The following is a 60,948-nucleotide window of genomic DNA, read 5'->3' as shown; positions in this document are numbered from 1 at the left end:
GAGGGGGAGGAGGAAAGGAGGAGGAGGAGAGGGGGGGCGGTGGAGGAGGGGGGGAGGAGGGGGAAGAGGGGGAGGAGAAGGGGGAGGAGGAGGAGAAGAGGAGGAGGGAGGAGAGGAAAGGAGGAGGAGGAGGAGGGGGAAGAGGGGGAGGAAGAGGGGAGAGGAGGAGGAAGAGGAAGAGGGGGAGGAGGGAGGAGGAAAAGGAGGAGGAGGAGAGGGGGGCGGTGGAGGAGGGGGGAGGGGGGAGGGGGAGGAGGAGGAAGAGGAGGAAAAGGAGGAGGAGGGGGAGGAAGAGGAGGAGGAAAAGGGAAAAGAGGAAGAGGAAGAGGGGGAGGAGGAAAGGAGGAGGAGGAGAGGGGGCGGTGGAGGAGGGGGGGAGGAGGGGGAGAGGGGGAGTAGTGGGAGGAAAAGAGTGGGAGGAGGAGGAAGAGGAGGAAAAGGAGGAGGAAGTAGAGGAGGGGGAGGAGGAAAAGGGGGAGGAGGGGGAGGAGGGGGAGGGAAGAGGAGGAGGAGGGGGAGGAAAAAGAGTGGGAGGAGGAGGAAGAGGTGGAAGAAGATGGGGAGGAGGACAAGGAGGAGGAGGAGGAAAAGGAGGAGGAGGAAGAGGAGGAGGAAGAGGAGGAGGAAGATGGGGAGAAGAAAAAGGAGGAGGAGGAAGAGGAGGAGGAAGAGGAGGAGGAAGAGGAGGAGGAAGATGGGGAGAAGAAAAAGGAGGAGGAGGACAAGCAGGAGGAGGAAGAGGAGGAAGAGCAAGAGGAGGAGGAGGAGGAGAAGAGGAGGAGGAGGAGGAGGAAAAGGAGGAGGAGGAAGAGGAGGAGGAAGAGGAGGAGGAAGATGGGGAGAAGAAAAAGGAGGAGGAGGAAGAGGAGGAGGAGAGGAGGAGGAAGAGGAGGAGGAAGATGGGGAGAAGAAAAAGGAGGAGGAGGACAAGCAGGAGGAGGAAGAGGAGGAAGAGCAAGAGGAGGAGGAGGAGGAGAAGAGGAGGAGGGGGAGGAGGAAAAGGAGGAGGAGGAAGAGGAGGAGGAAGAGGTGGAAGAAGATGGGGAGGAGGACAAGGAGGAGGAGGAGGAAAAGGAGGAGGAGGAAGAGGAGGAGGAAGAGGAGGAGGAAGATGGGGAGAAGAAAAAGGAGGAGGAGGAAGAGGAGGAGGAAGAGGAGGAGGAAGAGGAGGAGGAAGATGGGGAGAAGAAAAAGGAGGAGGAGGACAAGCAGGAGGAGGAAGAGGAGGAAGAGCAAGAGGAGGAGGAGGAGGAGAAGAGGAGGAGGGGGAGGAGGAAAAGGAGGAGGAGGAAGAGGAGGAGGAAGAGGAGGAGGAAGATGGGGAGAAGAAAAAGGAGGAGGAGGAAGAGGAGGAGGAAGAGGAGGAGGAAGAGGAGGAGGAAGATGGGGAGAAGAAAAAGGAGGAGGAGGACAAGCAGGAGGAGGAAGAGGAGGAAGAGCAAGAGGAGGAGGAGAAGGAAGAGGAGGAGGAGGGGGAGGAAAAGGAGGAGGAGAAGGAAGAGGAGGAGGAGGGGGAGGAAAAGGAGGAGGGGGGGCCTTGGCCTCTCCATGGGCCTTCTGGTCTCGCCCTACTTCTGTGAATTCTTCTGGGCTCTGGCTGGGGTCAGCTTGGATGGTGTCCAGCCCCCTTTAGTGGCCTGCTTGCCTTCAAGTTATTGCTGCTTTCCTGACAGTGAGAGCGGTCAACGGGTGGAACGCCCCAACACTGCAGACCTTCAAGCAAAGACTGGGCTGCTATTGGACTAGCTTGGTGAAGGGCCTCCTGCACCAGCAGGGGGGTGGACTAGATGACCTGCATGGTCCCTGCCAACTCTAAGAAATAAATAAATAAAGTTATAAAGGCGAGATAGAAGTCCAATACACAAGCGAATAAAATCTGGGCATGTGCAGAGTCCACGTTCCGGAGCGTCCCAAGAGTGAGGCCGGAGAGGGGTGGCATACAAATCTAATTAATAATAATAATAATAATAATAATAATAATAATAATAATAACAACAACAACAACAACAACAATAATAATAATAATAAACAAAGCCAGAACTGAAAAATCAACAGACTGACTACAAGCATAGACATGATGCTGTGGCACAGATGATCCACTGGAACTTGTGCCGGAACTACCATTTCCCAGTGGCAAAGAACTGGTGGGGTCATAAGCCTGAAAAAGTGGTCGAAAATGAGCAAGCAAAACTACTGTGGGACTTCCGACTTCAGACTGACCGAATTCTGAAGCATAACACACCAGACATTGTGATCGTGGAGAAAAAGAAAGTATGGGTCAGGACCAAAGGATCTCAGCGGAGATTTGAAAACCATCAGAATTGACAAAATCTCCATCTGTCAATTGCAAAAGGCCGCTTGACTGGGATCAGCAAACATAATTCACCACTACATCACGCAGCCCTAGGTGCTTGGGAAACGCCCGACTGGGGATGAAATACGAAATCCAGCATAGTGATCTCGTTTGCTGTGTTGTACTGACATAATAATAATAATAATAATAATAATAATAATAATAATAATAATAATAATAATAATAATAATAATAATAGCTGTTGGCCTCTTGCACAGCTTCCTGCCACTTAAACAGAGGCTGCCGCGGGGGAGGCGACTTCCCTTCCGGTTGATCCAGAGCTCTCGTGGATTCTTTGCATCTAATAAGGTGGCTAATAAGGGGCCACGAACCTGTTAGGCCGGGAGGGGACGGTCCTGGGACTCGCCCCACCTCCGTGGTTGTTGCTCTGTCTCTCGGCTGCCTCGGAGGCTCCCCGGGTGCTGCCTGGTCGGCTGGGGGGGGTGTGGCTTCCCCAGCCACATCGCAAAAGCTGCCACCCAACAGGCCGGAAAGAGGGTCCCGGTCACCTTGAGACCTTTGGGAACGGGAAGAAAAGGAGCCTCTTCCCCTGCAGGTGCACCAGGTGCCTTTGGAGAAAGGGGGGCGGTGGGGGGGGAGCCTCGTCTGGCCGGTGCTAATTAAGGGGTGCAGTGGGGAGGCTGTGAATGTGGTCTGGCCACCTGCCTGCCTGCCTGTCGATGTAAGCTCAGCTGTGCAGCATGGGCCGTCCAAGACTCCACAGGGAGGCCAGCGGAGACATGAGAGCCCGGCTGGTCAGTCGGAGGGCAGAGACTGCTGCTTAAGCGAGATGCAGGACGCTGTGTTGGGGGGGGGTGCAGCGGCTGCTCCTCGGTGGTGGGTGCCAGGGGCTGCCGACAGTGACCGGCTCCAGGAGGTTCTGGGTGGGCTCAGCCTGGAACTGCCCAGTTCCTCCTCCAGATGTTCCTGGGTGCCCTGCGCACTGTCCTGCCTCTTTTTGCCTGGGGGCTGGGCCAGGCCAGCGGAGGCCTTTGAGGCAGACGGGGGGGGGAGGGGGGGACTTTACCTCCCCTGTTCTATGAGGAAGGGGAGGAAGGGAGGAAATGAGGGCTTCCTGTTGCAGAGGCTCACCAGGCCGCCTGCAGCCCCCCTTGGCCTGTGCCTGGGGTCCCTGTCATGTCCTTTGGGGTCCCGTCCGGCACGCCTTGACCAGGGCAATGACCAGCAGCAGCTCAAGACTTTATACAGAGGGACACGAGGACTTTCCGATCAAGAAGAGCTGGGAAGCAGAGGGGCAGCCTGACCCCTTAGAATCACGGCTGGGCTGCCACGGTGGGATGATTGGGGGGTCTCTGTGCCTCTGAGCAGTGGCTTGGGCTGGAGGTCCACCGAGTCCCCATCGTGCAGATGGATGGGCAGGAATCCTGAAATGTTTTGTGCTCTGGACGCAATCGTGCGTATTTGCAGCAGATGCAGGATTGTGCCAGACCGGAAGAAAAGGGCCGGAGCAGTGGGGTGGGGTGGGGGGCATCCTTCAGCTGAGAAGGGAGGGTGGAGGTTTATCAGGGGCTGCAACAGGAAGGTGCTGAAGGAAAAATAAAGTGATAGCTGTGACCTGCTCGAGGAAGAGCATTTGGGCATTTGGGGGGTGGGGGCCTGGAGTGACAGGCAGCCTGCAGACCTGCTAGTTGCTAATTCACTGCTAATTGTGACTGTGCACTGACCACATCGATCCTCTCGCGAAGCCAGGACCCAGGATCAGGGGTGTGGCAGACTAACTTCTAAAGCTGGTCAAGTCCACGGCCATCATCTCCTAGGAGACCAGGGGCTTCCTTGGGCAGCTGGCTGGCATTGTGCAATCAGGCTGCTGACCGGATGTGCCGGGGGTCTGATCCAGTGGGATTCGGATGTCATTCTCACCTGTCTGCTGATTCTTGGCAGGCCAAGTGATGCTACGAAGAACAGTTGCAATTGTTCAGCATTGCATGGATTGTGGAGGCCCCTGAGGACCCTGCCCGGAGCCCTTAGCCACTCCTCCGTTAGGTGGAAAAGGACCAGAAAGACCGAATACATTTTGAATGGCCAGATGCCGATGTGCACTTTGGTCTCTGTACTAGTTAGCTGCATAATGAATGGCTGACCCAACTGGCTTGAACTTACGACAGTGATGGCGAACCTGTCTTGGTTTGTGTGCCAAAAGGGGGCTTGTGGGTGTGCTAGCATGCGTGCACATGCCCCCAAACCTTCCCTCCCCCTCCATGCATGCGCATCCACACACTGCCCCGTCATCCATTCCCGTCCATGCACGCACAGGCCTCACTCAAGCCAAACAGGCAAACCGGGACATTGGAAAAACGGACTTCCCGTTCGCTCGTTGTGCTGTTTTTCGCAGTCCGGAGGGTTTAGGGGGAAACTTTCCTGAAGTGTCCGGAGGGTGAAACGGCCTTCCCCGCGGCCGAACATCAGCCGGCCAGTGTGCGTCTGTGTGCTGGAGCTGAGATAGGGCAACCTCTTGCGTACCCACCGGTACGGCTCCGTGCGCCGTAGGTTCGCCATCCCAGATGACGCTCTCCAAGCTCAGCCACCCGTTGTTGTCTTCCCAGGAAGCTCAGCAGTGGCAGCTGCCCACCGCATTCTCCCCCTCCGCTTGTGGAACCCATGAATGCTTGTGGCTCAGGGCTGAAACGGGGGCTGCTGGGGGCTTTCTGGCTTTGGTTGCTCCCTCACGGAAGCTTCATGACCCAGGCGAGCTAACCTCCTCAAAGGCCCATCAACCCCACCACCCCTGACGCTGCTCCCTAGCATGGGTCGTGAAGGTTCTGCGGGAAAACAACCCAAGTCAGAGGGCACCCAGGAGCCCCCCCCCCAGCATTTGTGGAAGGCCCACTTGGGTGCTTTTAATTAATGATTTTCTCAAAAGCTCAGCCGGAGAAGGGGGCTGGGGGCAGTTCAGGGGAGGGGCTCTCGGGGGGGACGACTACTGTGTGCGGGGTGCTCCTCCACAGGCTCCCGGATCTTGAACCTCCCCTGAGCCCAGCAGGGCCTGGGCACGAATCCTCCAGGCTGGAGGCCTAGAAGGAGCAACAGCCTCTGCAGCAGCCTTGGGGGGAGAGTGCCTCGAGGGGGGGTGTCCTCGAGCCCACCAGGGACACACTGCTGGGGATGGGACAGCCTGTTTTCCTTCCTGCTTTGGATGACCGAGGATCTTCAGAAGGTGGGTGGATTTGAGGGGCTCCTGTGCAACTGGCGGGTGGGGGGCTCTGGTCTGTACAGAGAGGGGCTCCCCTCCAGGTGAGCCCCCCTTCCCCCTCCACCCCAGGCACAGCTGGTGAAGGGCAACGGCCGAAGGGGACCCAGAGGGGAAGAGGGGCAGGCGGGGACCCAGGAGGGCCACTCAGGGCTGCCCAACACACGTTTCCTGAGATTCCCTCCCCCACCCCACCCCCGCCTGGGCAGCCACACTGAAGGGCCACGTAGTGAAGCCACGGAGTGAAGCCACGCATCCTCCAGTTCAGCCCCTGAGCAAGTGGCCAGCTGGCCAAAGCGGGAAGGAAAAGTGCTGCTGGTGGTGGGCACAGAATGGACAGGGGGGAGCCCAGCTGGGGGTCTCGGCCCTAAAAGAGAGGGCACCAGTGCACCCCAAACACACACACACCACCCCACCTGGACCTCATGCCCCTTCAGGCCCTGGAATGAACGCACAGCAGCGTTGGCAGCAACAGCAGAAGCTCCTCTGCTTGGACAAAGCTTTAATGGCAGCCTAAGCGCAGAAGAGGGGCTCCCCCAACCCCCCGCCCACATTAAGCATTGCCAGAGGCAGCCACATCCATCAGCACGAAGCTCTTGACGTGGTGGAACTTGCTGCAGCTGAAGTCGACGTGCAGCTGCATGGCTCCCGTGCGGCGAGGGGTGAACTCGAAGTAGATCTTGGAGCGCTCCCCGGCTGCCAGATCCGCCACGCTGGAAGGGGAGTGAGGGATTTGGGGGGTGGGGGGAGTCTCTGGTGGGAGGGGTCGCTTTGGGACAGCGCCAGCTGCAGGTGGAGAGCCGGGTGGGGGTGGGGAGTAGGGAGGGTGGCTCTGGGCTCAGCCCCACAGGCACCAGCCTGGCTTTTGGGGGCGGGCGGGGAGTTGCAGCCTTTGCCGAGGGTCTCCCTCTGCTGCCCCCTCCCCTCCTCCCCCCCCCAAGACCCACGTACTTGATCTTGATTGCCTGGCCCATCAGGGTCACTAGCAGCACGCAGTCCTTCACGGGCTCAGGGAGCGGGTTGGCGTAGGAGATTTCCAGGGTGGCCGGAGTGTGGGCAAACACCTTCGGAGGAACCTTTTGGGGGGAAGCAGTGGGTCAGTCCTCTTCCAGGGCCACAGGGCGTGGATCCTGGATGGGCCCTCCTCCTCCTCCTGCCCTCTCAGACACCAGGCACGGGAGCTGAGGGGGGGAGGCGTCTGAGGTCCCTCCTCATTCTTCCGTTGGGGCGATGCTTTCTGTGTCTGGAGCCCTTTAATCATAGCCACAAATGTGGAACCAGAAAAGGAAGCCCTCCATACACACACACGATCCACAGTGGGAGGGACAGAGTGGGACCCAGAAACTCAGGGCAGGCACCCGGTCCTTAAAAGAGATCCAAAATGCCTTTTAATGATCCAAAATGCGAGACCCGATAAGAGAACGGCTTTTTTTTTGCCAGTTTGGGCCAGCTGAGGATGGTAATGGAAGCGGTCTGCCTTTGGGAGGCCAGAGGAATTGCCCAGCAGCTGAACCCCTGGCCAGCCGCAGAGGAGCCGAGTTTGCCGCACTCAAGGAGCAGCTCCGGCCTCCAACAGCCAGCAGGAACCGGACCGGAGCAGCAGGTCCAGCATCTCACTTGGAAATAGCTCAATGGAACACAACTCAAGGGTGGAAACGTGGCCCTGAAGGGCCTTTGGGAGGAGAGGGGGCCACTGGAGACTGACCGATGGGCAGGGCCGGGCTCAGCGGCTGACGGTCCGGCTGCAGACAGCCTCCCTCCCAGCATGGGTTGTGGGTGTCCAGGAGGCGCTTGCAGTAGCGGAGAGGTTATGGGGGTACAACAGTGGGTCCATCCGAGAGGTACTTACCACAATGGAGAGGTTGGGACTCTCCAGAGTGATGGCCTTTTCCACCAGCAGCTTCAGGCCCTCGGACACGTCGCACAGGGCTGTCACCAGCAGTTTTTTGTCATCGGTCAGGGAGTTGCCGTAATGGCCATAGCTGATCCTCAGGGGAAGGTACTTCTCTGGAAGCCAGCAGAACCCCATCACAGGCCTGGCCAGGAACAAGCTCCCTCCCTCCCTCCCCTTCCTCTCTGCACCAGGCCACTCAAAGCCCACCACCACCACCGCACCCAGTTCCCCCCAGGACCTTTCTGCAGTCCTGAAGCCGCTCCCTCCCCTGCCACCCTCTTCATCCCCAGGCCAGAAGGTTGTGCACGTTACCTTCCTTGCCGCCCAGATGGAGGGTGGTGGTCTCCTTCAGGATCTCCTTGACGGCCCTGCGGGTGTAGAGGACGCTGGAGACGCTCAGGTTGACGGTGACCGTCTTGGGGGAGGCGGACAGGTTGGAGAGCGAGAGGATCAGGTTGACGTCCTTGCCGAGCACCGGTGGCTGAGTCAGCTTGAATTTCCCGAAGAGCTCCGGGTGGGTGACCAGCTCCGAGGCCACCGCTTCCGCTGGGCTGGAGCCCGAGAGCTCCATGCTGGCTTTCCGATAGGTGCTCCTTTCCTCAGTGGAACCTGCCGGGTGGGAGGGAGGACCACTCAGCAGCTCCGGCCAAATGCTCTTCCCCAGTGAGGCCCGAGAAGGCTCTTCTCCAGCGAGACCCACTGGTCCCCACCTGGGAGCCTTTCGGAGCCATGGTGGGCTCTTCCCCACCAGCTTGGTCACCTCGGGGCAATCTGGCTGCCCCGAAGCTGGTTTGGTGGAGCCGCGGAGAGTCAGCCTCTCCTGGACCCCTATAACTGTCTCTGGGCCTCCTGGCGCTGCCCGTGGAGGGGCTGGTGGCTTGGGCCAGCTCTTCTCCCACCCGTCGCAGGGTGATATGCAGGGGCGACAGGTTCCAGTAGTGGACATTTGGAGTGGTTTGGAGAACATGCAAATCTCACCTCTGGCTGGCCCCACAGTGGGGAGGGAATGGGGATTTAGCAGTCTCCTCCCCCTGCCCCGCCCACCCAGCCTGGTAGTGATGAAAATTGGATTTCTCTGCGGGAGATGCGGAAGTAGACTGACCCCTTGCAGGGCCCACCCATAACGTTGTGGGGCCCCCCAATAAAACTGCAATGATTTCATAGAACTAAGGAAATCATATTAAGCCCCCCCCTTCTGCAGAATGGCAACCCCCAACTATATATATGTGTATATTTTATATGTTGTGAGCTGCCCCGAGTCCTCAGAGGGGGGCGGCATACAAATATAATAAATCAATAAAATAATAAACCCCCAACTAGTGATTTATCTTGTGGCCTGAGCAGGAGAGCGCCTGGGATCCCCACCCACCCACCCTAGAAGCAGGTGGGGTCCCCGGGAGACCCCCTGCAGGAGCGGGACAGAGCCTACTCTGGGGTTGGCCTGACGGGGGGCTGAGTGGACGCATAGCCTCCTCCTCTGCTTCTGGCTTCCCAAGGCGAGTCCTAGGGAGGGCGGAAAAGTGGTTGGACTGCCCATCCACAAAGCAGATGACCCTTCTCCGACGGCCACGGTTCCCTCAAGCGTCACGTCTCAGCTGCCCTTGGACACGAGCCAGAGGCACAAGTGACCTTGAGAAGGGAAAAGGGGATCCTTGTCCAACCGGACAAATCTGGGTAAAGGCAGTTGGGTCCATGAGGCCTGGTGAAGCAGAGGGCACCTGGGTCTGGGGGTCACTGCCTTCTGCCTGACCTGTCCCGGCCACCGTCAGCCACCGAGACCTCTGGCTGCTCTGGGGATGACTTGTACCCTGGCCGTGGCCAGCACATTGGTGGTCAACAGGGGCCTGGCCTCCCCTTCTAGCCCTCTTCAGTGGAGGGGCGAAGCACCCTGGACCGCAGGTGGCTCTGCATAGGTGGGGGCCTCCCCCTGCGTCCGCACCAAAGGCCGGGAGCCACCCTGACCCTCGTCCTCACAGGGGCCCCAGAAGGAGGCCAGAGTCACAGCTGGCGCTGAGAGGCCATGGACAGCCCTGCGCTACAAGTCGCTCTTGGTGGATCTCGTGGGGGCAACATCAGGGGCAGGGGGCAGAAGGCACTGTCCTCCTCCCAGGACAACTGTGTCCCCAAGACCACAAGATTCTGGTTCCCCTCGGGGGAGTGTCTTTCCCACCAACACTTCTGCCCACTCGCTGAGCGCCCAACCAGCCCAGCATCGAAGGCCCCTGCAGCTGCGCCAAAGGCTCGCCCCCCACCCTTTCCTCCCCTGGGGCACCTGCCTCCCACCTCCACCCTGGCTGGGGGTAAGGGGGTATCCTCCGGCTCAGGGCTGGGGAGGGGGCATGGCAACCATCCCCTTGAAGCAGAGGGAGGCTTAGGGGCAGCAGGAGGCTCCGTGCTTGTGCCGTGATCCAGACCCAGGTCCTCGGAGGACCTGCCAGTGGGTACCCTGCAATTGGGGAAGGTGCCAGGGGCTGGACGTTGGTCAGGGTGGGGCTGTGCAGTCCCGTCAGCATGCTGCGAGAGCCTTCTGAAGGATGGCCGAGGGGCCGGAACAGGAGACCCAGCCAGCGTCCAGATGGGGACGGGGCACCTCCCCTGCTCTGCCTTGCTGGGGCCCTTCCCCCACCTCCTACCCCCATTCCCTCACACACACAGACACACACAGACACACACACACACACACACACACACACACACGTGCCTGCTCTGTAGGCCTTTGCATTGAGAGTTGCCCAGCCAGACCCCCAGTTGCCTTCTGCTCCGAACTCCACAGTTTCCCCCGCCTGGCCTGCTTGTCAAGTGGGGGGGGCAACTCGCATCCTTGGCAGATCCCTTGGCTCTCCTGGCAATGCCCGTTGCAGGACCTCCCCCTCCCCAAACAGGGGGTGGGCCAGATGACCAGCGCGCTCCTTTTAACTCCTCTAAGACGGCCGGACGGCCCTTCCGCAGCCCACCTTCAGGAAACTTGTAGCAGTTAGTCACGTCCACCCGCTGGTTGCTGCCGACGGCTTTGGTGCTGAGGGCTCTGCCGATGGAGGAGGTGTCGCAGTAGGCCCTCACTCGCTTCCCGTTGCTCTGCACGACCCAGCGGTTGATGTCGGCATTCACCTCGGTGAAGACGAAGGCAGTGTCGTAGTTCAGCCTCACGTCTCCTTGCTTGACCGCCAGGACCGAAGCCGGACCGCACTGGTACATCCCTGGAGGAGGAGGAGATGATGATGGAGGAAGAGGAAGAGAAGGAGGAAATGATGAGGAAGGAGGGGAGGAGGAGGAGATGATGAAGGAGGAGGAGGAGGAGATGAAGGAGGAGGAGGAGATGAAGGAGGAGGAGGAGATGGAGGAGGAGGAGGAAGAGATGATGAAGGTGGAGAAGATGATGATGATGGAGGAAGAGGAAGAGAAGGAGGAAATGATGAGGAAGGAGGGGAGGGGGAGGAGATGATGAATGAGGAGGAGGAGGAGATGAAGGAGGAGGAGGAGGAAGAGATGATGAAGGTGGAGAAGATGATGATGATGGAGGAAGAGGAAGAGAAGGAGGAAATGATGAGGAAGGAGGGGAGGAGGAGATGATGAAGGAGGAGGAGGAGGATGTGGAGGAGGAGGAGGAGGAAGAGATGATGAAGGTGGAGAAGATGATGATGATGATGGAGGAAGAGGAAGAGGAAGAGGAGGAGGAAATGATGATGGAGGAGGAGGAGGAGATGATGAAGGAGGAGGAGATGAAGGAGGAGGAGGAAGAGATAATGGAGGAAGAGGAGGAGGAAATGATGGAGGAGGAGGACGAGGAGGAGGAAATGATGATGATGAAGGGGAGGAGGAGATGGAGGAGGAGGAAGAGATGATGGAGGAGGAGGAGATGATGGAGGAAGAGGAGGAGGAAATGATGATGATGATGATGAAGGAGGAGGAGATGGAGGAGGAGGAGATGATGGAGGTGGAGATAATGAAGGTGGAGAAGATGATGATGATTGGAGGAAGAGGAAAAGAAGGAGGAAATGATGATGGAGGGGAGGAGGAGATGAAGGATGAGGAGAAGGAAGTGATGATGGCGGAGGTGGAGGAGGAGATGATGGAGGAGGAAGAGGAGGAGGAAATGATGATGATGAAGGAGGAGAGGGAGATGGAGGAGGAGGAAGAGAGGATGGAGGAGGAGGAGATGATGGAGGAAGAGGAAGAGGAGGAGGAAATGATGATGGAGGGGAGATGGAGGAGGAGATGGAGGAGGAGGAGGAGATGAGGAAGGATGAGGAAGAGATGGAGGAGGAGGAGATAATGATGGAGTAAGAGGAGGAGGAAATTATGATGATGATGAAGGAGGAGGAGGAGGAGGAGGAGGAGATGATGGAGGTGGAGATAATGAAGGTGGAGAAGATGATGATGATGATGGAGGAAGAGGAAAAGAAGGAGGAAATGATGATGGAGGGGTGGAGGAGATGGAGGAGGAGGAGGAGGAAGAGATGTTGGAGGAGGAGGAAATGATGATGGAGGGAAGGAAGAGATGGAGGAGGAGGAGATAATGATGGAGGAAGAGGAGGAAATGATGATGGAGGGGAGGAGGAGATGGAGGAGGAGGAGGAGAAAAAGATGATGGAGGAGGAGATAATGATGGAGGAAGAGGAGGAGGAAATGATGATGATGAAGGAGGAGGAGGAGATGGAGGAGGAAGAGGAGATGATGGTGGAGGAAATAATGAAGGTGGAGAAGATGATGATGATGGAGGAAGAGGAAGAGAAGGAGGAAATGATGATGTAGGGGAGGAGGAGATGAAGGAGGAAGAGATGATGGAGGAGGAGGAGGAGGAGGAGATAATGATGGAGGAAGAGGAGGAGGAAATGATGTGGATGGGGATATCTATCTCTAGGATGACAGAGGGCCAGAATATTCTGGTCGTGATGTGGAGAGGTAGATATGGCGGGAGTCATGGGGCGAGCCGTTCTGGAGGAAAAAGAGATCGCTGCCTAAAAGCGATCCCTTGTTCCGGCCCCATGAGCTCAACCCGGGGTCCTGGTGGTGAGTGCAATCCAGGCCCTGGGCTCAAGCTGCTGCTGCTCAATGACAGATTGGTCGTAAACAAAGCTCTCCTCATACGGGATCTGATCCTGGATGAGGAGGCCGATCTGGCATGTGTGACTGAAACCTGGCTGGGCCCAGAGGGAGGAGTTCCTCTCTCGGAAATATGCCCAGCCGGGTTTCAGATATGGCATTAGTCAACCCCAGGGAAGGGGGGGAGTGGCTATTGTAGCCAAGGAGAACCTTCGCCTGCGTAGAGTCGTTGCCCCTGAGATTGCGGGTTGTGAGTCACTCCTTGTGAAGTTGGACTTAGGGGTTCAGGTGAGCTTGTTACTCATGTACCTGCCTCTGAGCTGCATGTCAACAGGCCTGCCTGTGCTGCTCGAGGAGGTGGCCGGGTTGGTGGTGGAGTCCCCCGGACTCATTGTCCTGGGGGGACTTCAATCTGCAATCACTCGGCGGTTCCTCTGGATTAGCACAGGAATTCATGGCCATCATGACAGCCATGGACCTGACTCAAGTAGTTCAGGGTCTGACTCACAAGGGTGGACACCACCACCCCCGACATGGTATTCCTCTCGGAGCTACAGCACAGAAAATGCTTTGGTCGCATTGATGGATGATCTCTGGTGGGCCCGGGACAGGGGCTTGTCCTCTGTCCTGGTGCTTCTTGACCTCTCAGTGGCTTTCGATACCATCGACCATGGTATCCTTCTGTGCCGGCTGGAGGGGCTGGGAGTGGAGGGCACTGTTCTCCAGTGGTTCTCCTCCTACCTCTCTGGCCAGTCGCAGTTGGTGTTAGTGGGGAGTCAGAGGTCGACCTCTAGGTCTCTCCCTTGTGGGGTGCCTCAGGGGTCAGTCCTCTCCCCCCTGCTATTCAATATCTACATGAAACCGTTGGGTGAGATCCTCCAAGGACATGGGGTGAGGTATCATCAATATGCGAATGATATCCAGTTGTACATCTCCACCCCATGTCCAGTCAACGAAGCAGTGGAAATGATGTGCCGGTGCCTGGAGGCTGTTGGGGCCTGGATGGGTATCAACAAACTCAAACTCAACCCAAACAAGATGGAGTGGCTGTGGGTCTTGCCTCCCAAGGACAATTCCATCTGTCCGTCCATCACCCTTGGTGGGGAAACTACTGACCCCCTCAGAGAGGGTTCACAATTTGGGCATCCTCCTCGATCCACAGCTGACATTGGAACATCATCTTTCGGCTGTGGCGAGGGGGGCGTTTGCCCAGGTTCGCCTGGTGCACCAGTTGCGGCCCTATTTGGACAGGGAGTCATTGCTCACAGTCACTCATGCCCTCATCACCTCGAGGTTCGATTACTGCAACGCTCTCTACATGGGGCTACCCTTGAAAAGTGTTCGGAAACTTCAGATCATGCAGAACGTGGCCGCGAGAGCTATCATGGGGCTTCCCAGATTCGCCCACATTTCTACAACACTCCATGGCCTGCATTGGTTGCCGATCAGTTTCCGGTCACAATGTTGCTTATGACCTTTAAAGCCCTACATGGCATTGGACCAGAATACCTCCAGAACTGCCTGCTACAGCATGAATCCCAGCGACCGATAAGGTCCCACAGAGAAGGTCCCTTCTCCGGGTCCCATCAACTAAACAATCTCGTTTGGCGGGCCCCAGGGGAAGAGCCTTCTCTGTGGCGGCCCCGGCCCTCTGGAATCTACTCCCCCCCGAGAGATTAGAACTGCCCCCACTCTCCTTGTCTTTCGTAAACTACTCAAGACCCACCTATACTGCCAGGCATGGGGGAGTTGAAACACCTTTTCCCCAGGCTCTCTATATTTTATGTTTCGTATCTATGTGTTGTTCTTTTATAATATTAGATTTGTTTCGCTATAATATTGTTTTTTTATTGTTGTTGTGAGCCTCCCCGAGTCTTCGGAGAGGGGCGGCATAAAAATCTAATAAATGATGATGATGATGATGATGATGATGATGATGATGATGATGATGGAGGAAGAGGAGGAGGAAATGATGATGGAGGGGAGGAGGAGATGGAGGAGGAGGAGGAGATGATGAAGGAGGAGGAAGAGATGATGAAGGTGGAGGAGATGATGATGAAGGAGGAGGAGATGATGATGGAGGAAGAGGAAGAGGAGGAGGAAATGATGATGAAGGGGAGGAGGAGATGATGAAGGTGGAGGAGATGGTGATGATGATGGAGGAACAGGAAGAGGAAATTATGGAGGGGAGGAGGAGATGATGAAGGAGGAGGAGGAGATGGAGGAGGAGGAGGAAATGAATGAGGAGGAGATGATGATGGAGGAAGAGGAAGAGGAGGAGGAAATGAAGATGAAGGAGGGGAGGAGGAGGAGGAGATGATGAAGGAGGAGGAAGAGATGATGAAGGTGGAGGAGATGGTGATGATGATGGAGGAAGAGGAAATGAAGATGGAGGGAAGGAGGAGATGATGAAGGAGGAGGAGGAGAAGGAGATGGAGGAAGATGAAGAGGAGGAGGAGATGGTGATGATGATGGAGGAACAGGAAGAGGAGGAGGAGATGATGAAGGATTAGGAGGAGGAGATGGAGGAGGAGGAAATGATGATGAAGGAGGGGGAGGAGGAGGAGATGAAGGAGGAGGAGGAAGAGATGATGAAGGAGGGGGAGATGATGAAGGAGGAGAAGGAGATGAAGAGGAACAGTAGGAGGAGATGATGGAGGAGGAAGAAGAGATGAAGGAGGTGGAGGAAGAGATGATGAAGGAGGAGGAGATGGTGATGATGATGGAGGAAGAGGAAGAGGAAATGAAGATGGAGGGAAGGAGGAGATGATGAAGGAGGAGGAGGAGAAGGAGATGGAGGAAGATGAAGAGGAGGAGGAGATGGTGATGATGATGGAGGAACAGGAAGAGGAGGAGGAGATGATGAAGGATTAGGAGGAGGAGATGGAGGAGGAGGAAATGATGATGAAGGGGGGGGAGGAGGAGGAGATGATGAAGGAGGAGAAGGAGATGAAGAGGAAGAGTAGGAGGAGATGATGAAGGAGGAGGAAGAAGAGATGAAGGAGGTGGAGGAAGAGATGAAGGAGGAGGAGATGGTGATGATGATGGAGGAACAGGAAGAGGAGGAGGAAATGATGATGGAGGGGAGGAGGAGATGACGAAGGATTAGGAGGAGGAGATGGAGGAGGAAGAGATGATGATGATGGAAGAAGAGGAGTAGGAGATGGAGGAAGAGGAGGAGGAAATTATGATAAAGGAGGGGAGGAGGAAGAGATGATGTAGGAGGAGGAAGAGATGATGAAGGTGAAGGAGATGATGATGATGTTGGAGGAAGATGAAGAGGAAATGATGGAGGAGGAGATGATGAAGGAGGAGGAGGAAGAGATGATGAAGGTGGATGAGATGGTGATGATGATGGAAGAGAAAGAGGAAATGAAGATGGAGGGGAGGAAGAGATGATGAAGGAGATGGAGGAAGATGGAGGAGGAGGAGATGGTGATGATGATGGAGGAACAGGAAGAGGAGGAGGAAATGATGATGGAGGGGAGGAGGAGATGATGAAGGATTAGGAGGAGAAGGAGATGGAGGAGGAGGAGATGATGATGGAAGAAGAGGAGGAGGAGATGGAGGAAGAGGAGGAGGAAATTATGATGAAGGAGGGGAGGAGGAGGAGATGATGAAGGAGGAAGGAGAGATGATGAAGGTGAAGGAGATGATGATAATGTTGGAGGAAGATGAAGAGGAAATGATGGAGAGGAGGAGGAGATGATGAAGGAGGAGGAGGAGATGGAGGAGGAGGAGATGGAGGAGGAGATGATGATGAAGGAGGGGGGAGGAGGAGGAGATGATGAAGGAGGAGGAGGAAGAGATGATGAAGGAGGAAGAGATGATGAAGGAGGAGGAGATGATGAAGGAGGAGGAAGAGTAGGAGGAGATGATGAAGGAGGAGGAAGAAGAGAAGAAGGAGGTGGAGGAAGAGATTATGAAGGAGGAGGAGATGATGATAGAGGAGGAGGAGAAGGAGATGGAGGAAGAGGTAGAGTAGGAGGAGATGATTAAGTGGGAGGAAATGATGATGAAGGAGGGGAGGAGGTGATGATGAAGGAGGAGGAGGAGGAGATGGTGATGATTATGGAGGAAGAGGAGGAGGAAATGATGATGGAGGGGAGGAGTAGATGATGAAGGAGGAGGAGGGAGAGGAGGAGGAGGGGTGGCGGTGCTGGGTGGGCAGGAGCTGCACTGAGGCTCCAGCCAGGGGTGGGGAGGGCAGACCCCCTGGACCTACCTTGGCTCCTCTCTTGTGGGGTGGCGTCGATCACTTGCCAGCCGCAGTAGGGGTTGCCCAGGTCCCTCCGGACAAACCAGCTTTCGTTCCAGACGTGATAATCCCTGAGGGCAGAAGGGCAGAAGAATGGCCAACAGCCCCAAGGACGGATCTCGTTTTGGGGGGGCAGCCCCCCTATATACCTCCGAGGGAGCTGCTGCTGAGTCAGGGGGCAATCAGGGCAGCTGTGAGAAAGCAGCCCCCCCCCCCCGCTGCCCCCCCAAAGACACGGGACGGGGGAGAACAGCAATGGAATTGGGCACACAGATGGGGTCATGTTTGGATGGGCTGAGTTCAGGGAGGGGGTCAGCGTTGACCCCACTCTACTCCCCTCTCTGCTGGCCAGGTGCCGCCTTCCCCCCCCCATGGTTTTAGGACTGGAAACGTATCTCGGCCCCAACCTGCCCCCCCCCCCCCGTCTGCAAATCTTTCGGCCCTGGGCTAAAAGAAGCACTGTATGAGAAGAACAGAGGCCATTTCCTGATTCATTTCAGTTTCATTTCCTCCCCCCTCCCCCTCGCCTGCTGCCCAGAAGAAGGTGGGGCTGCCTATTCCCCAAAGCCCCTGAAGGCAGGACAGGCAGCAACAGGTGGAAACTAATGGAGGACGTAAGCAACCTGGAAGTTCCCGACAGAACCATCTACCAGTGGAACGTCTTCCCTGGGGGATCTGGGGGCGCTCCAACACTTGGGGTGTTCAAAGGGCCCCAGTCTGGCCTTCCATCTGCCATGGAGGGGCCTGGCGTGGTCTGGGGGGCTCTTAGGAAAGAGAGACGAGCCCCCTACCTCAGCTGTGCCTGAATTCTCCCACCGTTAGGCGAAGACTCGGAGTGGCTCACAACAATATACAATACAAATCCAATGATTAAAAACAAAACAGTTAAAACCCTTAATTTAAAAACAACCAAACATCCCAAACAAACCATAAATAAAACGGGAGGGCCGAGGGGAATCAATTTCCCCATGCCTGGCGGCAGAGGTGGGTTTTTAGGGGTTTGTGAAAGGTAAGGAGGTTGGGGGCAAGCCTGATCTCTGGGGGGAGTTGATTCCAGAGGGTTGGGGCCGCCACAGAGAAGGCTCTTCCCCTGGGTCCTGCCAGATGGCATTGTTTTGTCAACAGGACCCGGAGAAGACCAACTCTGTGGAACCTAATCGGTCGCTGGGATTCGTGTGGCAGATGGCGGTCCCGAAGGTATTCTGGTCCGATGCCATGAAGGGCTTTATAGGTCACAACCAACACTTTGAATTGTGACCGGAAACTGACTGGCAACCAATGCAGACTGCGGAGTGTTGGTGTAACATGGGCATACCTTGGGAAGCCCATGATTGTTCTCGCAGCTGCATTCTGCATGATCTGAAGTTTCCGAACACTCTTCAAAGGTAGCCCCATGTACAGAGCGTTACAGTAGTCAAACCTCGAGGTGATGAGGGCATGAGTGACTGTGAGCAGTGAGTCCCGGTCCAGGTAGGGCCGCAACTGGTGCACCAGGAGAACCTGGGCAAACGCCCCCCTCGCCACAGCCGAAAGATGGTTCTCTAATCTTAGCTGTGGATCAAGGAGGACGCCCAAGTTGCGAACCCTCTCCGAGGGGGTCAGTAATTCCCCCCAAGGGTAATGGACGGACAGATGGAATTGTCCTTGGGAGGCAAAACCCACAGCCACTCCATCTTGTCAGGGTTGAATCTGAGCCTGTTGACATACATCCAGACCCTAACAGCCTCCAGGGACCGGCACATCACTTACACTGCTTCATTGACTGGACATGGGGTGGAGATGTACAACTGGGTATCATCCGCGTACTGATGATACCTCACCCCATGCCCCGGATGATCTCGCCCAGCGGTTTCATGTAGATATTAAATATCAGGGGGGAGAGGACCGACCCCTGAGGCACCCCACAAGGGAGAGATCTAGAGGTCGACCTCTGACCCCCACTAACACCGACTGTGACCGACCAGAGAGGTAGGAGGAGAACCACTGAAAGACAGTGCCATCCACTCCCAACCCCTCCAGCTGGCGCAGAAGGATACCATGATCGATGGTATCAAAAGCCGCTGAGAGATCAAGAAGCACCAGGACAGAGGATAAACCCCTGTCCTGGGCCCGCCAGAGATCATCCATCAAAGCGACCAAAGTAATTTCCATGCTGTAGCTGGGCCTGAATCCCGACTGTTGAGGGCCTAGATAATCGGCTTCTTCCAAGGACCATTGGAGTTGGAACAACACCACCTTCTCAACAACCTTCCCCATAAAGGGGAGGTTGGAGACTGGGCGATAGTTGTTGGGGATGGCTGGGTCCAGGGAAGGCTTGTTGAGGGGGTGGCGCACAAGTGCCTCCTTGTAGGGAGCCAGGAAGAACCCCCTCCCCAAAGAAGCATTGCCAATCTCCTGGACCCAGCTCTGTGTCACCTCCCTGCTGGCCGAAACCAGCCAGGTGGGACACAAAATCCAGCAAACAGGTGGCGGAACTCACAGCTCCAATGGCCTTGTCCACTTCATCAGGTGTCACCAGGTCAAACGCCTCCCAGACAGATGGACCAGGACGGGCCCCAGTCACATCAACTGACTCATTGTCTATCAACTCTGTTATCCAATCGGAGTCGAGGTCTGCCCGCATCTGAGCGATTTTATCAGCGAAAAATGTGTTAAAATCCTCAGCACTACTCTGCAAGGGCTCCCCAACTCCCCCCTGGTTAAGAAGGGAGTGGGTCACCCTAAACAGAGCGGCCGGGTGAGATTCCGCTGATGCAATCAAGGCGACATGATATGCGCATCTTGCCACCTTTAGCGCCACTTTGTTAGTCTTAATGTCAGCTCTTACAAGTGTTCGATCAGCCTGGGACTTACTCTTCCTCCATTGCTTCTCTATGGAGAAACCAAGGAGCTTTCTGGGGTCTAATGTCACAGGGAGGTCGCAACGGCGCAATCCGGTCAAGACCCTCCGTCGCAGCCTTGTTCCAGGCCACAGCAAGAGACTCCGCCGAAATGTGGTTGGGGGTTGGGGTTAGGGTTAGAGGTTAGCGTTTGGGTTTAGGGGTAGGGGTTAGGGGTAGGGGTTAGGGTTAGGGTTAGAGTTAGGGGTTAGGGGGAGGGGTTAGGGTTAGAGTTAGGGGTTAGGGGTTAGGGGTTAGGGGTAGGGGTTAGAGGTTAGGGGTTAGGGGTTAAGGTATCTGCCAAAGGAAAGCCTCTTCACGTCTGGAGACGCCCATCCCTGACCGGTTGTCTGGAACCTTCCCATCCCCACAAGCTCTCCCCTCGCCCCACTCAGGCTGCCCCTACCACACTGAGTCTTGTCCCATCTTCAGGCTCTTTCCGGCAGGATCATAGTATTTATCGATACTCAGGTTTGAGTTCGAATCGTGGGCAGAATTGAAGTTTGTGACCAGGCGCGTCGGGATTCCCAAGCATCTCAAGACTGCAAACGAGAGGGGCGCAGGGTGAGCCAGGGAAGCCCAGCTGCCCTGGCCTGGCTGATGCCACCCTCCAGGTGGGCCCATGACCGCTCCTTCTGCCAGGCTTGCCTACCAGTGCCTGCCACGCCAGCAAAGACCCAGCACTGCCCGTACTGGACAGGCCTGTAGCCGCCCTGTGCCCACTTCCTCAGGATGGCCACGCTGCCGTCCCACCGGGAAGGGTTCTCGTGGTGGGCAAAATCCTCACTCCACTTGCCCTCCAGCACCCCGTTGTCGCCATCGTTGCCGTTGACCTAAAGGGGAGCAGAAGCTATCCAGGAGAGACGCAGGCGGGCAGGCCGAGCCCCCAGCACCCCCCGCTGGCCCCTTTGCTTGTACCATGGAGCTGATGACGCGTCCTACATAGCGGGGGTCGCTCCGCCGCGAGGCGTCACCCGCCGGGTCCTGGCGATGGTAGAGGCTCAGATTCAGCAAGTGGAGGCAGATGTTGAGGATGTTCTCCTGAAACTGGAACCGAGAGGAAATTTCCCACTCAGCCCCAAAAGAACCACAACCGGATCTGGGACCCCCCTCCGTGCTGCCCCCTGCTCCAGAGCGGCCTCCTGGGCTTCCCCTCCAGTCCCGGATGCAGAGCAGCCCCTCCAGGGACCACAGGAGGGCCGGAGCTCCTGGAAAGGGGCCTTCGCTGGGTAAGGTAGCCCACCACGGCCTCCGTGGCATTGCCACACCATGAGCCCCCAGCCGAGGGAAGGCAAAGCACTGGCCAGGACGGCATGCAAACCTTCCTTCCGGAAAGCCTGAGTCCGGCACATGAATCGGGGGAGTGGGAGGGCGGGGAGGAGGACCTGAGCAGGACTCTCTCTGGGGCAGCCAAAGCAGGCTGGGGGGGCACAGAGGGGCGTCTTATGTGCTGGGTGGGACCAGTTTGCCCTGCGTGGTCCAGAGATAGCACAGAGAAACTGGTGGGGGGTAGGGGGAGCAGCAGTCCCCCCCCCCAACAGCCTTCACCCGGGTCAGAGGGTGCACATCATCACAGGCAGTGACTGGTCCTGCCCCCCCCCCGAGATCTGCCTCAGCCACTGACCTGGCCGTAGTACCACCCGCGAGCTTCAATGTAGTTGGCATTGCCCACAAAGATAATGCCGTTTTCATTCAGCACATATTCTTGCCTCTCTGCCTCGTTGGCCATATAAACCAGATCCCCTGCAAGGAAAGAAGCGGGTGAAAAGCCCCCACCCCAGCCAGCCTCTGCTCTGCCCCTGCCGCCCCCCTTCGAGTGCCCCCCCACTCTTCCTAACCCAGGCTGAGGCTGGGGGCTCTACTGGCCCTCCCTGGCCTGGTGATGCCATTGAAAGGCTGCTGCCGCTCAGGGCAGGAAAGGGGCCGCGGATGGCTGGGCAGCCGGCTGGGAGAAGGGCTGCGCAGGTGGGCGGGCCCCTCCCCCCTCCTCACCTGTGCACCAGGGGTTGAAGAGCAGGACAAACTTCCCCAGAAGTTTGGTTGACACCTGGTTGCCACACGTCACTTGCAGGCTCAGCTTGTAGTGACCGATGGCCGCCCTGCAGGAGCTGCACATGGAGAAGTTGATGCAGCTGCCGTTGCCCGACGTCTGCACGGCACACCAGGTCCCTTCGGCCAGGCTGTTGGAGAGGGCGAAGCCACACCGGGTGTGTTGGGCCTCGCAGGGGCCTGGGCCTGCCGGGGACGAGAGAGGCAATGTGGTGGGGGGGGAAGGGCTGCCCAACAGCCGGACACCATCAGGATCCAGTGGGTGCCAGCCAGCGAAGACCCCAGGAGCGAGGCCTCCTCCCCATCCCTTCCGCACAGGGCCGCAGGGTGGTGTGGGCCTCCTCCACTGCGTTCAAAGGGGCTACGGGCAGGGCCTGGGGTACCTGGGGGGCTCCTTGGGTGGGAGACATCCGTGGCGAGCAAGAGGTTGGATCTGATGCCCCCCTGAGGGACCTGCCCATGGGCCTGGGATTCTTCCCCCCCCCCGAGGCAGAGACGCTCAAGGGCCGGTAAGCTTCCTGGCCCAGGACTGCGCCCCCTCCCTGTGGGGCTCCCGGTGGGCCCTGAGGTCTCTTTGGAGGGGCTGAAGGTGGGGCGGGGGCTGTTACCCGTTTCTGCCACGAAGCCCAGGCTCTCCCCTGCCTGCGGAGCCCTGTTGAAGTACAGCGTGAAGTCGAGCTTCTGCCCGCGGCGGACGCAGAGCTCCGTGGTAGTGAAGCAGCTGGAGCGATGGGCCTGAGAATTGCTGGGCACCTGCCAGTTGATTTGCGTGGGGACCAACTCTGCGCAGCAAGAAGAAGAGACCACCAGGAAATCAACAGAGCCTCCTCCTGGCTGCATCCGTGCCTCCCCTGGTGGTTCCGTGGGGCACAGGGGAAGCTGAGCCACCCCTCCAAGACCCCCCTCCCTCCTTCCCTCCCTCCCTCCCCCTGTGGGTCGGGGGAAAAGACCCGCAGTGGGAGTGGGGCAGCCGCGCCCAGGGGGAAGTCCGCGACTCACAACACAACCGAGCCAAAAGTTAGGCTGGCAGGCGAGATGGTTGTGAGCGAGTTTTGTCCCATCTCGGAAACTTCTTTGTTGTTCATTGAATCGCTGCCGTGGTGGTGAAGTGATTAACATGGTTGTTAAGGGCCCCCCCATTGACTTGTCAGGAGGTCACAAAGGGGGGTCGCAGCAGGACTGAACGGGCTACGAGACAGTTGCCGAGCGCTCTGCGTTGTGATCACGGGGCCTGCAGAGTCGGCCTTCTCCACGTCTCGACAACCAAGTGAGGCCTTCTCTGCGGTGGCCTCCGCCCTCTGGAATCAGCTCCCCCCGGGAGATCCGCATGGCCCCTACTCTCCTGTCCGGCCTTACGGAAGAACTTGAAAAGACTTTTGTGCTGACCGGCCAGGGGCTGCTGGACTGGTCACCTGACTCCAGCCCCAGATAGCTGGTGTGGCATATTGATGTAGGAGAGGTAAATGGTTTTAAGCTTTTTATAAGGCTCAGGTTGTTTTAGAGTAATTCTGATTTCTGTGTTAAACATGTAATTTATGCTGTAAGTCGCTCTGAGTCTCGGGAGGAGGGCGGCCTAGAAATTGAGTCAATCAATCAATCATAAACAGTTGTAAGTGTGAAACACGGTCGTGCCATTTTTCCCCAGTCCCACTGTAACTCCAAATGGTCACTAAGTGAACTGTTATAAATAATAATAATGGTGATGGTGATGATGATAATAATTGTTGTGGTTCACTATATTTCCAAATCTTACCTTTTCCTTTAAGATTTGGGTGTACTATGGCTTCGAGGGGTGAAACCCATTCTGGCATTACTAAAAAATGATTTTTCTTTATTTCATTCCACACTTCTATCAATGCCTTTCTAATAACATTATTTTTAAAATATGAGTGGGTTCTTAACTTATCATACCATACAAATGCATGCCACCTGACCATCAAGTCGTGGCCTTCTAGGTTAAGCAATCTTTGATTTTCTAGTGTAAGCCATTCTTTTATCCATGTCAGAGCCGTGGCATGATAATATAGTTTCCAATTTGGGAGCCCCAGGCCCCCTCTCTCCTTACGGTCTTCTAATGAATTTTGTTTTATTCTTGAATTTTTACCTTGCCAAATAAATTTTCTTATTATCTTATTCAATTCGGCAAAGAATTTCGCTCCTGGATTTATTGGAATCACTTGAAAAAGGAATAGTATTTTTGGAAGGATATTCATTTTAACTGTGGAGATTCTTCCTACGAATGATAATTGTAGATTACTCCATATTTCTAAGTCTTTTTTAATCTGACTTAATAATTTTAAATAATTGTCGTTTTTTAAAGATAGGGCTTTGGAGGTCATCCATATCCCTAAGTATTTCACTTTTTTCGTGATCTTCATGTTTGATAAGTCTCCTAAGTGTTTTCTCTGTATTTCAGTCATATTTTTTGTTAGTATCTGTGTCTTTTCCTTATTTATTTTCAATCCTGCGACTTTCCCATATTCTTCAATCACATTTATTAAATTTAGGATAGATTCTGTTGGGTCATCTAAAATAAAGACTACGTCATCTGCAAATGCTTGTTTTATAAACTTCTTTTCTGATTTTCAATCCTTTTATTTTCTGATCTACTCTTATTTTTATCAGCAATACTTCTAAAGTTAAAATAAATAACAATGGTGATATTGGACAACCTTGTCTTACTCCTCTTTGTATAACTACTTTTTCTGTTTGTTCACTGTTTATTATAATTTTAGCAGTTTGTTCAGAATATATAGCGTCTATTATATTAAAAAACTTTGTTCCTACTTCCATCTTATTTAATTGTATTTTCATAAAATTCCAGTCCACGTTGTCAAATGCTTTTTGAGCATCTAGAAATACAAGTGCCATTTTCTTTTCAGGGTGCTGTTCATAGTATTCCAAAGTATTAACAATTATTCTTAAATTATTTTTAATTTGTCTTCCTGGTAAAAATCCATTTTGGTCACTATGTATCATGTTGTTTATAATACTTTTAAGTCTATTGGCAAATATTGATATAAAAATTTTATAGTCTACGTTCAACAATGAGATAGGTCTATAATTTTCAATTTTTTCTTTCTTGGTATCAGCCTTATGTATTAAGGTTATTAAAGTTTCTGACCAGGTTTTTGGTAATTTACCTGTTGTCAATATTTGATTATATATCTCAAGCATGTTGGAAAAGAATATTTCTAAATCTAGTTTGTAAAATTCAGCTGGTATTGCGTCTGGACCAGTCGCTTTATTATTATTTTGATTCTTTATAGATTGTTTTAATTCTATATCTGTAACGGGTCTATTTAGTCTTTGCTGTTGAGCTTCCGTTAGAACTGGAAGTTTTATTTGTTCCAAATATTTAAAAATTAAATCCTCGCTTATCTCTTCTTTCTTGTATAATTGTTTATAGAATTCCAAAGCTATTTCCTTTTTGTCTTCTATTCTATGTTTTATTGTACCTTTTGAATCCATCAGATTTTTTATAAATTTATTTTCTCTCTCTTTTCTAAGTTTGTATGCCAGCCATCTTCCAGGTTTATTTGCATATTCAAAATAATCTTGTTTTGCTCTTTTTATCTTTTCTGCAATTGCTTCTTGTTCTATTAATCTCAATTTATGTCTTATTAATTCTCTCTGATTTTTTAATTTGTCGTCCTTATCCTCTTTTTGCATTAAAATTTCTATGATCTGTTAAATAACCAATTAAAATTAAGAACAAAACAAGAGTTATACGAGTTAGGTATAGATTTAGATTGGTGGCATTATATGCAGATTAGTTCTAGATATCAAATAGACGTAAAGACTTACATTTTTAAAAAAGAAAATAATGTACTGGGCAAATTATTATTCCAAAATCAAACAAAGACAATTGGAAATGTTTATAAATATTTACTAAATCATAGAACGATAGGTTGGATGTTGAAAGATAATATGATCAGTTGGTGCAAAAATTTTGGCAAAGAGATTGATTTAGATACTTGGGAAAAGATATGGATGTATAATTGGAAAATAACAAAATCAATCTCTTTCAAAGAAAATCAAATTAAGATGTTTTATAGATGGCACCTTCCACCATATAGAATCTCTAAAATGTTTCCTTCGGTATCGCCCATTTGTTGGAAATGCAAAAAAGAAGTTGGCACATATTATCATGCATGGTGGACCTGCCCGGAGACAAAAATATTTTGGAATAAAGTAGAGAATTGGATAAATGAAATAACAAAGGAGAAGATTAAAAAATCTCCTGAATTTTTTCTATTGGGTATTTCAAATATAAAGTATAAAAAAGAAATTTACTATTTAATAATACATATATTGACGGCGGCACGAATAACATTCGCGCAGAAATGGAAAGAAAAGACGATACCGAAAGACACTGAGGTGTTTAAAAAAATTATAGAGTGTGCAGAACTAGACATGATGACTAAAAGGTTGAACAATCAAACTGAAACAGAATTTTATAAAATTTGGGATAAAGTATATGATTGGTGGAATGTTAAAAATAGTATTAAAAATTAAACATATAAGAATAAATGACTACTTAAAAATCATAAGATAGAATTATATAGTTTATATAGTTTATATTATAACTAACTCAGAAGTGTTTATATTATCTTCTTTTTGTATTACTAATAATTTGTTTATTGCTCTTTGATATATATATACATATAAGTATATTATTATTATTTTTTGTTCAAATATATATATATATAAAGAAACTCAATCAACAATCTTAGTTTTAAAAATCTATAATTAAATTTAATGATAATGTAATCTTCAAGCGTGGCTTTTCTGCTTAGATCTTGTAACAGTTAGAGCTTTTTATATTTTGTATTAGTTAGGCTTCTATGATAAGCGGAGCAATAGTAGCTCCTTAAATGTTCAATGTTGTATGTCTTTGTTCGTTTTACTTTGAAAATAATAAAAATATTTTTTTAAAAAATAATTGTTGTGGTTAGCTCTGGCCCAGCTCCTGCCCCAAGGACTGTGGATGTGGGGGAGACATCCACATGCTGCAGGCCTGTTTTGCCCCCGGTGGAATCTGCTGATGAAGGCTCCTCTGACCAAGAAGACAGGAGTGACAGGGAGGAGGAGAGTGTGGCAGACAGCTCAGAAGGAGATCAATTATCTCGCTCCTCCTTGGATTCAGAACAAGAGTTAATGATACAGCCATGCATGCGGAGAGCGATGCATAGGCAGCAACAACTGAGAGATTATTATCAAAGAAAATGAGGCCACCTGTGGTTGGGTGGGGCTGTGGTCATTAGTGAGGCTGCTATCAATAGCAGCCTGTGGGTTTGGCCATTGTGGAGGATTATCTGATCGTTGTGTTTCCTGACTGCTTTACTGACTTTGACGTTTTGTGTGCTGATTTTTCCCTGCTTTGAAACTAAACCAGAGCAAAGTGTGTTTCACTTTGTGAAAGAAGAAGGACTGTGAATGGCCTCACAGCTGCAAGCTAAGTATCACAGAACTGATAAGGGACTTGTATAAATTACCGGTTTGTTTGGAGACGAGGGCTCTTTGCTATACCAAAAGAGGGCTTGGTTTAAGTGAATTTTCATTATAAAGAACATTGTTTTGAATTTTCAAACGTGTGTGTGTCTGAAATTTGTACCTGTGAATTTTTGGGAGGATTCTACCAGAGAGCCCAACAGAACAATAATAATAATAATAACAATAATACTAATAATAATAATGATGATGATGATAATAATAATAATAATAATTTATTAGATTTGTACCGCCTGTATTTTTCTCATTAATCAGCTGCTCATCCATCACTCAGACTAGAAGACCTCCGGGGTCCCCCTGTTGCCACCCTGTGATCCTGTGTGCTAAACACGCGGCCTTTCAGAAAGGCCCCTGGGGAGGAGGGAGTCTCCCTTCCTTCCTTCCTTCCTTCCTTCCTTCCTTCCTTCCTTCCCTCCATCCTTCCTTCCTTCCTTCCATTCATCCTTCATTCCTTCCCTCCCTCCCTCCCTCCCTCCTTCCTTCCCTCCCTCCTCCCTCCATTCCTCTCTCCTTCTTTCCTTCTTTCCTTCCTTCCCTCCTTCCCTCCCTCCTCCCTCCATTCCTCTCTCCTTCTTTCCTTCCTTCCTTCCCTCCTTCCCTCCCTCCCTTCCTTCCCTCCCTCCTTCCTTCCCTCCCTCCATCCCACTCTCCTTCTTTCCTTCCTTCCTTCCTTCCTTCCTTCCATCCTTCCTTCCTTCCATCCTTCCTTCCTTCCTTCCATCCATCCATCCTATTGTCCTTCTTTCCTTCCTTCCTTCCTTTTGTCCTTCCCTCCCCCCTCCCTCCTTCCATCCTTCCTTCCTTCCCTCCCTCCATCACTCTCTCCTTTTTTCCTTCCTTCCTTCCTTCCATCCTTCCTTCCTTCCATCCTTCCTTCCTTCCTTCCATCCTTCCTTCCATTTTTCCTTCCTTCCTTCCTTCCTTCCTTCCGTCCTTCCGTCCGTCCCTCCTTCCTTCCTTCCGTCCTTCCTTCCCTCCCTCCCTCCTTCCTTCCCTCCCTCCCTCCATCCCTCTCTCCTTCTTTCCCTTTCTTCCTTCCATCCTTCCTTCCGTCCTTCCCTCCTTCCTTCCTTCCTTCCGTCCCTCCTTCCTTCCTTCCCTCCCTCCTTCCTTCCTTCCCTCCCTCCCTCTCTCCTTCTTTCCTTCCTTCCTTCCTTCCTCCCATCCTTCCATCCTTCCTTCCTTCTTTCCTTCCTTCCCTCCCTCCCTCCTTCCTTCTTTCCTTCCCTCCCTCCATCCCTCTCTCCTTCTTTCCTTCCTTCCATCCTTCCTTCCATCCTTCCTTCCATCCTTCCTTCCATCCTTCCCTCCTTCCTTCCTTCCCTCCCTCCTTCCTTCCTTCCTTCCCTCCTTACCTACCTCCGTCCCTCCATCCATCCCTCTCTCCTTCTTTCCTTCCTTCCTTCCCTCCCTCCCTCCTACCTTCCTTCTTTCCTTCCCTCCCTCCATCCCTCTCCTTTTTTCCTTCCTTCCTTCTTTCCTTCCATCCTTCCTTCCTTCTTTCCTTCCTTCCTCCCTCCCTTCCTTCCCTCCCTTCCTTCCCTCCCTCCCTTCCTTCCTTCCCTCCCTCCCTCCTTCCTTCCCTCCCTCCCTCCATCCCTCTCTCCTTCTTTCCTTCCTTCCTTCTGTCCTTCCTTCCTTCCATCCTTCCTTCCCTCCCTCCTTTTTTCCTTCCTTCCTTCCTTCCTTCCATCCATCCATCCTTCCTTCCTTCCTTCCTTCCATCCTTCCTTCCTTCCATCCATCCTTCCATTTTTCCTTCCTTCCTTCCGTCCTTCTGTCCGTCCGTCCCTCCTTCCTTCCTTCCTTCCGTCCTTCCTTCCTTCCCTCCCTCCCTCCCTCCCTCCTTCCTTCCTTCCCTCCCTCCCTCCCTCCATCCCTCTCTCCTTCTTTCCTTCCTTCCTTCCCTCCCTCCCTCCTTCCTTCCTTCCATCCTTCCTTCCGTCCTTCCCTCCCTCCTTCCTTCCGTCCTTCCTTCCTTCCCTCCCTCCCTCCTTCCTTCCTTCCCTCCCTCCCTCCCTCCCTCCATCCCTCTCTCCTTCTTTCCTTCCTTCCTTCCCTCCCTCCCTCCTTCATCCTTCCCTCCCTCCCTCCCTCCATCCCTCTCTCCTTCTTTCCTTCCTTCCTTCCTCCCATCCTTCCTTCCATCCTTCCTTCCCTCCCTCCTTTTTTCCTTCCTTCCTTCCATCCATCCATCCATTCTTCCTTCCTTCCTTCCTTCCATCCTTCCTTCCTTCCATCCATCTTTCCATTTTTCCTTCCTTCCTTCCCTCCTTCCTTCCTTCCGTCCTTCCTTCCCTCCCTCTCTCCCTCCTTCCTTCCTTCCCTCCCTCCCTCCATCCTTCTCTCCTTCTTTCCTTCCTTCCTTCCATCCTTCCTTCCTTCCATCCTTCCTTCCATCCTTCCCTCCTTCCTTCCTTCCGTCCTTCCTTCCTTCCCTCCCTCCCTCCCTCCTTCCTTCCTTCCTTCCCTCCCTCCTTCCCTCCCTCCCTCTCTCCTTCTTTCCTTCCTTCCTTCCTCCCATCCTTCCATCCTTCCTTCCTACCTTCCTTCTTTCCTTCCTTCCTTCCCTCCCTCCCTCCTTCCTTCTTTCCTTCCCTCCCTCCATCCCTCTCTCCTTCTTTCCTTCCTTCCTTCTTTCCTTCCATCCTTCCTTCCTTCTTTCCTTCCTTCCTTCTTTCCTTCCCTCCCTCCCTCCTTTCCTTCCTTCCCTCCCTCCCTCCTTCCTTCCATCCTTCCTTCCTTCCCTCCCTCCCTCCCTCTCTCCTTCTTTCTTTCCTTCCTTTCCTCCTTTCCTCCCTCCCCTCCCTCCTTCCTTCCTTCCCTCCCTCCATCCCTCTCTCCTTCTTTCTTTCCTTCCTTTCCTCCTTTCCTCCCTCCCCTCCCTCCCTCCTTCCATCCTTCCTTCCTTCCCTCCCTCCCTCCCTCCCTCTCTCCTTCTTTCCTTCCTTTCCTCCCTCCCCTCCCTCCCTCCTTCCCTCCCTCCATCCCTCTCTCCTTCTTTCTTTCCTTCCTTTCCTCCTTTCCTCCCTCCCCTCCCTCCCTCCTTCCTTCCATCCTTCCTTCCTTCCCTCCCTCCCTCCCTCCCTCTCTCCTTCTTTCCTTCCTTTCCTCCCTCCCTCCCTCCTTCCTTCCTTCCCTCCCTCCATCCCTCTCTCCTTCTTTCTTTCCTTCCTCCCTCCTTCCTGTTTTTTCTCTTCTGGATTTCTTTACTTTGCCCGCTTTTCTTTTTTGCCTTATGCTGGTTTGGTTTCGTATTTTTTGCTTCTTAAAATGTTTTGACAATTGTTAAAAATTGCTACCGGGAGTCCAGGGCCGTAGACACATTTAATGTGTTATAATTGTGGTCCATGACACAGGGCCTAGGAGAGGCTGTAAGGGAAAAGCCAATTAGCAGACAAGGAAACGTGGCCTCCCTTCCAGCCATCGCGTGGCCTCTTTGTGGCTCCCCCCCCCCCCCCGCAGCCTGGGATGAACTGCATATTTTTCCCCGGGGGGGCAGCCCTCCTTTTCCGGGCCCTGCCATGCCCCAGGCGTGGCGGGTCTCGTGGCCTTTGTGGTGAGGGGCAGGAGGTGGAGATGCTGCATAGCGCTTGCCCACCCCCTCCCCTTGCAAGGAAAATCGGGGGGGGGGCGCAAATCCCCCCAGAGGCAGGGGAGGGGGAGGGGGGCTCAGCCTGTGTGTGAGCACAAGACCCCTGCTCTGACTCCGCTGCTCCCCCTCCCCACCGCAACCCCCTCACTTCCAGGCCAGGAAGAGCGGCCCCCTCCTCTCTGGCAGGTGCCCCCCTGAGTCCCCCTGGGATGCCCCTCTTCCCCACAGGGGCCACTGGGGAGGCTGGGGGAGGGAGGCCTCCAGGGTGGCCGGGCGGCCAAACCACCCATGGCAGAAAAGTGCCCTGCAGAGCCAGGGTCCATTTCCAGGGAGAAGGCAGCGGCACGAGCCAGCCCGTGTCCCGTAGGGACTGGGAGGGTCCGTTCTGGGACGGTCCCTTGTCCGAAACGGTCTCGGTCCTTCTACTTGAGCAGCGGGTGGGACTAGAAGACCTTCAAGGCCCCTTGCTCCTATTCCTATTCCACGCTCTCTTCTGTTCTACTGTATATTCCTTATTCTATTCTATTCTTCCATTCCATCCCCTGTGCTATATTCTATTCTATTCTATTCTATTCTATTCTATTCGCCCCGAGTCTGCGGAGAGGGGCGGCATACAAATCTAATAAATTATTACTATTAAATTATTATTATTATTATTATTATTATTATTATTATTATTATTATTATTATTCCATTCCATCCCCTATCCTGTTCTCTACCCTCTGGCCCATTCCGTTGTCTCCAGGAGGGCTGGGAACCCCCGTTGGGACCTGAGGCAGGAGCTGTGCCCCTTCACCCCCAGCCCTGGCAGCCAGAGGGGGCCCAGAGGACTCCCCACCCCACCCCACCCCACCCCACCCCCGGCCTCTCACCTGCCATGGCTGCCTCTTCTCTTCAGTGCTTCAGCCGGAGAGCCGGGCGCCTTCCTTGGGCGATCCAGTGGCCGGAATGAGGTGCCAGGCGGCTCCTGCTGGTGCCTATAAAACGACCCACGGGGGGTGGGGGGTGTAATTAACCGGTTCCTCTAATAGGCGCAACACCAGTTTTCCGTCCCAGTGGGAGGTGCAGCCGGGCGGGGGGGGCGAGGCAGAGGAAGCACCTTCTGGGCTGCAGGAATAATGGCCGGCCCCACTTCCTCTGTGGAATTCCAAGGCCAAGAGTCACCCCCCCACACACACACACACGCAGGACAAGGAAGCGGGGGGGAGGCTGCAGGAGGAAGTGCAGAGCAGCACCTGCTCAGGTGGACCCACTCCCGAGAGGCGGCCTCTGCACCCCATCAGCCCACTGCCCCCTCCCCTCCCCTGGGGGTCCTGCACACCAGCTGCCCCTCCTCCACTCCCCAGCAGGGCTTGGGGGGGTGCGAGGACACAGCAGGGGGCCCAAAGTCACCTGAGTGGCCTCAGGATCCCGACTGCCCTTCCGCAGCTCCCACCCGCTGCCCCTCATTGTGTCCCCACCCCCCACCCCCGATTTCTCTTCAGTCTGGTCTTCCACTCATGGAAGTGGCTGCTGCCCCCCCCCCCCCGCCCCCCCACTGGCCTTGGCAGGAATGAGAGAAGCAGCTTGAGCTGAGAGCCCTGAGCTTGGAGAGGGGAGGGCTGGGCTCCAGGGAGGGTCCTCTTGGCAGCTTCTCCCCACCAGCAAAGTCCTCCAGGTCATCCCTTTGATTGGTCCCTTTCCTGGTTGACCTTCACCCAAACAGAGACGGGTTTTTCTCTTCTCTTTTCCTTCCTTCCTTCCCTTCTCCCCCCTCCCTCTCTCCCCCTCCCTCTCTCTCCTCCCCCCCCCACTGGATCCTCCTGTGTCCATTCAACCTGCAGCTGCTTCTGGCCCCACCTGCTTCCTCCCTCCTGGCCTCTCACATCTCCCAGCCCCCTAGACAGCCCACCTGAGGGGAGGTGGGACACCCACCAGCAAGCCCTCTGCCCCCACCCCCCAGCTGCCTCTTGGACACTCACCCCTTCTGGCCGTGGATCCAGCTGTGCTCTTGTCCTCCTCCTCCTCCTCTTCCTCCTGGTGCTTGGGCAGTTTAGGGTGCTGTTGTTTCGATGCCAGCTCGCTCCACGCCCCACATTCCCTGCCCTGCTGTGGGGTGCTCAGCCCCAGTGGTTCCTTCCCACTTTAGGGCTCCTTCAAGCCATGCGCTGCAAAGTCCTGGGACTCGTCGTCCCCCTGCCCCCACCCACACCACAACACACACACACACACCCACCCCTCTGCTTGCCGGTAGCGCCGGCCGTGCCCTCCCCTCCCCTCCCCTCCCGAAGGTGTTTCTCCTGCTGCTGGGTATCTGCCTGTCTTGACTTTCCAGTTTGGGAATCCTGGCGCTCGGCTGCGGCTTCCTCCTTGTTTGTTTCCTGCCCACTTCTCAGGAAACACTTTGGCTTCAGTCAAACCCCCGGCTGGATCCTGGAAGTCTGCCCCAGTTGGGCAACCCAAGCCTCCTCCCACGCCCCACTTAATGGCCCCATGCAGCTCCTTCTGGGGAGGAAGTGGCTGGCTGCCCTGCCTGGCTTTCTGGGTCACTGTGGCGTGGTTGCCCTCTGGAAATGGCATCCCCAACACTCACACTCCCCCCACACACCTCCCCCCGTGCCCCCTCCTCCCCCCCTGCCCCCCCCCCATGCCCGGCCGTCTCCCCTCCCTCGGCTTCCAGGCAGGCAGGAGAGCCGCAACGGCCTTCCTCCCTCCCGACACTGGGATGCTGACCGACTGGGATGTTGATCGCCAGCCGCTCTTGTGCGCTCCTCCTTCCATTCCAACCTTGGCCGGGACCTTCAGAGGCGCCCAGGGCTCTGCCTGCCTCTCGGGGCCACCACGGGATTCGGAGCTCCCCTTGGGTAGCTCACCCAGCCCCAAAGATGCCCAAAATCCAGGCCCTCTTCCCAAATACTCTCTCTCCTCCCCCACCACGTCTCCACCCATTGCCTCCCTTACGGGGGTGAGGCCTCCAAACTCTCTCCCAGGAGGAGTAGGGCCAGTGGGAGCCACACACCCCTCTTCTCACCCCTGACTCTCTATGACCGAAGCCCAGATGCAAGGGTGGAGGGGACATGACTGACCTCAGCCATATTCTTGGGGGGAAAAACCCCAGCCCTGTTTTGTTGAAATAGTGCAGTGAGTGGTGGTCCTGTACCCTTTGTTGAGTGGTAGCCATTATTTCCCTCAATTCTTCGCCAGTCCGACTACATCCGGAGAGGTTTTGGGCCCTGGGCAGCGACACTCTCTCGACACCACGGCATCCCTCTCCGAGCAGTTGAGCAACCACCTGAAATTAAGGGGCACGGCTATCTTGCCTTTCCTGCTACGGCTTGATTTTAAGGCTCCAATCCTCCTCCCCCCACCGCAGGGAGGTGGAAGCAATTAGTCGGTTCTGCCCCAGGCGCCTGACGGACCCAGAGGGCTTTCAGAGGGCGCGTGGGGTTTTGTGGGATTCACTTGTACCCAGTTCGGCAGAGTCCCTTGCCGGGGCCTGGAATACGGCTGCGACGGAGGCTCTAGACCAAATTGCGCCTTTGCGACCTCTCTGTGGCAACAGACCCTGGAGAAGCCCTTGGTCCACTGAGGACGTCCAGGGGAGGAAACGCCAGAAGAGACTTCTAGGGAAGCGTTGGAGGAGAAGTGAAGCCGAATCCCACCGAACACTCCTTAGTGCTTTCATTAAGATTTATGAAATGGCGCTCTGGGCAACAAGATGCACGTAGTGTCATGCCACCCTGATTGCGTCCACGGACTCTTGCGCAGCCGCCCTGTGGTGGGTGATTCTTGGGAGAAGCTGATTCTCTAGGCCCTCGGCAGTCAGGATTCAGGCCCGGAAACGGCTTTGGTTGCGCTGATGGATGATCTCTGGCGGGCCCGGGACAGGGGTTTATCCTCTATCCTGGTGCACCTTGACCTCTCAGCGGCTTTCGATACCATCGGCCATGGTATCCTTCTGCACCGGCTGGAGGGGCAGGGAGTGGGGGGCACCATTTTATTTGTTTGTCTGTTTGTTTGTTAGATTTCTATGCCGCCCTTCTTGAGATGACTCAGGGCGGTGTACAACAATATACAAGAAATCTAAATAACTAGAAAAATTATTAAAAATTACTAAAAAACCACATTTTAAAAGATCCCATATACACTCACACCCATTCAATCCAATCCAATCCAATCGTGTCTAGTAACGGCCAGAGACCAACTCATCAATCATGGCCCCCATGCCTGCCAGAAGAAGTAGGTTTTTAAGGCTTTACGAAAGACCAGGAGGGAGGAGCGGTTCCAGAGGGCTGGGGACCACCACAGAGGAGACTCTTCAACATTGTCTGGCCGACAGGGCCTGGAGAAGGCCAACTCTGCTGGGATACATGAGATAGAAGAGGGTCCCATGTTGGGCTTTGTAGGTCATAACCAGCACTTTGAATTGTTGGGACAGGGCTGGCTTCTCCCCCATTGCTCTTTGTCCTGCCTTCTTGGGGGCTCTAGCAAATAGGTCGACCCCCATCTCCTCAGTGATGGACCCTCAAATATCGGAAGACCACTATAAATGGCTGGGAGTCAAAGGGGGGCCATGGATGTCTGGGGGTCAGTAGGCGGTGGCTAAATGGGGGAAGGCTGGTGCACCAGTTGCGGCCCTATTTGGACCGGGAGTCACTGCTCACAGTCACTCATGCCCTCATCACCTCGAGATTCAACTACTGCAATGCTCTCTACATGGGGCAACCTTTGAAAAGTGTTCGGAAACTTCAGATCGTGCAGAATGCAGCTGCGAGAGCAGTCATGGGCTTTCCCAAATATGCCCATGTTACACCAACACTCCGCAGTCTGCATTGGTTGCCAATCAATTTCCAGGCACAATTCAAAGTGTTGGTTATGACCTATAAAGCCCTTCATGGCATCGGACCAGAATATCTCTGAGACCGCCTTCTGCCGCACGAATCCCAGTGACCAGTTAGGTCCCACAGAGTGGGCCTTCTCTGGGTCCCGTCAACTAAACAATGTCGGTTGGCGGGGCCCAGGGGAAGAGCCTTCTCTGTGGTGGCCCCGGCCCTTTGGAACCAACTCCCTCCAGAGATCAGAATAGCCCATACCCTCCTTGCCTTTTGTAAGCTCCTGAAAACCCACCTCTGCCATCAAGCATGGGGGAACTAAGATAATCTTTCCCCCTAGGCTTCTACAATTTATGCGTGGTATGTTTGTATGTATGATTGGTTTTATAACAAGGGTTTCTAGCTGTCTTAGTATTGGATTTTTACATTCTGTTTTTATCACTGTTGTTAGCCGCCCCGAGTCCACGGAGAGGTGGCAGCATACAAACAAACAAACAAACAAATAAATAAATAAATAAATAAACAAACAAACAAACAAACAAACAAACAAATAAATGCTGATTGAGGTCAATTAAGTCTTGGGGTTTGTGTCGAGCTTAATGGAAGTTCCAATTCTGGACCACAGCATGTCGTCGTCCCCATCCTCCACTTTCTCCCAATTTTCTCCTCCCCTGCCCTCCCCCTCCCCTTCTGCCTTCCCCAACATCGGGGTCTCCTCCTCCAAGGAGGCCTCTCTTCTCATTAGGTGGCCAAAGCATTTGTTTGTTTGTTTGTTTGTTTGTTTGTTTTTTGTTTGTTTGTTTGTTCGTTCGTTCATTTATTTATTTATTTATTCATTTATTAGTTGAAAGGGACCTTGCAGGTCATCAAGTACAACCCGCTGCCCAAGCAGGAAATCCTACCCCTCCCCAGCCAGTTGGCAGCCCAATTGCCTTTTGAATGTGTTGAGCGTTGGGGCATTCACAACCTCCACTGAATCTCTCCTTGGTCATTTTAATAATAATAATAGTAATAATAATAATAATAATAATAATAATAATAATAATAATAATAATAATAATGTAACTCAATGTCATATGGACAGTTGGCGGAACAAAGCATTGCATGGCCAGTTCTTGGAGAAGATTGAAGGCAAAGTAGATAAAGAAAAGACCTGGTCATGGCTTACAAGTGGAACACTCAGAAAGGAGACAGAAGGACTAATACTGGCGGCACAAGAACAGGCCATTAGAACAAATGCTGTCAAAGCCAGAATTGAAAAATCAACAGACGATCCAAAGTGCAGACTCTGTAAAGAAACAGATGAAACAATCGATCACATACTCAGCTGCTGCAAAAAGATCGCACAGACTGACTACAAGCATAGACATGATGCTGTGGCACAGATGATCCACTGGAACTTGTGCCGGAACTACCATTTCCCAGTGGCAATGAACTGGTGGGGTCATAAGCCCAAAAAAGTGGTCGAAAATGAGCAAGCAAAACTACTATGGGACTTCCGACTTCAGACTGACCGAATTCTGAAGCATAACACACCAGACATTGTGATTGTGGAGAAAAAGAAAGTATGGATCATCAACATCGCAATCCCAGGAAACAGCAGAATTGAGAAGCAGCTAGAGAAATTAGTGAAATACGAAGATCTAAAAATCGAGTTGGAACGACTATGGCATAAGCCTGTGAAAGTGGTCCCAGTGGTCCTTGGCACGCTGGGCGCAGGGCCAAAGGATCTCAGCGGACATTTGAAAACCATCGGAATTGACAAAATCTCCACCTGTCAATTGCAAAAGGCCGCTTTACTGGGATCGGTAAACATAATTCGCCGCTACATCACACAGTCCTAGATGCTTGGGAAGCGCCCGACTGGGGATGAAATACGAAATCCAGCATAGTGATCTCGTTTGCTGTGTTGCATTGACATAATAATAATAATAATAATAATAATAATAATAATAATAATAATAATAATAATAATAATAATAATAATAATAATAATGTAACTCAATGTCATATGGACAGTTGGCGGAACAAAGCATTGCATGGCCAGTTCTTGGAGAAGATTGAAGGTAAAGTGGATAAAGAAAAGACCTGGTCATGGCTTACAAGTGGAACACTCAAAAAGGAGACAGAAGGACTAATACTGGCGGCACAAGAACAGGCCATTAGAACAAATGCTGTCAAAGCCAGAATTGAAAAATCAACAGACGATCCAAAGTGCAGACTCTGTAAAGAAACAGATGAAACAATCGATCACATACTCAGCTGCTGCAAAAAGATCGCACAGACTGACTACAAGCATAGACATGATGCTGTGGCACAGATGATCCACTGGAACTTGTGCCAGAACTACCATTTACCAGTGGCAAAGAACTGGTGGGATCATAAGCCCGAAAAAGTGGTCGAAAATGAGGGAGCAAAACTACTATGGGACTTCCGACTTCAGACTGACCGAATTCTGAAGCATAACACACCAGACATTGTGATCGTGGAGAAAAAGAAAGTATGGGTCAGGACCAAAGGATCTCAGCGGAGATTTGAAAAGCATCGGAATTGACAAAATCTCCACCTGTCAATTGCAAAAGGCGGCTTTACTGGGATCGGCAAACATAATTCACCGCTACATCACGCAGCCCTAGGTGCTTGGGAAGCGCCCGACTGGGGATGAAATACGAAATCCAGCATAGTGATCTCGTTTGCTGTGTTGTACTGACATAATAATAATAACAACAACAACAACAACAGTTGGAAAGGACCTTGGAGGTCTTCTAGTCCAAGTTACTTCAGAGAGATGGTTATCCAACATCTGTTTAAAAATGTCCAGTGTTGGGACATTCACAACCTCTGGAGGGAAGTTTCCTTGACTTTTTTCTTGTTCTTAATATGTTGGAAGAAGCTTTTTTTGTTACTTTTTCCTCTTGTTGCAAGCCTTTGTTCATTGTGAGCCTTAGCTTTCCTCACTTCATCTTTACAGGCTCGGGCTATTTGCTGGTATTCTCCTTAGTTCTAAGTTACTTCTCTCCTTGTTTAGTTTCCACCCATTGCTTCTTTTTCTACCCTCATGTGTTTTGGTTGACTCCCTCTTCTTTGTGGCAACCTCTGAGATATTGGAAGGCTGCTATCCTGTCTCCCCTGGTCCTTCTTTTCATTAAACTAGCTTCCTGCAAACGTTCTTCATATGTTTCAGCCTCCAGTCCCCATATCCTCTTTGTCATTTTTCTCTGCACTTTTTCTAGAGTCTCAAGATCCTTTTTGCATCGTGGCGACCAAAACTGATTGCAGTATTCCAAGTATGGCCCTAACAAGGCCTTATAAAGTGATATTAACACTTCGCGTGATCTTGATTCTCTCCCTCTGTTGATGCAGCCTAGAACTGTGTTGGCTTTTTTGGCAGCTGCTGCACACGGCCGGCTCCTATTTCAATGGTTGTCCACTAGGACTCCAAGATCCCTCTCACAGTTACTACTGTTGAGCAATGTACCACATATACTGTATCTGGGCATTTTGTTTGTCCTGCCTAAATGTAGAACCTTACTTTTTTCACCATTGAATTTCATTCCATAGCACCCATTGTTCGGGTTTTTCAAGATCCTTCTGTATTTTGCACCCATCTTCTGGAGTGTTTAGTGTAATCAGAAAATTTGATAGGTTCCCCATCTATCCCCTCGTCCAAGTCATTGATGAAGGTGTTGAAGAGTCCTGGGCCTAAAACAGAGCCTTGGGGGACTCCACTGAAAACATCCCTCCATGCAGATGTAGTTCCATTGAACACTACACGTTGAGTGCGATTAGTTTGCCAATTTTGAATCCATCTGGAGGTGTTGCTGTCCATCTCACATTTTTCTAGTTTATTTAGTAGTAGGTTATGGTCTACTTTGTCAAAAGCCTTACTGAAGTCCAAGTAAAGCACATTGACAGCATTCGCCTGGTCCAGTATTTTATTTTATTTATTTTTATTTATTGTATTTGTCAAACAAGTATAGAGTTATAGTTTGTATCAACATAACAAAGTACAGTGGTACCTCTACTTAAGAACTTAATTTGTTCCGTGACAGGTTCTTAAGCAGAAAAGTTCTTAAGTAGAAGCCATTTTTCCCATAGGAATCAATGTAAAAGCAAACAATGCCTGCAAACCCATTAGGAAAGAAATAAAAGCTCAGAATTTGGGTGGGAGGTGGAGGAGGAAGAGGAGGAGGAGGACAGTCGCTGCCAAAGGAAGAAGGTGAGGTTAGGGAAATGAAAAAAATCCAAAACTTTAAGGCGTTAAAAAAAAGGGGGACTTTGAGGCGGCGCCTAGAGAAAGGAAAACGCTCCGTTCACTCTGGGCTGCCAAAGCCTCCTTAAGCACCACCGAAAGGCTCCTCTGGCAGCCCAGAAAAGCCCGAGATGTCCGGGATTAAAGGGGGAATGGCAGGAAACTGCCCAGGCCTTCGTACCACTCTCAAATTTCCTGGGAAGTTTTTCAGGCTTGGGTTCTTAAGTAGAAAATGGTTCTTAAGTAGAGGCAAAAAAATCTGGAGCACCTGGTTCTTATCTGGAAAAGTTCTTACGTAGAGGCATTCTTAAGTAGAGGCACCACTGTATAAAGAAAGGATAATAGGGCAGAAGGACAGGGACGGTAGGCACAATAGTGCTCTTATGCTCGCCCCTTACAGCCCTCTTAGAAAAGGGGAGAGGTCAACGGTAGATAATTTAAGGTTGAAGATTTTGGGGTTAGGCGAAGAAACCACAGGATCAGGTAGTGAGCTCCAGGCATTGATCATTCAGTTGCCGAAGTCATATTTTCTGCTGTCAGGTTTGGAGCGATTTACATTTAGTTTGTATCTGTTATGTGCTCTTGTGTTGTTGTTGCTGAAGGTGAAGTAGTCACTAACAGGAAGGACAGTTAAATCCATTTGAAGGCGATGTAGTTGTAGATTGTCTAGCCGTAGTATTTGAAGTCTGGAGGAGTAAGGTAGTTTGTTCCGAGAGGAGGAGTGAAGGACTCTTCTTGTGAAGTATTTCTGGACTCTCTCAATTGTGTCAATGTCAGTTATGCAATGTGGGTTCCATACAGGTGATTGTACAGGTGACAGCAGGGCCGCTGATAGACCAGTATTACTGCTACTGGCGTCAGGGGCCCGGCCAAATTGAAAAAATGGGGGGGGCGGTTTTGGCCCACCACCGTGTGCCGGCCCCCTGGTGCCCGCAGCAGTCATTGTGCCCAGCACCGTTCCCTGTAGGCTGCGCACAGCCTGTGCCAGCGCAACCCAAAATGCCCCCCGCGCACCCTTTTCCAAGGGCGCGCACAGAGCCGCAGCCGCCCCTGCCCCTGCCCCCTTGTGCCTCTAGCCCCCTCGCGCCCCTGTCTATTCACCGCTGCCCCCCCCACCCGCCCAATACGCCTCTCTTTCTCCTCCGCCTCCCACCTTCGAGCGCGGCTCCTCCCGCAGCGGGAATGCCCACCCCGGGCTCTCAGCGAGGGGGCTGCAGGAGAGGCGGGGCAGGCGTTCTCACAGTGGGGACTGGCGAAGGTGTTTCTTATTTTAAATGTTCGGGCGGGCTGGCAGGGGGATGGGGAGAGTGCGCGCCTGACATTGAAAATCACTTTCACCAGCCTCCGGAGAACGAGAGAGAGTGAGAGAGAGAAAGAGGGGAGAGAGAAACAGATAGCAAGAGAGAGAGAAGGAGAGAGAGAAAGAGTGAGAGAAAGAAAACAAGAGAGAAAGAGTGAGAGAGAGAAAGCAAGAGAGAGAGAGAAAACAAGAGAGGGAAAGTGAGAAAGAGAGAGAGAGAGAAAGGGGGAGAGATAGAGAAAGAGGGGGAGAGATAGAGAAAGAGAGAGAGAAAAAAAGGAAGAGAGAGAGATGAGAGAGGAAGGAAGAGAGTGAGAGAGGAAGAAAGAAAGAGAGAAAAAGAGAGAGAGAGAGAAAGAAGAGAGAGAGATGAGAGAGGAAGGAAGAGAGTGAGAGAGAGGAAGAAAGAGAGAGAGAAGAGTGGAAGGAAGAGAGAGAGATAAATGATAGAAAAAAGGGGAGAAAAAAAGAGAAATGAGAAAATGATTGAGGCAGAGAATGACAGGAAAGAGAGAGAAACAGAGAGAGAAGTGACTCTTGATTTAAAGCATATGGTAAAAGCACTTAAATAATAACAGGGGGGAAAACAGCCCTCACCTGTTTTTATTAATAGTTTTGCTGGTTGTTTTAGTTTTAATAGTAATGGATTTTGGTTTTTTAAAATTATTAATTTCTTTGAATAAAAAAGAAGGGATTTATTATTTATTTATTTATTTGTTTGTTTGTTTATTTATTATTTGTTTGTTTGTTTGTTTGTTTCTATGCTGCCCAGTCCCAAGTTTTTCCTTATTTCCAGATTGCATTTCCTCTTGGTGAGGTTGCTTCTTGTACTACCTTCCGGTGGCATGGACAATAAATGGATGCCATCTGCTCTGTGGCAGCCCTTTAAGGATTGGGAAACTACTATTATATTCCCCCTCGGTTTTCTATTTGTTGAGCTAAACATACTCGTTCTCTTAGCCCTTGGTCATAGGATTTAGCCTCTAGGCCAGGGGTGTCAAACTCAATTTCATTGAGGGCCACATCAGGGCTGTGTTTGACCTCAGAGGGCCGGGGGAGGGCTTGCCCAGGGTGTGTGGCCATGGTGGGCATGGCACGGGATTTGGGGGGCAGTAGTTTTAAAATGGCCAGGGGGGGCAGACACTTAGGCTGTATGGGGCCCCAAAATTCCTGATGACTGCCCTGGGTGACAGTAATTTTGTAACTTTGTCAAAGAATGTAATAAGATTAGACTGGCATGATCTGTTTTTGACAAACCCATGTTGGCTTTATTATTTTGTTTGCTTCTAGGTGTTCATTGACTTGTTGTTTGATTATCTTTTCCAAAATCTTTCCTGGCATTGAAGTCAGGGTGACAGGTCTGCAGTTTCCTGGATCTGTTTTCCCCCCCTTTCTTGAACATGGGAACTACACCAGCTCTTTTCCAGCCCTCTGGCAGCTCCCCGGTGCTCCAGGCTCTTTGAGAGTTCAGGGGTTCTGAGATCTCGTCTGCCAGTTCCTTCAGAACCTTGGGATGTCATCCATCCGGTCCTGGGGATTTAAATTCGTCTAGGGTGGAGAGGGGTTCCTTTACTATCTTCTTCCCTATTTTAACTTGTGTCCCTAATATGTTTTTTGTGATGCTGTTTTTGATAGGTTGTGCTGTTTTTACCCTTTGTGTAAAGACAAATGCAAAAAAAAAAAATGTGTTGAGTCGCTCTGCTTTCTCCCTGCAAATGGACCAATTGTTTCCTTGACTTTTTTCTTGTTCTTAATATGTTGGAAGAAGCTTTTTTTGTTACTTTTTACTCTTGTTACAAGCCTTTGTTCATTGTGGGCCTTAGCTTTCCTCACTTCATCTTTACAGGCTCGGGCTATTTGCTGGTATTCAGCCTTAGTTATTTCCCCTTCTTTCCACTGTTTATCCTTGTCCTTTTTATCTTTCAATTTGTCAGATTATGTAGCCATGCTGGTTTCTTTTGTGACTATTATTTTTCTTCTTCATTGGTATTGAGCTAGTCTGGGCTTTTGTAATCTCACTTTTCAAAATTTCCCAAGCTTCTTGAGTTGTTTCCCCTTGAGGATTCTCAGCCACGGGATCATCCCCAAGCTCCCTCTGAGTTTATTGAAATTAGACTCTAGTTTGATTTTGTTCTACTGCTTGTGTTTGCATAATGTTGAATCACTTGCCCCCAAGATTCCTGCAGCTTCAACACCTCCTATCATTTTATCTCTGTTAGTGAGAATTAAGTCCAATGGGGCTGATCCCCTTGCTCCCTTCTCTACTTTTGGGGTAACAAAGTTGTCTGCTGGGTTTGTTAGGAACCTGTTGGATCTTCCACTTGATGCAGAGTTTGCCTTCCAGTTGATGATGATGATGATGATGATGATGATGATGATGATGATGATGATGATTATTATTATTATTATTATTATTATTATTATTATTATTATTATTATTATATATTATGATGTTGGGATGGTTAAAATCCTCCCCCCCTACTACTATTGTGATGTGCTTCCTACATACCTTGGTTAATTGACAAGCAAAAGGTTCATCTACTTCCTCTGTTTGTTTGGTTGGGTGGGTGGGCTATAGTATAGACCTATGGCAATGTCATTTCCCCCACCCCCTCTAATGTTGACCCAAATGCATTCAGGTTTCCATCTGTTGCTCCTGGTCTGGCCCTCTGGTGCCCTGGAAAATAGTGTGACCCCCTCCTCTCTGTGGCAACCCCCCAAATATCTGTATACTACTATCATGTCCCCTCTGGCCCTCCTTTTCACTAGGCTCCCCATGCCCAGTTCCAGCAATGTCTCTTCGTATGTCTGGGTTTCCAGTCCCCTTCTCGTTCTGGTTGCTCTTTTCTGTACTTTCTCCAGAGTTTCAGTGTCCATTTTGTAGTGGGGTGGCCAAAACTGAATGCAAGACTCCAGGTGTGGTCTGACGAGGGCATTACAGAGTGGTATTAATGCCTCTATTGAGCCTCAGACCCAGGATCTGCCCTTCCAAAGGGGCCGGTTTCTCCAGCACCCCAACTCAGAAGCATCGGTTCTTCGCGCTTGGCCTTCCTGGTGGTCCGACACCCACAGCCGCACATGGCTCCTGGGAAAACCGGGGCTTCAACTATGGGGAACTCTGTTGGCAAGGGGAGGGCCGTGCTTTGTCATGTGCTGTCTTACGTTTGCCATGGCCTTCCATCCAAGCAGTAACATCCTTTCATGACTGCTGTCGGTGTCTGCAGTGATCTTGGGGGCCAGGAAAATAAAACTGGTCACTGCTTCCATTCCTTCCATTGTCCAGGGAGTGACGGGACCGGATGCTTTCTTGATGCTGAGCTTCAGTGCTCCTCATCCAGAGTTCCTCTTCAGCTGACTGGTGTCCTGAAGAAAAGGGGGCTTGGGGGCAGGGGCCGCTTCCCTAACAATGGTCCTGGAACGCTGACCCCCGTCTCCTTTGGCGGAGCTCATCCGGTCTGGCAGCCCAGTTCCAGCCCAGCTGGAGAAAGGCAACCGGAGGGGGGGCTCTCCAGTAAAGGGCTGTTTTCGGGGCGCCCGTCTTGCTCTTCCCAGAGAGGGGCCAGACTGGGGAGAGGCCTCCGCGTCCTTGTTGACCTTGCACACCGATTAGGGGAGGAAGGAGCCAGCGGGATTAGGGACGTGGGAGGCCGGCAGCCGTGAGCCAAGGGAAGCAGGGAATATCCACCTCCCTCCGTCCTCTGATCCACCCGCTTTCTGCAGGAACCAGCCCGGAAACCTGTTTGCAGGGCTGAGGTCATCGCTTTCCTTCAAGGAAGCTCGGAATTGCAGGCAGCCTCCCACATCGCCACTTCCCAGGAAAGGCTACTTGCAATTGGCTGCATTATTATTAAATTTCCCAAGATCAAGATAATTTCCTTTGGAGTAGCCTCGTAAGCGGCATCTAGGTGGAGAGGTTGTCCCAGGCAGCCACCTCCAAATGCCATCAGGACAAAGAGGAGCCTTGAGAAACGCAGCTGCGTGGCTCCTCAGCCGCCCCACGCCTGGAGTCAAGAGCCAGGGAAGCTCCCAGCCGGCCCCATTGGGCTGTCCAGGCCCTGGGGCGGGGGGAGTCTTGCCCGCCTTGAACCCCGAGGGCAGTGGGAGACCTAGAAGGGGAGGGTCTCTGAGCCCCTCCTGGACCCGCTGCTTTCCCCCAGTGGAGCTGGTTTCAGCCTCCTCTGCCCCTCCCCCTTCTCCTCACTTTAAAGCTTTGCCTCCTGTTGCCCCCCTCCAGACTTCCCCCCCCACTCCCTGGCTTCTAGTTCTCTTCTCTTCCAAGCCTCCCACCTTCCCCTCACTCAGGGGCCTTCTCCGAGCCTCTCCCCTCCCCTGCCCCGCTTCCTGTTCCCAGTAGCCGAGGGGGCTTCTAGGGCCCCTCCCTGGAGAGGCTCCCAGAGGGAGAGGCTGGCTGGCCCTGGGAAAGCCTGGTTCTCCAGGGCAACAATGAAGCTGGCATCCAAGTCTCACTTCCACAGTGGTTCTTTATTCATGCCCCCCTCCCTCCCGCACCACCACAAAGGAGGCCCAGACACACAACCCCCCCTGTGGAGATGCCAATGCTGCCACGGGCACTGAGGAGAGCGACTGCTTCTTGGCTGCTCTGGTGCCACCAAACGGCCCCTCCGCTCCTTGGCTGCTCTGGCCCTGCCGCCCACTGATTGATTGATTGATTGATTGATTGATTCATTCATTCATTCATTCATTCATTTATTTATTTATTTGTATGCCGCCCCTCTCCATAGACTCGGGGCGGCTAACAACAGTAATAAAAAACAGCATGTAAATCCAATACTAAAACAACTAAAAATCCTTATTGTAAAACCAAACAACCATATACACAAACATACCATGCATGAATTGTAAAGGCCTAGGGTGAAAGAATATCTCAATTCCCCCATGCCTGACGGCAGAGGTGGGTTTTAAAGAGCTTACGAAAGGCGAGGAGGGTGTGGGCAATTCTGATCTCTGGGGGGGAGTTGGTTCCAGAGGGCCGCCACAGAGAAGGCTCTTCGCCTGGGCCCCACCAAACGACATTGTTTTGTTGACGGGACCCGGAGAAGGCCCACTCTGTGGGACCTAACCGGTCGCTGGGATTTGTGCGGCAGAAGGCGGTCTCGTAGATACCCTGGTCCGATGATCTTCCTTGGAGGGCTGGTGGTTCAGGTAGGTGACCCTCCCTGCCTGTCCTGGGCTGCTGATGGAGCCCCAGGGGTCTCTCAGCCACTCCGCTTGGTTCAGACCCTCGTATATTCAGGGGGGGGCTCTCCCTTTCTACGATTCCCTTCATCCAGCTGATTGGCTGGCCTCCTTCCTTTTTTTTTTTTTTTTTTTAGTTTTTGAAAAAATTTTATTATTAAAATGGAAACATGTACATCTTATAATACATATAATTCAGTTTGAAACATAAAAACACACGATACAGAAAAAGAAAAACGAACAAACAAAAAAAATAACGGGTAACAGTAAGGGCGAATAAACAGGGGAGTCGTATTGAAAACGAAAATTTGATCCGATTGTATAAACTCATTACCATGTTTCTAATAGTTTAACAAGAAAGTTAAATACCAGAGTTGAAATAAACACATTGCAGAGAAGTTATTTGATATTAATAAAATTACATATCTAATTATATATAAAGTCTCGTGATATTTTATAAGATAATAGAATACTTTACAGTGATCCCTCGATTAGCACGGTCTCGATTAGTGCGAAACGCTACAACACGGTTTTTCAAAAAATATTAATTAAAAAATACTCCACGGTTTTTTTGCTATACCACGGTTTTTCCCACCCGATGACGTCATACGTCATCACCAAGAGTCACTTCTCTGTCTCTTTCTTTCCTGTCATTCTCTGCTTCAATCATTTTCTTATTTCTCTTTTTTTCTCCACTTTTTTCTATCATTTCTCTCTCTCTTTCTCTCCCTGTTGCCGGCGTGGTATATGAGAGAGAAAGAGAGAGGCAGAGGTCGGGCGCATTACCGGGAGGTGGAGGCGGCGTGGGGACGCTGGGTGCCGGGGACACCGAGGAGGGGGTGGACGTGGCCTCTCAGCTGCAGAGCCGAACAAGGGCGGAGGCAAAGGCGGAGTCCGGCGCTGGGGCCATGCGGGGCCGATCATCCAGGGGGGCCTGGACTGGCAAGTCGCCCTCCTTTCTCTCTCTTTCTCTCTCTTATACCACACCGGTAACAGGGAGAGAAAGAGAGAGCGCGGAGGGCACCTTGCCGGTCCACGCCCCCCTAGATGAGCGGCTCCGCATGGCCCCAGTGCCGCCCAGGCAAAGGGGAAACCCCAAGATCGCTTGCCGCTTGCCGTATTGCAGCGAAGGAGGCGAAGCAAGGCTCCAAGCTGCAATACGGCAAGCGGCAAGCGGCAAGCGATCTTGGGGTTTCCCCTTTGCCTGGGCGGCGGGGAAACCCCATCTTCGGCTCCTCACTGCTTCCGCGCTGCGGAGCAGATCAGCTGTTGGGCGGCCGAAGGAACCTTCCCTTGGTCTTCCCCGCCGCCCACACGCAAACTCCACCATCTGCGCATGTGTGGCCATGAAAAAAATGGCGCGCATGCGCAGATGGTGTTTTTTACTTCCGCACTACTATAACGCGGAAATCGATTAGCGCGGGAGGTCTTGGAACGTAACCCCCGCGCTAATCGAGGGATCACTGTATACCATATTTGTAACAGTTTGAGTTAGTATTTGAGATTGTATTCTTATAGCCTGTTATTCACGTTTTTGCTTCCTAACCAATTATAAAAGGGGTCCCAACATTCGTTGAACGTAGCTAACGATTCATTTCTAACTAGTGAAGTCAATTTTGACATTTCTGCGCAGTATATTATTTTTTAAATTATTACTTCATTTGGGGGAACTTCTTCGTTTTTCCACCACTGCGCATATGTGAGTCTAGCTGCGGTTGTTAAGTGAATGATTAGGTGTACTTGGGATTTCGATAGATTTTGTCTGGTTATGCCCAATAAAAAACATTCAGGGGTTTTGTCAAGTGATAAATTTAACATTTCATCGATCCAATTTCCGATCTTATTCCAATATAAATTGGCTTTGGTGCATTGCCACCATAAGTGAAAATAGGTGCCCACTTCTCATTGGCATTTCCAACAATTTGGAGAGAGTTTGTTATTTCATTTGGTTAGCTTAATTGGAGTGATATGCCATCGGTAATACATTTTGATCAAGCTTTCTTTATAGGAAGTGGCAATAGTCAATTTATAATTCCTAGTCCAGAGTGTTTGCCACTCCTCCTCTTTAATCTCATTTTTGAGATCCAGATTCCATTTCTTAACATTAATTTTCGAGTTAAAATTGTCCAATTCATTATAAGATAAGTAACAGTAGAAATTTTTAATTAGCTTGTCTTGAGGGCCTATACATAGCTTATCTAGAAGGGCATTTTTCCTTATCCCAGATTTTTTTTGGTCTTTGTTATATTTAGTTTGAATCTGGAGGTATTCCTACCATTCCACTTTTTGACCCAAATTTTCAAGTTCTAGCCTAGTTTTAATTTCCCCGTTTGAGTTTAGAATGTCTTTATATCTTATTATATTGTTTCCTTTGTGTAAATTTGGATGAACATAGGCTTCTAACGGGGCGTACTACATGGGAATTCCTTTATATAATTTGGTTTTGATCTTTTTCCAAGTGTAGATTAGTGATTTTCTAATCAAGTGGTTAGAGAAATATTTGTGGGTTGTCAGCTTTTCGTCCCAGAGATAATAGTGCCACCCTAAGTGGAGGTCGTGGCCTTCTAGGCTAAGAAGTCTAGTATTAGTTAGACTCATCCACTCTCTCGTCCATGCTAGAGAAGCAGCAATATACTAGTCCTTCCAGATTGGGAGGGCCAGTCCTCCTTCTTCTTTCTTACCTTGTAGGTATTTTAGTCGAATTCGGGGACGTTTGTTTTGCCAGATGAAATTGCTGGCCTCCTTCCTCTGTGCCTTTCTTGGCTGTAGCAGCCCCTTGGTGAAAGCCAGAAAGCCTTGGGGAGGGGCTCTCTCTCCTGGGCCCCACCTGGTCCAATGGGAGGAGGGGGTGGAGCCGAGGCCATGAAAGGTGACAGATGGTGTTGTGGTTAGCTCTGGCCCAGCTCCTGCCCCAAGGACTGTGGATGTGGGGGAGACATCCACATGCTGCAGGCCTGTTTTGCCCCAGTGGCATCTGATGATGAAGGCTCCTCTGACCAAGAAGACATGAGTGACAGGGAGGAGGAGAGTGTGGCAGACAGCTCAGAAGGAGATTAATTATCTAGCTCCTCCTTGGATTCAGAACAAGAGTTAATGATACAGCCACGCATGCGGAGAGCGATGCATAGGCAACAACAACTGAGAGATTATTATCAAAGAAAATGAGGCCACCTGTGGTTGGGTGGGGCTGTGGTCATTAGTGAGGTTGCTATAAATAGCAGCCTGTGGGTTTGGCCATTGTGGAGGATTATCTGATCGTTGTGTTTTGTGACTGCTTTACTGACTTTGACCTTTTGTGTGCTGATTTTTCCCCGCTTTGAAACTAAAGCAGAGCAAAGTGTGTTTCACTTTGTGAAAGAAGAAGGACTGTGAATTGCCTCACAGCTGCAAGCTAAGTATCACAGAACTGATAAGGGACTTGTACAAATTACCAGTTTGTTTGGAGATGAGTGCTGTTTGCTATAGAAAAAGAGGGCTTGGTTTAAGTGAATTTTCATTATAAAGAACATTGTTTTGAATTTTCAAACGTGTGTGTGTCTGAAATTTGTACCTGTGGATTTTTGGGAGGATTCTACCAGAGAGCCCGACAGAACAGATGGGAGGGGAGCAGATCCTGTTTAGAGGACAATGTCAGCATTCAGGGGAATATCTTGAATATTGGGCAAAACCAGGAACCTTAATATCAACTGTGACCAACTCTTTTATTTCGGCAGGGGGAAGAAATGGATGGGGAGAACCACTGCAGGCAGTGACCCTTGAGGAGGGTCCAGGTGTCCTCATGGATTGCAAGTAAAACATAAGCTGCCGGTGTGATGCCCTACAGAAAATGCCCATGCCACCCTCAGCTGCACCCATAGAAGCATTAAGCTCATTGCACCAGCCTCTGAGCAGAAGGCCGTCTAAAATGAAGGCCCTAATATCACTACAGTATTCTGGGAATAAATCTGTCTGCATGAGGATGAAAGTCCCTTTGAAAGCACTGAGTCGTTTAAAAAAGTGTGAGAAATCAAACAGATGCCGGCGGAGGCAGGCAGAGAACCCGGGCAAGAGGGCTCCTGGCTGTGGTCCCATTGGGAGATTTCGGCCAGCCCCAGGCCTCCTGGACAGCCAGCTCAGCCCAGCTGCCTCAGCCCAAGCGAGTCTCTCTGTTACCCACAGGATTGTTCAGCAGAAGCAAGGGGGCCTCCACCCCAGAGCTAATCCTGCCCAGTGAAGAAGGACTGGCGAGGGGTTGAAGAGGCTTGTTGGAAAGTGACCACAGCATGCTGGAGCTCCAGAGGAAGCTGACGGGACGCTGGCTGGATGCGCATTGGACACTCTCACTGATGACCCACCAAGTGGACCCACAAGCCACCAGCTCCTAATGAGTCGTCATTGACTGGGGGACAGAAGGTGGGTCCCCTGCGGCAGCATCACCTGATTGGGGCACGTTGAGGTCCCGGCTTCTACGAAGAGGTAAAGCCCATGCAACTGGCTGACGGCGTGGGTGCGAGGCGCGTGAGATTGGCGCGGGGGTGGAGGAGAGAATAAACACTGAGGCAGTGACACACACGGCAAGGAGGGGAGGGGGCAAGAGCCCTGCAGGGAGGCTTGTGAAGGCGCCAGGGGAGCTGAGCTGGAGAGAGGGCAGCCAATGGGGAGGGGGCAGAAGTGGGGATCTGGGCCACTCAGTCCATAGTCAGAAAACGCGCTGTGTCTGAGGAGGGGCTTGAGGAAAGGGCTGGGAGGTGGTCAGGAACAGGCCAAGTAGGGGTGGGCTACTGCCAGTGCCATCCAGTGCAGGCGCTTGATGCTTCTCCCTCTCTGAATGCAAGAGGAAGACCTGCACAGCCAGAGGAGACCTGCACAGCCAACCTTAGAAGAGAGGATGCCGCCTAAGGCTACCCAGCTAAGGGGTCCAGGCCTCCTCCTGGCCAAGACGGGAACTCACTAGCGAGGAAAGGAAAGGCAGCCGTGTGGCCCCCAATGAGGTTTTGCCTGCAATGAGGAGTCAAGATATTTCAGATACGGGAAGTAAACCTTTATTCGGTTCCCTGCTATTCAGACAAAACGGTGCCTTGTTGCACCCGAAGACTCTCCCTCAGCATCGCAGCCTCCTGCTTCCCCCCCCCCCCGTGTGTCAGTTGGGGGCCACCGTGATGGTCTCAAAGGCCTTGACGTCTGGGAATTTGTCACAATCGAAGTGGACGAGCAGCTGTTTCGTCCCGCTCTTGCTGGGACTGACCTCAAAGTGCATCTGCGAACTCTGCTTGGCCTTTAAGGGGGGCAACCTGCAGGGAAGGAGCAAGGGGACTGGTCACTTTTGGTCTGGGCCAAGCGCTGGACTGGAGAAGCACCCAAGGGCTCCGGGACCAGGCAGGGGCTGCGTCCCCCTGCCTGCAAGGGGCCCTCCACCCACAGCTCTCCTTCCTTGGCAGCCGGTCACCCTCCGGATTGCAAGCCCCACCGTGGGAGGAAGGCGTCAGAAGGCCGAAGCCAACCAGAGGGTGAGGGTCGGGCCAGGGAGCCTGTATCCCAGGAGCAGGGAGGATGTGGGGAGGTCCTCCACCCGAGAGGGGGAGCCACCCGATGCCCAGGTCCAGCTCTTCCCCTGCCTCAACCCTGCAGCCAGAGGGTGGGCTCTCGGCTGGGAAGGAGCCGTTCCAAGGGAGCCACGAGTCCACCTTCCTGCCCAGCTTGACCGCATCCCTGGCAGAAGGTCCTCCAGCCTCGGTCAAGGCACCTCCAGCAAAGAAGAAGAGCCCCCACCCCACCTCCGGGGTCTGTTCCACACGAGGAGTGGAGGGCTCAGTCTGGAGAGGAAGGAGGCCGGGAAGTGGGGGGCCCGATAAAAGGGGGCCAGGTAAAGGGAAGAAGCTGCCCGTTGCTATAGAAACCAGCACCAGAAACAATGGGAGCCTGAAGCCCAGCCTCACCCCGCAAGCCCCACATGTTACACCCGAGGGGGGCAGAGAGACGGGGGCCGGGGCCGGGCCCTATGGGGCACCCCATCTGACTCTCCGTTATGAAGAGCCCCTTAGCCTCCAGGCACCTCTTGTTCCCCCTGCCCACTGCCCACTGCTGAGCGGGCACAACTTCCTTGTGGGCTTGTGAGGCGGATCAAAGGCTTGGCTAATGCCCATCCACACCACAGCCGCATTCGTGGCCTGGTTAGGAAAGGCAGGAAAGGGTCTCTCTGCCCTCAGCTGCCCCCCTCCGTAAAGCCCACTGCGGGCCCCCACCCCATGCTCTGAGACGTTCCTCCAGAGGAGTGGGGGGCCTCTTCCCCGCTTTGCCCTGAGGAGGCCAAAGGCAGAACCTGTGGGCAGCAAGGGGGTCGGGCGCCTTCTAGAGGCAGCCCGGCTCCACAATTGTGGGTCGTGTGTGTGTGTGTGTAATTGGGAACTCCCCATTGGTAGAGCAGCGCAGTCACCCAGACCCCACTCCCAGGCCCGCCCTCCCCCATCTGGACACTCACTCCAACCGGATCTTCTCGGCCAGCAGGTCACTGCCCTCCGCCTGCAGCAGGCAACCCTTCAGCTCCTCATCCAGAGGGTTGGTGAAGCTGGCTTCCACTTTTGTGGCCTGCCCCACCTTGGCCTGCCCCAGCACCTGCCACGGGGCAGAGAGAGACCCCGGTGAGCCCTGGCAGGAGCCGCTGCCCTCCCACCGCCCCCTGCAGCCCCGGCCCAGCCCTCCCCTGCCCACCTTTATGGTAATGGAGGGGTTGTCCAGCGTGATGTCCCTCTCCACCACGGTGTCCTTGCCCTCTTTCAGCTGGCACAGGGCCGTGGCACGGAGCATGTTGTCCGTGGTCAGGTGCTCCTGGTATTCCGCGTAGGAAATCTTAACAGGGAAGCTCTTCTCTGGAAGGGAAAGTCCAGCCATGGTCTGTCTCTGAGCCGGCAGCCCCTCCCCCACCCCGTCCCTCCACCCCCACCTGCTCAGGCCCCCTTTGCTGCAGGGTGGACACTGGGCTGCCCACCTGCAGGAAAGGGGCACCACCCGCCAAGGGGCAGCCCAGTACTTGCCCAGGTTTTCCCTGCCCCCGCTGCCCCCCCCCAGGACAGTCTTTGGGCCTTTGGAAGCCAGCAAGGCTCCCGCTGACTGGTGGAGAGGCTGCAGCTCTGAAGCTCAGGCGTCCCTCTGGTCGGGGGCACAACCGCACGCCTGCTCACAACTGTGGGTGGTGGGCAAACGTTTAGCCGTCCCTCTCACTGGAACCCTCGGTGGACGGGGCAGGCCGAGGCCCAGAGGAAGCGGGAAGGAGTGCCGTGCTGGGGTGCGGCCTGCCTTCTGGCCCTGGGCGGGATGCCAACCGAGCCGTGGGGGTGGGGGTCAGGCCCACCGCTCTCACCTTCCTGGGGGCCCAGGTCCACCTCGAGGGTGTTCTTCCAGACTTCACGGATGGGCTTCCCGGTGTAGATGATGGACCAGGCGGTCATGTTGGCGGTCACCTTCCGTTCTTCTGCAGCCAGGTTGGTCAGCTGCAGGACCAGGCTGACATCCTTGCCAACCTCCGGGAGGCTCTCCAGCTTGAACTTCCCCGAGATGGGCTTCTCGGCTTCGGGCAGCTTGGCAGAGGTGGCCGAGAGGATGTCTAGGTTCAGCTTCTTTCGGGCGTTGTGGTAGGCTTCCCTCTCCTTGGCTGAGCCTGTGGGGGGGGGAACACAGCACAGGGGGGGTCTGTGTGTCTGACTCTCTCTCTCTGTGAGAGTGTGTGTGTGTGTTCGTGCCAGGAGATGCCTCGGTTTCTGGGGGCCTGAGCCACCCAGTCCCCCCCCCTGGGCCATGGGAGGAAGGGGCTGAGGGTCTCTGGTTCCCCGGTGGGATACGCCTGCCTGGTAGCTCCGGCCAGTTTCTCGGGAGCAAGAAGCAGAGGCAGCAGGAGGGTTTCGCTCTGTGGCTGCTTCTGCCGCCACCGGCACAGTTTCGGCTTGGCCTTCGGCCCTTCGTCAGCTTCAGTGGCAAAATCCACAATGCGAAGATTTGGTGACTCACCAAGAACATTAATCAGCCTTTTAATTACTCACTCTTTATTAATTACTCTGTGCAACCCTGACCAGGAGGGTTACTCACTGGCGAGTGAGGAGAGCAGCAGATAAAACAACCGGACGGCAGTAGGCGCAAGGCCTCTGCCAGGCATTGACCCTTTAAGCCTTCGGACGCCCAGACTCAGCCCCCGAGGCACCCACTCCACCAGCCGGCCTCACCTTCTTTGTACTTGTAGTCGCCCGTGACGTCCTGGCGGCTGTTGCTGCCCACCGCCTTGGTGCTGGTGTTCTGGCCGATGGACTGGGTCTCAGAGTAGATCAGCTTCTTTTCTCCGGTGTTGGTGTCATAGAGCCAGGTGATCCGGTCAGCGTTGACCTCTCCAAAGACAAAGGGGCAGTCGTAGACCAGGTCAACGTCTCCCTCCTTGATGGCTGTCAGGGAAGCTGGGCCGCACTGGAAGATGCCTGGGGGAGGAGGTGGCTAGGGTTAGTGGGAGGGCAGGAGGGGGACCCCCACGTAGGAGCCGGGGGGGCAGAGTGCCTGGGGGGAGCCCTGGTGGCCCTCAGGAGCCGGGCAGCAGGGAACCCCAGTGGGTGGCACTGCCGGCCACTCGCACGGCTGGCTTGGTCAGGGAGCAGCTGACTCCTCATAGGGATGTCGAGATGACCTCTGGGAACGGATGGGACTCCCTGCAGCCACTCAGCTCTTGACCTTCCCTATGAGCACCCTGCCCAGTTCCGGCTCTACAGGGAGCCTTGGTCCACTGGCTGAGCTTTGATTTGGCTCGGCTGCCACCGTATGGTTTGGGCTGCTTTGAACTCAAGGATTTTAAAAGTTGTTGGCTGTTTGCAGCGTCGCCAGGGGGAGAAAAGCAGCCATCTAAACATCTAAACTATAGAACAATAACACAACTGTCTGTTCTGCATGTGGCCGGACTGGTATCTTCTGCCCATCAGGAGGCAGCATCACCCCCAAAGGGAGCCCTCTGCCACTTTACAGCGTCAGGGGTCCCCGCACCCCGACAATGAAGGAGAACTTAGTGCCACGGCAGGTCGGCTGGTTATTTGGGGAGGCCAGAAACCCCATGGGGGGGAGTCCCATGGACTGACTCATTCCCCATTCCCCCTTGGCCGGACATGCTACCCCAGGCCCTCTTTCTAAGGCATCTCAAAGTCTTTTTTGGAGGGGAGTGGGTGCCGCTCCGTCCCCTTGCTGCTCCCTTGACTGAGGGGCTGGACTAGAAGACTAGAATGCCAGAAGAGACGTCTAGAGAAGCGATGGAGGAAGAGTAAGTCCGAATCCGATCGAACACTTGTAAGAACTCATATTAAGACTTACAAAGTGGCGCTCAAGGTGGCAAGATGCGCGTATCATGCCGCCTTGATTGCATCAGCAGAATCCCGCCCGGCCGCTCTGTTTAGGGTGACCCGCTCCCCTCTTAACCAGGGGGGAGTTGGGGAGCCCTTGCAGAGTAGTGCCGAGGATTTTAACACGTTTTTCGCTGATAAAATCGCTTGGATCCGGGCGGACCTTGACTCCAATTGGATAACAGAGTCAACTGACAACGAGTCAGTCGAGGTGACTGGGGCCCGTACTTGTCCACCTGTCTGGGAAGAGTTTGATCTGGTGACACCTGATAAAGTGGACAAGGCCATTGGAGCTGTGAGTTCCGCCACCTGTTTGCTGGATCCGTGTCCCTCCTGGCTGGTTTCGGCCAGCAGGGAGGTGACACAGAGCTGGGTCCAGGAGATTGTCAATGCTTCCTTGGTGAGGGGGTCCTTTCCGGCTCCCTACAAGGAGGCACTTGTGCGCCACCCCTTCAACAAGCCTTTCCTGGACCCAGCCATTCTTAATAACTATCGTCTAGTCTCCAACCTCCCCTTTATGGGGAAGGTTGTTGAGAAGGTGGTGTCGTTCCAACTCCAGCGGTCCTTGGAAGAAGCCGATTATCTAGGCCCTCAACAGTCGGGATTCAGGCCCAGCTACAGCACGGAAACTACTGGGGTGAGGTATCATCAGTACACTGATGATACCCAGCTGTACATCTCCACCCCATGTCCAGTCAACGAAGCAGTGGAAGTGATGTGCCGGTGCCTGGAGGCTGTTAGGGTCTGGATGGGTGTCAACCGACTCAAACTCAACTGGGATAAGACGGAGTGGCTGTGGGTACTGCCTCCATCTGTCCGTCCATAACCCTGGGGGGGGGAATTATTGACCCCCTCAGAGAGGGTCTGCAACTTATTTATTTATTTTATTTATTTATTTATTAGATTTGTATGCCGCCCCTCTCCGTAGACTTGGAGCGTCCTCCTTGGGCGTCCTCCTCGATCCACAGCTCACATTAGAGAAACATCTTTCAGCTGTGGCGAGGGGGGCGTTTGCCCAGGTTTGCCTGGTGCACCAGTTGCGGCCCTATCTGGACCGGGACTCACTGCTCACAGTCACTCATGCCCTCATCACCTCGAGGTTCGACTACTGTAACGCTCTCTACATGGGGCTACCTTTGAAAAGTGTTCGGAAACTTCAGATCGTGCAGAATGCAGCTGCGAGAGCAATCATGGGCTTCCCCAGGTATGCCCATGTTACACCAACACTCCAGTCTGCATTGGTTGCCGATCAGTTTCTGGTCACAATTCAGTGTTGGTTATGACCTATAAAGCCCTTCATGGCACTGGACCAGAATATTTCCGGGACCGTCTTCTGCCGCACGAATCCCAGCGACTGGTTAGGTCCCACAGAGTTGGCCTTCTCCGGGTCCCATCGACTAAACAATGTCGTTTGGCGGGACCCAGGGGAAGAGCCTTCTCTGTGGCGGCCCCGACCCTCTGGAACCAGCTCCCCCCAGAGGTTAGAACTGCCCCCACCCTCCTTGCCTTTCATAAACTTCTTAAGACCCACCTCTGCCGTCAGGCATGGGGGAACTGAGAGATCTCCCCTGGGCCTATACAGTTTATACATGGTATGTTTGTTTGAATAATGGGTTTTTTAGTGTTTTTTAAATTATTAGATTTGTTTTTACATTGTCTTTATTATTGCTATGAGCCGCCCTGAGTCTACGGAGAGGGGCGGCATACAAATCTAATAAATAATAATAATAATAATAATAATAATAATAATAATAATAATAATAACCTCCAGGTGCCCTTCCTGCCCTCAGATCCCTTGCTGGTGACCCCAGCCGAAGCCCCCCCCCCCCAGCCTCACACCTGAGCTCCTCTCCTGTGGGGTGGCATCCACGATTTGCCAGCCGTTGTAGGTGGACCCCAGGTCAGAGCGGGCAAACCAGGCTTCGTTCCAGACGTGGAAGTTCCTGCCAGTGAGCAAGCGGGAGGGGTCAGAGAGCAGAGCGCAGGAGGGGGGCCACCCTCCCCCCCGCCCTTCTGCCCCATTTCTCCTCCTGCCTGCCTCCCCCAGTAGAGACTCCCAGCCCCCAACTGGAGCTTCCTGGGGGGGAGGGGCAGAAAACAGGACCAAAGGGAGTTTATAGGGGGGAAGGAGGGAGGAAAAGGGTGTGTGGACGGCCCCGGTTGTTTCCACACAGAGTGAAGACCCCTGGGCAAAGGATGACCTTAGAGGAGGGGAGGGGGAGGTCTCTCTCTCTTCTCTCTCTCTCTCTGTCTCTCTCTCTTTCTGTCTCTCTCTTTCTCTTTCTCTGTCTCTCTCTCTCCTCACCTCTCCTTTTACTGCCACCTAGTGGCCATTCTTTCTGCAGTGGGTGTCTGGCCTCTTTGCCACCAGTGAGAGAAAGCCCGGCCTTCAGGCAACAGCAGAGCCCGCTGCCCTGTCCCGGTTCTTCCTCTTCCTGCCAGCAGAGGCACCCTTGCTCTCCCCTGGGAAAGGGCTTGACTCCCATTTCTAGGGCATTTCAAAGTCTTTGTTGGGGGGGAGTGGGTGCTCCTCCCTAACCTTGGCCTCGGTTAACCTGCCGCTACCTCCCCTTGCTGCTACCTTGAGCAAGGGCTGGGTTGGATGGGAAGACCCCTGGGCAAAGGGTGACCCTAGAGGAGGGAAGGGGAGGTCTCTGTCCCTCGCCCCCCCATCTCTCTCTTCTGTCTCTCTCTGTCTCTGTCTGTCTCTCTCTTTTCTCTGTCTCTCTCTTCTCTCTGTCTCTCTCTTCTCTCTATCTGTCTCTTTCTGTCTCTCTCTCTTCTCTCTATCTGTCTCTTCTCTCTATCTGTCTCTTTCTGTGTCTCTCTCTTCTCTCTCTGTCTCTCTCTCTGTTTTTTCTGTCTCTCTCTCTTCTCTCTCTTCTCTCTCTCTCTGTCTCTCTCTTCTCTCTCTCTGTCTCTTTCTGTCTCTCTCTTCTCTCTCTGTCTCTCTCTCTGTTTTTTTCTGTCTCTCTCTCTTCTCTCTCTTCTCTCTCTCTCTGTCTCTCTCTTCTCTCTCTCTGTCTCTTTCTGTCTCTCTCTGTCTCTCTCTTCTCTCTCTCTCTCTGTCTCTTCTCTCTCTGTTTTTTTCTGTCTCTCTCTTTTCTCTCTCTACTCTGTCTCTCTCTGTCTCTCTCTTCTCTCTCTCTGTCTCTTTCTGTCTCTCTCTCTTCTCTCTCTGTCTCTCTCTTTCTCTCTCTCTCTGTCTCTCTCTTCTCTCTCTCTGTCTCTTTCTGTCTCTCTCTCTTCTCTCTCTGTCTCTCTCTTCTCTCTCTCTCTCTCTGTCTCTCTCTTCTCTCTATCTGTCTCTTTCTGTGTCTCTCTCTTCTCCCTCTGTCTCTCTCTCTGTTTTTTTCTGTCTCTCTCTCTTCTCTCTCTTCTCTCTCTCTCTGTCTCTCTCTTCTCTCTCTCTGTCTCTTTCTGTCTCTCTCTCTTCTCTCTCTGTCTCTCTCTTCTCTCTCTCTCTGTCTCTCTCTTCTCTCTCTCTGTCTCTTTCTGTCTCTCTCTCTTCTCTCTCTGTCTCTCTCTTTCTCTCTCTCTCTGTCTCTCTCTTCTCTCTCTCTGTCTCTTTCTGTCTCTCTCTTCTCTCTCTGTCTCTCTCTCTGTTTTTTTCTGTCTCTCTCTCTTCTCTCTCTTCTCTCTCTCTCTGTCTCTCTCTTCTCTCTCTCTGTCTCTTTCTGTCTCTCTCTGTCTCTCTCTTCTCTCTCTCTCTCTGTCTCTTCTCTCTCTGTTTTTTTCTGTCTCTCTCTTTTCTCTCTCTACTCTGTCTCTCTCTGTCTCTCTCTTCTCTCTCTCTGTCTCTTTCTGTCTCTCTCTCTTCTCTCTCTGTCTCTCTCTTTCTCTCTCTCTCTGTCTCTCTCTTCTCTCTCTCTGTCTCTTTCTGTCTCTCTCTCTTCTCTCTCTGTCTCTCTCTTCTCTCTCTCTCTCTCTGTCTCTCTCTTCTCTCTATCTGTCTCTTTCTGTGTCTCTCTCTTCTCCCTCTGTCTCTCTCTCTGTTTTTTTCTGTCTCTCTCTCTTCTCTCTCTTCTCTCTCTCTCTGTCTCTCTCTTCTCTCTCTCTGTCTCTTTCTGTCTCTCTCTCTTCTCTCTCTGTCTCTCTCTTTCTCTCTCTCTCTGTCTCTCTCTTCTCTCTCTCTGTCTCTTTCTGTCTCTCTCTCTTCTCTCTCTGTCTCTCTCTTCTCTCTGTGTGTGTCTCTCTCTTCTCTCTCTCTGTCTCTTTCTGTGTCTCTCTCTTCTCTCTCTGTCTCTCTCTCTGTTTTTTTCTGTCTCTCTCTCTTCTCTCTCTTCTCTCTCTCTCTGTCTCTCTCTTCTCTCTCTCTGTCTCTTTCTGTCTCTCTCTTCTCTCTCTCTGTCTCTCTCTCTTCTCTCTCTGTTTTTTTCTGTCTCTCTCTTTTCTCTCTCTCTCTGTCTCTCTCTTCTCTCTATCTGTCTCTTTCTGTGTCTCTCTCTTCTCCCTCTGTCTCTCTCTCTGTTTTTTTCTGTCTCTCTCTCTTCTCTCTCTTCTCTCTCTCTCTGTCTCTCTCTTCTCTCTCTCTGTCTCTTTCTGTCTCTCTCTCTTCTCTCTCTGTCTCTCTCTTTCTCTCTCTCTCTCTCTCTGTCTCTCTCTTCTCTCTCTCTGTCTCTTTCTGTCTCTCTCTCTTCTCTCTCTGTCTCTCTCTTCTCTCTGTGTGTGTCTCTCTCTTCTCTCTCTCTGTCTCTTTCTGTGTCTCTCTCTTCTCTCTCTGTCTCTCTATCTGTCTCTTTCTGTGTCTCTCTCTTCTCTCTCTCCTCTCTCTCTCTGTCTCTCTCTTCTCTCTCTGTCTCTTTCTGTCTCTCTCTTCTCTCTCTCTGTCTCTCTCTCTTCTCTCTCTGTTTTTTTCTGTCTCTCTCTTTTCTCTCTCTTCTCTGTCTCTCTCTGTCTCTCTCTTCTCTCTCTGTCTCTCTCTTTCTCTCTGTCTCTCTCTGTCTCTTTCTGTCTCTCTCTCTTCTCTCTCTGTCTCTCCCTTTCTCTCTGTCTCTCTCTGTCTCTTTCTGTCTCTGTCTCTCTCCTCTCTCTCTGTCTCTTTCTGTCTCTCTCCTCTCTCTCTCTCTGTCTCTCTCTCTCTGTCTCTGTCTCTTCTCTCTCTTTCTCTGTCTCTCTCTCTCCTCACCTCTCCTTTTACTGCCACCTAGTGGCCATTCTTTCTGCAGTGGGTGTCTGGCCTCTTTGCCACCAGTGAGAGAAAGCCCGGCCTTCAGGCAACAGCAGAGCCCGCTGCCCTGTCCCGGTTCTTCCTC

At 52.5% G+C, this 60,948-nt stretch overlaps 2 protein-coding genes across 2 annotated transcripts in view; both read right to left on the bottom strand.

Moving 5' to 3' along the window:
- Positions 1-6,114: 6,114 nt before the first annotated feature.
- On the bottom strand, positions 6,115-31,731 carry LOC139165534 (protein-glutamine gamma-glutamyltransferase E-like). Its single transcript, XM_070748714.1, has 13 exons — positions 31,666-31,731; positions 22,293-22,466; positions 21,628-21,870; positions 21,260-21,378; positions 20,554-20,682; positions 20,288-20,468; positions 20,042-20,177; positions 16,724-16,827; positions 10,410-10,652; positions 7,768-8,064; positions 7,411-7,568; positions 6,513-6,637; positions 6,115-6,274 (listed from the first exon to the last, which is right to left on the bottom strand). Exons 1-13 carry the CDS (start codon positions 31,670-31,672, stop codon positions 6,115-6,117), a joined length of 2,076 nt encoding a protein of 691 aa, XP_070604815.1. The 5' UTR covers positions 31,673-31,731.
- A 19,626-nt stretch (positions 31,732-51,357) lies between these two features.
- The window catches only part of LOC139163494 (protein-glutamine gamma-glutamyltransferase E-like), a 14,927-nt gene continuing 5,336 nt past the window's right edge, over positions 51,358-60,948 (bottom strand). The window contains exons 8-13 of the mRNA XM_070744291.1: positions 57,533-57,636; positions 54,545-54,790; positions 53,689-53,985; positions 53,040-53,197; positions 52,810-52,943; positions 51,358-51,622 (exon numbers count right to left, since the gene is read on the bottom strand). Coding sequence (XP_070600392.1) covers positions 51,472-51,622; positions 52,810-52,943; positions 53,040-53,197; positions 53,689-53,985; positions 54,545-54,790; positions 57,533-57,636 — 1,090 coding nt within the window. The 3' untranslated portion in view covers positions 51,358-51,471. The remainder of the gene's footprint in view (positions 51,623-52,809; positions 52,944-53,039; positions 53,198-53,688; positions 53,986-54,544; positions 54,791-57,532; positions 57,637-60,948) is intronic.

This window comes from Erythrolamprus reginae, chromosome 3 (genome assembly GCF_031021105.1).
Source record: "Erythrolamprus reginae isolate rEryReg1 chromosome 3, rEryReg1.hap1, whole genome shotgun sequence".
NCBI classification, from domain to species: Eukaryota; Metazoa; Chordata; class Lepidosauria; order Squamata; family Dipsadidae; genus Erythrolamprus; species Erythrolamprus reginae.
The sequence above is the reverse complement of the archived record's forward strand: the minus strand, read 5'-3'. Positions and strand labels throughout refer to the sequence as shown.

What these genes read in the sequence shown, in the direction of transcription:
- LOC139165534 (XM_070748714.1), bottom strand. An exon ending in GGGCTTCGTGGCAGAAACGG is followed by an intron (nt 21,871 to 22,292) that starts GTAACAGCCCCC and finishes CGTCCCCGGCAG; the next exon opens with GCCCAGGCCCCTGCGAGGCC. An exon ending in CTTCAACCCCTGGTGCACAG is followed by an intron (nt 21,379 to 21,627) that starts GTGAGGAGGGGG and finishes CTTTCCTTGCAG; the next exon opens with GGGATCTGGTTTATATGGCC.